Source organism: Centropristis striata, chromosome 4 (genome assembly GCF_030273125.1).
Source record: "Centropristis striata isolate RG_2023a ecotype Rhode Island chromosome 4, C.striata_1.0, whole genome shotgun sequence".
Lineage (NCBI taxonomy): Eukaryota > Metazoa > Chordata > Actinopteri > Perciformes > Serranidae > Centropristis > Centropristis striata.
In genome coordinates, this window is record NC_081520.1 from 12256857 (window position 1) to 12328221 (window position 71365).

Below are 71365 nucleotides of genomic sequence, written 5' to 3' on the forward strand. Positions count from 1 at the left end.
ACACCCCAGCTAGGGGCCTTTTTGTTGCATGTCCATCTCCCTACCATCAGAACTAAAAGAAGGAAGATAAATGCTTCACTGGTATTGGCCCAACACTTCACAACTTGAGGAAAAGGATGTCAGGAAATGTGCAGATTTTTTGACTTGCTGTCAAAGAGGCCTCGAAGGAATGATGTATTTGAAGGAAGATGCTGTGATTTAACTGAGAAAAATTCAATTTGCAGCTGTGGAGCTTCACCAAACAAGCCATTGTAAGTCTTGTAAAAGTATGTCGTCAAAAACCCTGCAAAGCAACCGCTGATCAACCTTCTTTTTCACATGGCCACTACTGGAAGTGGTTACTGAGGTGTGGCCTCTAGGTTCTGCAATATTGGCAAAACAGCTCTGTGGTTTGTGCATCAAAACAACATAACTAGTACATAGATGCAGATGTTAAGGGGCTGTCTATCATGAGAGGAAAATAGTCACAATATTCAGGTACAAGAGGTCTCGATTTTGGGCCTCCATAAAGCTCCTCTCCTGATGAGAGTTGTACAGGTTGCATGAGCACAGACTCTCAGCCTGCTGCCTGAAGAGTCCTGTGGCGGAGGGGAACCAGGACGGGTGCCAGGTCTGGAGGGGTGCACAGGCCCAGCCATGCTCAGCACGTCCCAAACAACCGGTGCACGAACCAGAGCCATCTGCTGTCCATTTCACTTACATTCTCACTTGATGCTCTGCCAGCAGCTTGCTTTTTCACCCCTGGAAGGAGACTAATCCTCCCCGTCCTCACATGAGCCACCAAAGCGTCGGGTTCAGCTGGCAGGACTCTCTTCTGATTTTAGCCTGAGACAACAAAGAGCTACACTTCCCTGAAACATATTTCAAAGCATCATTTATCACAAACCCTCTTCCTAGCTCCATCCTCTACTTACTGTAATGACTAGATTTGCCTCTCCGCTCTTCATGAGAGTGTTTGAGTAATTTCCATCAACTAAATAACCATTAAGCACTCAGCAGTCCAACCTCAACAGTCGAAGTACATAAATGGCTCATGACCTGAACATCAGATGCATCATCTCCAAGACTGCAGCATCACTGTTTGAGTGATTTCCACAAACTAAATAACCATTAAGCACTTAGTGTCCCAGCCTCCTCTGCGGTTAACGCACACTGGAGCATCAAAGAATAAGACATTGATCAGAGAAGTTATGATTTATAGAAACGAAAAAAAGATTTTTCTGCCATTTTGAAAACTTTCTAGTAGCCTTAATTTGATTTTTATTCACTCAACATGCTTGAAGTTGCATGAAACTTTCTACTGCATCACAGGAAGTGCAAGCATGAACGTGTTTAATGATGTTTTTAATGATCGTTTCCTGGTGGTTGTAAGAAATAAGAATCAGTATTTCAATATGAGTCACCTTACTTACAGAAGCACAACAGACTGCTCAGAGAAAACTGTGATTCATCAAGAATCCAAACTTCTCACCGTGAGAATTTTGTTCTCTTTGGGTGCTCTCACTGTTGAATGATGCATTTGGAAAGCATTAAAAGTAATGTGACTTTAGAAGGCTGTCGGACAACAAGACATAAACATTCATGAGATCCTTCTGATTCATTATGGATGGATAATGTTTTATACGAGCTGATAAAACGCATCAGTGACCATTATGTGCTCTTAAAAACAAGGTCAGGATGTTTTTGTGGAAGTTCTGAGATGAGATGAGGTGATATGCATTATCAATCGATCAAACCTTTGTAAACCGTCTTTCATAGATGATCGTTGACTGACAAACCAGTATGACTAAAGAGGTAGATGAGGAAATGAAATGAAATGAAATACAGAGAAGCATTAAAATGTTTACCCATTCAGCCATCTATAAAAGAGACTTTATAAAACCAGTGAAAAGTATCGTATATTCACTGTATTGAATACACTTTTACCTCTTTCTCCAATGTCTCCCCTACCAGTGGAAGGAGCAACAGGTCAACAACGGCATCATACCTGAATGTAACTGTTGCCGTTGTAGACAAACGTAGTTTGTCTTTTGCTTTCGCACAGGACATGAACAGCACTCTGATCCACCTGTCCCGTCCTTACGTTGACTTTGTTGCTCTTTATACTGTGTGACCTTACTTCCTGCTTTGCTCCCGCCATGAGCACTGCGGCCACCAGAGGTCAGTGCCAAACAATAAACGTAAATATTGGTTGTAATAAGTTGCTCGTATAAATAACCAATGGGGTTTTCTTAGGGCGGCACTGGTCTCGAATATTTACTTCTGACTCTGAAAAAAAGGTACAATTCCTAAAATGTCCAACCATGTCTAACCATTTTTTAAGAAATAATACAGCTGGCTGACAATATCTCAGGCCCAGTTCTAGAACTAAATGATTTGGGGTGCATCTAAAATTATTGAGTGTGCACTAATAGCTACAATACAGTGTATCTCACTAGCCCTTTTCATACTGCGTTTCTGCAAAAGTGCCGAAATGAGCTCTGCAGTCATTGCAACCTGGCATTGCAAGAGATGGTAGTGATGTGTAACAGAGCAGCAGCTGTTTTAGCACAATAAGCTGCGGCAGCAGCGAGTGCATTCGAAACAATAATGCCCGGTATGCCGTTTATCGTGGCAATTTTGTAGATTGCACTAAGTTAATGGATTAGCCAGCCAAACACAAAGACCTCAATGCTCTGTTCTGCACGTTTTATTATCAAATTAGTATTTCATACACCGCACAATCCTGAATGGCTCTCTCACAATTCAGCAAAGCCCCATACGCCGCTCGACTTATGACTGTTTCTCAGCATTGGCTCTTCTGCAAGACTCAATGCGGCCCTATCTTCCTACCTTCATACATGACCTAAGGTCAGAGGTCACTCATTTACACCTATCCCCCTCTCATAGTGTTAAAAAAGTTAAGTTCACAGTTTGAGTTCCCACAAGGCCTAGCGTCTCAAATATCAAGTAGGTTGCTGCCCACTTCTTGTCCCACCATGACATGAGGCACCAAATTTCCTTCACATGTTCCTACAAACTCAAGCAAAGTTGTTCTGCATTTTGCTGAACGTCATTCAAGTCACTCTCTGTCCGACTCTAGTGAGAGGCGTGTTTCTGATGATACGGTCCACTTCCTTTTGTTATTATCAGAGTACTGGTCGCACAAATAACGTATGTCACAGATTTTCTTTCCGTCTTGCCAGCTCCGCCATTTCATACTGATCCCGCCTCGAACACTCGCCAAATTTAAGGCCTTTGTCACTAACCCCAAAGGCGGTACAGAGCCGGGATCACTTGGTCCCTCCATCACGCCTCTGGCTCAATTAGATTGCAGGCGAAATATCACAGAGGCGCAAATAGCGCGGCTTGAAACGGCAGTCTGACATGGGCTATTATGAACACAGCTGGAAATAGTTGTAAACACTCGTAAGTGAAAACAACGCATCGTGCGGAGTGCAAAATATTAAAACTGAGCATATGTAATGCGTGCTTTTGCACCCTCATAGAACGAGGCTTTTTTAAAGCAAAAACAGGATAAAACTTCAGTTTTTAAGTTTATATTATAGATATATATAGATATTTATATATTAAATGCACTGTTGGGTAGACTGTTCCAACACTTTGAAGCATAAAACCCAACTTCATTCCAAATTAAACTTCTCTTTTTACTAGTTCCTACTTATTTTCCAAATTGAGGAGGTGAACATGTGCTTTGAAATTAGAGACCTTTCCATCCAGACTCTTTATCCTCTCTCTGTGCTGCAGACCACACATAGCTCGTTTAAACGTGAGCGGTATTAAATGGTACTTTGAGATATAAAGCCCAGAGAGAGGTGCATGCTGATGGCACTGATACATCTATTTTTCTATCTATTTATTTTCCTTTGTTCATGGATGCCAGCAGAGTCACACGCCAAAACTGTTATGTGACTCAGACCGATAGTGGCAAATCAATCAAGTTTAGCATCAGTGTGGAATCTGTTTTGTGTGTGGGAGGGCTGGAGGGTTTGGTGATAATTCAGCTGTAAATGAATAACAGCAGGAAGAGATGGTGCAGATGATCAGTGATTTTCCTCCTCTGAAGAAAGCGATGATAAGGTTCCACACACGGAGTTAAGTAGGTTACCACACAGCCCTTCACAGGCAGGCTTGCCGTTGCTTTACTGCACACACATTATTACTGGCCGATCACCAACTACCTTTTTCATCCTGAATTTCCGCATGTGTGTCCAAAGAGACTGTGATAAAGAGAAAGCCAGCAAGGTGAAAGGGATGCCAGTTGTACATCTGTGAAATCTATAAGTACCTTGTCTGTGCAATGTTAACAATTCATTGTCAGTAAAATGCATTAGCTTTCAGACACACCCGGAAAAGACTGAAGGTTTCCAGACTCCTTCTCCAAACTCCACCTTCAGGGAATAACCACTTCAGGTAATTTAATTAGCTGGAAAAATGACCACCAGCTCCATGTTCATATGATTGCACTGGGTTTTAAGACACGGACTCGACTCAAGTGTTTGCCCTTGAAAATCAAATGTTGCGTGTAACTTTGGTAATGCACTGAAGTGTGTTTTTACCTTCCGGAGATACGATCATCCAGACTTGATTGTCAGAGAGCGAGACTGGAAGTAATAAGAGCTTTAATCGTGCTTAGATCATGCCGAGAAAACCTCTCATCTATCTGTGTGGTTCAGAAGCTGATCTTCATAAGTTCATATAGATGTTTTTAATGCTTTTTCTTTATCTTGTTTTCATCTTATCAAACCAATAACTGATGAAAAAATATGAATAACACTTTTTGTAACACAAGTTTTTCTAAACCCTTTGAAGGACTTCCAAATGGAGGTTGAGGTGAAATGTGCATGACCAGAAATAAATAACTTTACAGGATTAAACATGTGAATTTGATCCTGAAGAGACAAAAGGTAGGCCCTGGATGTTGCAATGCTCTTTCATCTGCTCTGACATGAATAATTCCAGGGGCTGAATAACAAAAACTTCCTGTCTAGATCATTTATCTCAGGTTAGGAAATCCTAATTACCCCAATCTACAACCAATGCTACTTTTCTCATCTTACCCAGCTAAACAACTTTGTAACTGTTTTTTTTTCTTTTTGAAATATGCAGTTTTTCTATATTTCTCTTCCATCCTGTTGACTTTTGTATATGTATTACGTGAATTTAAAGTTATGAAACAAACAGCTTTGTTATTAACTACTTTATTCTCGCCTTTTCCTCCCCAAAGACAGGCTCTGTGTCTCATGTGGCAGTATGCAGACGGCAGCTCCCGGAGCTCTTCACTGTCCTGCCGCCGGGTGAGCTTGGAGCTCTGGGTGTGTATCCTCTTTATGAGGGCAGCTTTAACCATAGGGACTTTCTCTGCACGTTTATTTTGAACTGTCTCCATCACGAACAGCTGTGACCATTTTCTTGTTGTTCGTGGCCTGAGGAAACTTTGATGAACGGCGCCCCCTCTCTCTGAGCCCTCAAGCCCCAGAGCCTGCAGGATGTGCAAGGAGCTCCAGGCGCTGCAGCGGCCTCAGGTAGCCCGCCATAAAGCAGACGGGTTACTGCAAGGCAAAGTGAGTAATGTTGTCATGGTTTTAAATCTTTTCTTCCACATGCTGTCATGTGAAAAGACCAAAAATTAACACTGTGAATAAGCGAAGCGAATTATTCAAACAGTATTTGTATTGGAATGATTCTGTCAACAGCTATTTGATCCATGTAAGCAGTTTCCATTGTATCTGCGATATAGGCCTACTTTATGTTAAGCCATGCTATTTCATGTTTAAATGGTCACTCAAATATAGTTTTGATGAGTACAATCAATATTGTAGATATCTTGAAATATATTTACTAGTAAGAATGTTATTGTAGTCTTTAATTACCATTCTGACTAGTGAGAATACAAGAAATGCTATGGATATTTAATATATCAATGGCAATAAAGTTAAAACGGCTTGCCATATGTGTGTTTTATCTTGAATGTTAGGGTCTCCTGTATGCCTCTGAATAAGTTCCACCTGTTGACATTTCATTAGTAGTGTAAAAGCAATAAATAAGCCGCCGGGCTGATTACACAAGTGGGCGAAAGTTAGGAAAGCTTACTGGCTATAAAGTGAGTTTATTAAAGATTTTGGGGATTAGGATGCTTATGTTATAAACAAACAATCAGATTTTCAAGTTAAAAGTTTTTGTAAGATGGCCTGTGATTCCGAAATTGCAGGGTGCATTAAAAGTCCTTGGCCTATTATAATGCTCAGAAAGATAGAAAGGAGGCTTTGAATGCAGCATTTTAAAGGAATCTTTAAGGGATGTTTGTGTTGTGTAGACCCTCCTGAAGATTGACTCTGCTGTAGTGTGTGTATGTGTGTGTGAGGTCGAGACAGAAAGAGGATGAGACAACTACTTTCTTTGTTGTAAAACCCACTTTCACAGGCTACAAAATTGACTCACTACCACTGCCAGTTTCACACCAGCCGATTCAAAAAGTCGTTACAAACCACACGAATTCAAAATGTGTTGGCAGCAGTATCTTTTTCCTTTCTTGTCAGGTCATTTAATTCACTGTCTTCCTCCTGTGATCTCGATGACTCAACACTAAAGTTAAACTTTTACAGGAAATAAAAAAGCGTCAGTGGCACACAGACAGGCCTGTGCTGTGCTGAGGCCCGTGCAAAACCTCCTTTACCTTTCTCACCCACATTTATTTCTGTTTGCAGTTTTCCTCTGCAGGGTGACAAATTGTACTCGGCGAATAAGTCTGACTGAGGGAGAAAAAAAGATGCACACATGCCTCAAAGTGAATTAGAGGAGCATTATGCTATAAAACAATACCCAAAAGTGAGTGATTTCCCAAACTGCAGGCCATGAGCTGCAGCAGTGAGCTGTTTTGCAGACAGGCAGTCCGTGAGTGCCCCAGCAGGGACGGGATGGTATGAATGATGCATGGCTTTACCACTTCCCAAGGCACCCTGCTATATGAGGTGGCTGAATAACTGAACAGACACAGTGCACGGCGACGCTGGCACCGAAAAACTGTGAGAGAGATGCAAATCTGATGCACAGAAGCTCAGTTATTGTTTTAGAAAGCAAAAGAGAGAAGTGAACTTATGCACAGCCATCATATGTATGTGTGTGTGTAAGTGGCAGCAAACCTGCACGAGCACCGGTGTCAGCTGTAGAGGGTGTGCACCTCTAACCAAAAACCACAGCTCACACACACTTTAAATACCCATATGCCTGACATGCAGTCAGTTGGTCCAACTCTGTTTGACTCAATGACACCACCATGAGATGCTCAGGGCTGTTGATTTTGGGTTTTGTCCTAAATGTTGCTCACTGCTTGGAAATTCTGGGTAAGTCTGCAGGGTTACAATCCGTCTGTGACTGTCAGCTGTTTATGGGCTTATTTTACTGGCCCTTAAGGTCTTGTTTAACCTGTGGCATTTACACTAAGCAGTGCTGCTATGGTTTTCCTAAGTGATTAGTCCAATTATAAATGCACACAGGCAATAAAGCCACATGCTTGATGCATCTTGAATGCACTAAATAATAACTAATTCTGCAAGTTATTGCTAAAGGCGTGTCGGTGTTGTCACTCCAGCAGTCAGTTCATTATTACTGGCCAGTGTTGTCACCTAAAACCGCATTAGTTTCCTTACAGCCTTTAAAAGCTAATATACGAGGGTCGTTAAGGTTTTTTCTTTGTGTTTGGGGAAAACCCTCTGCAGGTTTCACTTATCTAGGTTTTCTACTGTATGCTTTTATGTTCCATATGAGGGTTTTTTCTGCATCGGCAGTGTTACATCCAGCTGGAGATGAAAGTTTAAACGTGAAAAAGCTTTTTTAAAAGTTGAAAGTCTTATTTGTTTACCACATCTCCAGTCTGCATAGGAAGAGTTACTGGTGAATGGTTGCTGTTTGGTGAGAAAAAGAAGCCCCCGGGGCTCAGGAAATATGATGCAGTGCATGAATAACTGATTTTTTTCTCTCTCAGTTATTACTTAGTTTGTATCCTTAAGGTGTGCCTTTTCCATGCTTGGCTGACATTTATTTTGGCAATAACCTGCAAGGGCAAATGAATTATAAACCCACAAGGCATAATTGAACTGATACAGCATATTTATTTCTCTCCCTCTGTGTCCTTTCCTCTTAAAAGGCTTTGGAGGCTCTCCACATTGTTTCCATTTGCTGTGATGTATAGTGAGACCAACAGCGGCTCAGCTTTAACAGTGTTTGATGCAAACAGTTTAGTTTAGACTGCAGCAGCTGGCAGTATGTTCTGTGGTTTTCCATGAAGCAGTGCAGCAGCATAATGTTACTCATCATGTATCTAAAGCTGAAGAGAGGCTCTTGGCTTCAGCTGGCTGATGGGCAAACTGTGTCCTTAAGTGCACTTTGATAAGGTCAGCAGAGGAAGCAGGATGAAAGGGACTTTGTATGCATTGGAGCCTGCACACTGTCCTTTCTGCAAGTGTTAAAACCTGCCAGCCTGTATTAAATGTCCTTTCCTCTGAAACCTCCCCTAATCGTGGCTGATTTCTTAGCAGTGTGGAGGGAAGCGGTCGGGTATGGATCAGGGCAGAACTTTTGGACTGTTTTCATTTCATTAACATAATGGAGTCCTCTATTAAATATACACTGAGGGGACAAGGTTGCATTTGTCAAATGCCATTGTGTGTACTGAGTCCAACTCCTGTCTTCAGCCCTCTGATTATTAGATGGTTACTCCAGCTTTTACTCAAATTTCCATATCAGTTTTGGATTGCAGCTCCATATGTGTTAGCCATGTTAGCCGTGCAGATGGCACCGTTGGTTTGTTGTTCTTGGATCGGTTCACCACTTTGGTCCTGACTGAAATAAATCCAAAACTTTTGGATGGATTGGTATGAGATTTTATACAGACATTCATGGACTTGGATGGGACTTGTCCTCTTGTGGATGGACATGGATGGATTGCCATGAAATTTAGTTAAGATATTCCTGTTAATAACTTCAGTTAATGCCCTGACTTTTCATTTAGCGCCACCAATTTTTTGGGAGGAGATTTTAATTTGTCTGTCACAGTTCTTTGTTTGCTTTTGTCATTTTGCATTTTGCATTTAAGTGGGACAGAGGAAAATGGGTAGACAAAAGAATTAAAAAAGAAAAAATATTTAATATTTTGTGTAAGTTTTCATTTTCATTTAAACTTTAAAATTTAAGCTTCCAAATGTGTTTCTATCTTCTTTTTCTAATTCTCATCTAGTCTTGCGTAACGAGACCAACAGTGAACATGATCAACAAAACATCTGCATTTTAGCATTGTCATTGAGAGCGAGCAGCACAGCTGTAGATTCTTGGTTTTGTTTATTTTGGCTTTGACACGTTCTAATTATGATAAAATAACCACTGACCCAGTGAGTCAGCCTCATCCATCACAGTTTCACTTAACTAGTGAAAGACAAAAGCATGTGCAGAAAGCCATTTCATAGGCACAACAAAGGACATCTATCAACCTGCTGTCTGTCAGCAACAATCACATTTCCCCCCTCAAGACATTTCTTCTTTGCTAGTGTTTGCAATTTTTAGGTCTGTTCAGGTGAACTTATGACCTCATTGTTATTATCTCAGGTGCGGGTGGAGAGCCACTTCTTGAGATCACACACAACATCACAGCAGTCCTGGGAGAAGACGTCTACCTGAGCTGTAGATATCTGGGCGAGAGCGAGATCCAGAGCGCCGAGTGGAAACGCCATGGCAACTCCAGGATCAAATCCAAGAGATTGGCTGGGTTTTTTAATGGCAAACCGTTTGGCCGTGACGACTTCTCAAAGCCAGACTCTCTCACCAACCTCACGGTGAGGACGAAGGTGTCCAGTGTGGAAGCAGAGGGAGAATATTCCTGCGAGTTTGCATCAGAGTTGGAGTATTATTCTGACAGCGTGTTCCTCACTGTAGTAGGTAAGACAAACTAATATGTGTGTTTTTCTTGTATTCATTGACTGCTATGAGAAGAAATTGGCCTGTTTAGGTTGCAATAATTTAAGATAAAGATTCCTAAATCTAAAGCTGCAGCACTACCAGTCTCATTTACATTTTTACTTCATTCCTTCACAGCTCGGCCTGATGTACAGATCCAGGTGAATGCAGAGACCATAAACGGCTTTCACTACCAGTCGGTGTCATGCTCTGCAGTCGGTGGCCGGCCGGCGCCTCAGGTCAGCTGGTTGGTGGGCGGCCATCGTCCCTCAGATTACCCTTTCACTGTTAGCGTGACTGAAACCGTGCACTCAAACGGCACTTCCACCTTGAGCAGCGTCCTCCGCTTCCCCACCCACCTGCAGGACGAGGACAGCGTGTCATGTGTGGTCCAACACCCGACCCTCCCAAACCCCAAAGTCACCACAGTGAGGGTGGAGACCTACAGTAAGCTCACACTCACACAGCTGAGCATGTTGTGTTGGTCCATCTGTGTTGCAGGAGGTGACATATTGTGTTGCATCACCAGTCAGAGTTTTGTAATCGTGCATCATGACTCAGCATCTCACTACACAATGACTTTCTCCTGCTGATTTTTCACGCTGGCTGTTCCTTCCCACTCTGCTCCACATACACAGTGACAGACCATAAATCACATTGCACAATGCAATGCATTCATGTGGGAATGCACTCTTTTTTACTGGCGTTGAGCATATGGAACACCATAACGCAGAAACAGCCCAGTAACTAATAACAAAAATCATAACACAGTGCAGCGTGCAGTTTGGAGGCTGCATTTCTCCAGATCAAAAACGATTAGTCACATACAAGCACATACTGTAGGTTGTTTGGTGAAAAAACATTTTCCAGTTTAACCTCTTTCGACACCATGGAATGCATTATTAATGATAAGTGCATAGGATCATCTTTTATTATTATTTTGGTCTGTAGACTTTTATCAGGCGAATGTATGACATTCAAGTGTCTATAATCCATATTTTTATTTTAACAATGGATTAAATGGAAAAAGAGGTCAGTCATCCACAGAGAGTTATGACCTGACTCTACACTTTTTCTCTCAGCTCTGCAGACTCTTTCATTTTATTGTTTTTGCTTTCAGGTTCGCACCATTCTGCTTTTGGTTCACGCTAACTAGTATCGTTTTCAGCCACAGCAGATGGCTGTTTTTCAGACAAAAAACTCAGGTTAATCCACCATTGGCTACCTGCTCACCAAACAGACAGACAGGGACAACTAGCTGAACAATTAGCAGCTAAAAAGCTCCTGATTTCCCACAGGAGTTGGTGGACACTATTATCAATGAAAACAGAGTGAATATTGGACTTTCATTCATCAGGTGACCAGAAATCTGACTCCAAATTTATTTTATTGAATATAGTATTTTCCATTTAAAATGTTGGATATAATGATATTATTCAGGTTTTAGAAGCATTCTTTGGACATAGCATTCGGAATATTTAATATATGAAATATCCTTATCGGACTAACATATTTTGTGGTGCATCCTGTAAATGCTGTTAATGTTGTGTTTGTATCTGTTGCCCCCAAGTGGCAAAAAAAAACAAAAAAAAAATTATGAAGATTTAAAATGAGCAACTAATTACATACATTTACTTATTTAGCTTTTCGTATGTAGCATAATTCATCCAGAGATGACACTTTGCACTTGTGGAAATCAAACACAACCCATAAAATACTTTGTAGAAAAACTTAAGCAAATAAAACCCAAACTGGCAAGAACCAGCTGTTAACAAAGCTATAAAAACCCTCAAAAGTTTGGTTTTGTTGTCCTCTTGACCGACTGAGCAACATTTAAGTTCACACCACACATGTCGGCTCTGGACGCCGTGTAACGAGCAGTGACTCTAGCAGACATCCGAAAAGAAACAGGTCACCCAAATAAAAAAAAGACTGACCTCAAAACATTTCATGCGTCCTCATGACATGGAATAGATGCATTATGTTTTAATCTTCCACTCTCCATGTCAATAGTAGATAATAATACCTTTCAATAGCGTACACTTCATACACTACTCGGCTACTGTCGGATTAGGAATGACTACATGGATAACTCATCAATGCTGGTGCTGTTCGATAAAATTAGTGATTTCGGTAGACAACTAGCGACTGCTGATTGGCCTTGCATCCTGTTCTGGTTACCTAAATTGTCATCAAAACTTTAAGCACCCCTGCTTTAAATGCCCCCTAGTGGTCACAGACTGCTTATTGGCTGCCTTGTGTTTGAAGTACTGTATACAAGTTTACAAGTTTTTCTATTCGTTTAGGCACTTTATAAAGTGCGCAGTGTCCAGATTCCTGCATGGAAACAGTGAATGTATATGTGGCAGACTGTACAGTAAAAATCCCATTAACAGGAGCCTGGTCAGCCAAGTCATTTGTTCATTCACACCCCATTGAAGGGCTGCAGCTTAGGTAGTTTTCTAACTGCAGTGGTTTTTTAAATCCTCGCAGAACTGTAGGTGTTAACAGAGGAAAATTACTTTAACTCACTTTAATCGTCAGACCCTTCCCCCAACACCTGAGCTCAATTCTCTCACTCATTAGGGATGGTTGGTTATTGTGTGACACCACAACTTTTATGTATTTGATAATAGACTCTGATCTCTGCTGATTCCCTGGTATTAAAGCCTGCGGTTCTCTCAGCTTTGGTTGGACAGCAGCTGGGCCAGACATCTGCTCTCAGCTGCAGCCCAGCCAACAGATGGGACAGGTGATAAGCCTAAGTCAGCAGTCTCCAAAACCCAAGCAGAAGCCCCTTACAGCTTGTGTTTAGCTAACATTCAGCTCATCCGGCCCCGGCTTCCTATTCAACAAAAACACCCTGAGCCCCTTCTTGATATCTGACTTTTTAATTTGCTGGAAAAAACATTAGACCTTGTGAAAGAATAACTCTTCTCGCCTTTCTTCCTGCTCTTTAGCGAAGCCAAATGTGACTATTAAAGCAGAGATGGTACAACAAAGAGGAAGTGAGTTCTGGGTGGTCTCGTGCATTTCGTCTGGAGGGAGACCTGACGCTGACATCTCCTTGGCTATGAACACCGACGAAGAGCTGCACAGAAAGAGCAACACAGACTCAGACATGCAAATGATCTCTGTCATCCTCCCTGTAACAGAGTACGAGGGGCGCACTGTCACCTGTGTGTTTGACCACCCTAAATTTACACAGAAAGAGTCACGAGTCATAACACTGCCATCTTTTTGTGAGTATTATTTCACCTAAAGCAAAAAAAAGCTGATGCTCATGAGGCAGAAGTTATATTAAAAGATGTGCTCTCTATCATGCAGATTTGTCTGGAGTTCAGTTGTTTTACTCCGAGCTGGGAAGCAACAGTAACGATCTCGAAGGTACTGAGTCTTTAGAGCTGCAGGAAGGACAGAGTGACACAGTCATACGGCTGCAGGTGACGGGGAATGTGCCATATTACAACGCCACCTGCAACAAGTGAGAAATATTTCAATAAAATAATTTTTTTTTCTTTTTGTTTCCTTACTTTTGAATTCATTGCAAGTTTGTTTTTTGTCTTGAATAAAAACAGAATAATATGGGGGAAACATATTGACAGAAACCAATAACATCAATACTGCTTTTTTCGTGTGCGAATGTAGACTGAAACAACCTACGTTCCTTGTGGTTTGGTGCCACCAAATGTATTACCACTTCCTCCACAAGCGACAGACAGCAGGAACCAGATTTAGACACGTTTCCTGATTGAAATAACGTAATTTGGTGTCAGTAAAACATTAAGCATAAATTCATCTTTGTACATGTGCTTGTGTTTCCCTGTAGAGATGACGGGCCCTTGCCTGAGGGTGTGCAGCTGGTTGGCAGCAGCCTCACAGTTGAGGGTCCTGTGGAGCATCAGCACGCCGGCCTGTATGAATGTATCTTCTCCTATCACCATCACGGAGCAGTGCTGAAGTTTAACGTCACAGTTAAACCTACAGTTACACAGCCTGGTTGGTTAAACTACATTTTTAATCTTCTGCATTGCACGGACTATAAAATATTGATGTTGAACGTTTTTTCTCAGTTGCTCCCACAGTACGAGTTGATTTGCGTTTTGAGGATGGAAACCGGGTGATTGAGTGCTCAGCAGCTGATGCTGTTCCTGCAGCCAACATGTCCTGGCTTCTACCAGAGGGTGTGTCTGGAGTCTCTTGGTTCAATTCCACTTCTCATAATGGAAGCCACTCTGTCAGGGGAGTTTTACTCCTCCCTGCCTGCTCGCCTTGGGAGCTCACTGCAAAGTGTGTGATAAATCACCCTGCGTTTGAGGAGCCACACAACAGAAGCATAACCCTCCCTCTTTGCGGTATGTTCGACAAATCAAGCGATGGATGATTTTTGTCTGAGCGGCGGACACATTTGGCCATATAAGTGCCATAGATGTTGCCATAGACTCCCTCACTTACTGTAGTAACTTTTCTTTCCCACGCAGCTCGCCCAAACATCACCATCAACTCCAGCACTGAGTGGAAAGATGGCGATGAGTACACAAAGGTGGACTGCTCTGTGGACAGCGTTGCCCCTGCAGCAACCATAACCTGGCATGTTGGAAACAGTGACAACAGCATCAGTTATCTGTCTGAGACTGAAGTCCAGGCTGATGGTTTGGTATTGGCCCGGAGCTCTGCACACTTCTTGTCCTCTTTGTATTCTGGTCAGAATGTGACCTGCACGGTGGAGCATCCGAGCCTGGAGGCACCAGAAAAAAGAACAATACGCATTCTTGTGCACAGTACGTTTCTTTCTTTCTTTCTTTGAAATTTGTGACTCACGCAAACTCGCACAGCTGCTCATCCCCTTCCTGTCATCCCGTGTTTTCTTTTTCAGAAGCCCCTCTGCTGAGTGTGTCTGTGGTGAAACCGCAGGACTCTCCGCTCTGGCTGGCAGTGTGTGACTGCAGAGGGGAGGGAGTCGGGTCGAACCTCGCCTGGGTCCTTCCCGAAAATGCCAAAGGCCAAACATCCCTGAACTCAGAGTACAAAGGGCACATCATTAAAGCCAGGCTGACTTATCAGTTTCCTCTGGCCCTGCATGAGGGGCAGGACCTGACCTGTGTGTATCATTTTGAACATGGAGCCACAGAGAAAAAGACCCTTCACATCCCCAGATACCGTGAGTTTAACAGAGACAATGCAAACACCTGCACACTAAAGTTACTCGAAATGTTCATTCCTCGATCCAAAGAGGTTCGTCTTTAAGCTAAAACTGACTTTTCTGCAGATATCTCCTCCGTGAGAGTCTTAAACCACACGACTCCTCTGCAAAGCCGCTACGGTGGTGAACACATCACACACAGACTTTCTCTCCAGGAAAATCATCACGTGCAGAGAGTTCTGCTCCGAGTCGAAGGCAACGTGCCAGATTACAGCCTCAACTGTAAAAGGTAGTGTACCTTCAATCATCTACCACCTAATCATCACGAGGAAGCATCTGTATGCACAACTGGATATCAGTTTTAAGATATTCTATATTTTCTGTTGTCAACAAATCTCATGAGAAGGTCTGAACTAACAATAAAAAATCATAGCCAATCTATCTTACCTTGACTCAACTCCACAAACACTTCCTGCTGTAATTGTAAATCAGAAAAGCTTATACCATAAAATACATTTTAAGGAATTAAGTGTTCTATAAATCTGTCTATGAAAGATATATGAACAACTTTATAAAAACCTTCAGTCACACTTAAATCCGCCAGACTTTCCTGTTTCATTCCTGACTCAGTGTGGAAAAAAAATCTCATTTTGAAAAAATAGCCTCTAAATATTTGTACTGTAAAAAAGACACTACAGGTGAAAAGGGTAAAAAAAAAAGGAACTAATAGACATCAGCATGTATTACAAGTTTTGAAATGTATGATTAAATATGCAAATGAGGCATGATCTAATGCTAACTTTTGCATGGATTTAGAAGAAATCTTCAGACACAAATAGGCAAAGTTTGTAAATCAAACATTCTTATGTGTATTTTGTTTGTTTTCTTTCCACTAGTCTGAAATAAAAAATGTTATGAAGGCAAAATAGCCGCAAATCTCAACTGTGCATGAAAAACATTGGCCTGTAATGTCTCGCCTTTAAATAAAATAAACCTTTTGGTGCAAAATTGAACATTAATGTCTTTGCTTGCAACAGATGGGGTGCAGACAGAGTAGGAAAATTGGAAGCTTTTGAGAGATGCACATGCAACACTTTGTTACTTTTAAAAGTAAGAAACAATCCTGCAGAGGCAAACTCAAAAGTCTTGTGTTTCAGGAGTGACGGCTCATTTGTCCAGATGGACGGCGTTGCAATGGTCTTCCAGCCAGAGCTGACAGAGCAGGATGAAGGTCTGTACACCTGCTGGGCGTCCTTCTATCACCACACAGCTGCAGTCAACATTCAAGTGGAGGTCATGAACAAGGACAGACTGTTTGGTGAGAATTGAACATGTTGTGTTTTCTATCTACAGTCAGAGTGACATGATTACTAAAGATATGCTGATCATATCAACACACTGAGGTTTGTTTTCAGATGATAAAACTTTGACAACTGTGTCCATTTCAGCACTCGCTGCAATAATCTGCGTGTCTTCGGCCTTGGCCATCCTCCTCATCCTCGTCGTCATGCTCTGGGTGTGCTGGTGAGTTAAATGCCTCCACAGGTGACAGGTTGCAGCTCAGCAGGTGATGTGTTGACGGGCAAATGAGGGCAATGCCGATGACATACGATAATGTGAGATAAACAGGATGCGCGGATCGTTAACCCAACTCACCAAAAACCCAGTATCTCGCTGTTATTCACAAACAGGAAGCAGTGTGGCTGAAGCAGACAGGTGCCTGTGCCACCGCAGCCCTGCATGTAGACAGGTAGAAATGTTCCCTCTGTCTCTGAGACAAACAGATTTATTTTCCATTTTCCTGCTCTGGCTTTTAGCAGTGTTACTTCTGGCCCTTTGTGCAGCTTACTGCTGTGTGTTGGCCCATTATCATCAATGCCACATTGCAAAAAAGTAAGGTAAAGGGTTCAAAAAGGCCACATCTTACGAAGTTATTAGTATAATGAAATCGGAGCTGCTGTTCCTCAATGAGCAATATCCACAAATCCATCTCTTAATCTTATTGCCGTTGGAAAAAATCAGTGAGTCACTCGTCTTTTACGACTGATGTGGGACATCTGTCACAATCTGAGCACTGTTTATGGTTTCTGCCTGCAGAAGTTTCCACATTTTCACATTCACTGCCAAATCTAACCTTTCTCAAGAATGTTTGTCAGGATCAGACCTCTCGCTCTCTCGCTGTGAATAACGCTGCACCGTGCAGCACAACGCGGCTCAGAAGCTATTTCAATAGGCTCTCTGGTCAGAACATTTGGTCAAGGTGCCATTGGTTGACAGAGCCTCGGTCCCATTATCCCCTGCCCCAGTGGGAGGGTCCCGTCAGGCTAATTTGGGAAGGTCAGTCACACAGCGTACAATCAGCGTACACAAGAAAACATGACTCCCCTGGAGAAAAGCTATTTTAGGACCTACGTGAACCCCCCCTCACCGTCCCCTCTCAGTACTGGGGACACTTTTAGACACCAGCATGTCTTCATTGGGCTGATGTCACTGAGGTCATAATGTACAAAGTGAGCTGCAGCTTCTGACATCAGAGATCAATGATGAGGACTCAGGTCACCACTCGTTGTCCCCATTAATATTTCTGTAGCATTCTGCATTCACACCTGCAACTTACCCAACATTTGAACTGAACTCAGTGTCAGATTGAGTCACAGTGCCATCTAGTGGTGCTGTTCAGCCCTACAAGCTCCTTAAAAAAAATCAGCAATTCAAAACAGGATTTTTCATGTTTAAACCTGAACACTGAGGCCATTGTGAATTAATTGTCTCCGTAAACTAAATTCCCTTTCTGTCAGGCCTCTCATCCTCTGTCGTTTTTAATAATCTTTTATTGAGAGCTGGTTTCACAGCTTCACAGTAAAAGACGGAAACAGACTGAACAGCATTGTAAAAATGGAAAACAAAGACCTAAATTCTTTTTGCAACCAACAAATCCTCCAGCAAACATTTCGGCCTCTTCAGGTCTACTCCTGCAAGTAAATGTTCTCTGTTGTCATGAGGGTGTTGTTGTGTTTTACCTGCTTGTAAAATTAACTGCAATTCCCCCTCTGCAGTTCAACTTTTAAATGCTTTGTCGGCCTCTATTTAAATAAAAAAATGTTTTACCTGATCTTTTATTGTCTCATCAAAGTTTAGCAACATTATTTATTTATGGGCCTCGGTTTTATCCCACAATTTAGCTCATTTTTGTTTGTGTGTATGTTGTTGTATTTCATAGTGTTTCTCTGTATACAAGCTGCTGACATCTAATTTTTCCCTTGTGGCATTATAAATAATAAAGTTGTTTGAATATAACCATACAATCCTTTCTGTTTTTGTTTTACAGCAAAAGAAAAAGAAAGCCAAAATATAAGGTAAAACTCAATTCAGTTAACATACAAGTTTGTTTTCTATTTCATCAATTCTGTTTTTCCTGTTAAATTGATCATGTTCTTCTGGTTATTATGCACATCTGATACTCAAAATGAACACTCTCAACCTGTTTCCTTCTTCTCTCTCTCTCTCTCTCTCTCTCTCTAATTCAGGAGCAGGAGTGTCTCTCGGCCTTGACCTCTCTGATGCAGGAGCCCGGCTCTCCTGAGGTGAAGAAGCCAGCAGTGACAGAAATCGACAGTAAGGAATACGCTCAGCTGATCAGTTACTCCATTGTCATTGATGTCAAGAGTACAGTGTGAAGATAAAAAGGCTTTGACATACAGTCTGCTGTACATTGTGCACAAACTACTGGAACTGTAGCATCATTTTAAGATTCCAGTGCATTTTTATGAGTTTTAGCATTAGAAGTGAAATATTCTTTTTTTAAGTACTGATGTGCGAGTTATTTTTAGGGTTTTTAGTTTTGACTGATTGCCGTTACTGTTGCACTTTTTCACCCTACTTGAATTTTGTACTGTTTTATACACAATGTATTTTTCCAGTTTTTGTCAATAAAATCATCCAAATACAGTCTAACTTTGTTGTTTGTTATTGAGTAGAGTTGAATGTGACTTTAGCTGCATAACCATCTGCCCTTGTGATATCTTTGGTCGACTAAATCAGTGAGAGGACCATCTGCTGTGACAACCGGAGTAACTAAAAATAAATCCTCATACAGTGTATGATCCAGATGTCGGCACACTCATCTTCAGCTCATCCGCCCAAACGGGGTTACGGTGTTGTTACACCCTCTTGTGGCAAATGATTCAAACGCAACTGAGTGAATCAGGTTTTAGTCACTTCCACTCAGTCTATTGTTGCAAAGAAAACAAGTTAGTTTTCCTTCAGTTATTCACTCTTGAGGACCTATTATTTATCTATTTTAGTTTCTGAAAATATGATGATAAAACTAATTTTTTAGTGAATAGAAGGTTTAGTGCCACACAACTGAATCTAATCAGTGCTCCTGTTTATCATACAGTCACAAGATGCATTCATTTCAAAAATGTATATTTATTTTTTCACTTTTTCTAGAATTTTCAGTATTTTTCAACAAGCCAAGGTTAACATTTACACTTGTTTTCTTATAAAATCCTGTATATAATCTTCCATCCAAACATGTATGTAGGTTTCATTCCAACAAAACACCAATCAGGGTTATTTTACTGCTCTGCACATTTTAAACCAGAGGCAATAGATGAAAACCTACATGCATTTTAACATTGATGGCATATGATCACAGATTGTTCCTGTTTTACATGAAAAATCATGTACAAATAATGCAGATAACTCGGCTCTGTTCAAATCTGTGAATTACAGAGGATTCAAAAACATGTAGATACAAATGTACAACTACAGCTTTGGAAAACAGTCGATCCAAGCTGCACATTCACAAACACACTTGCTTGAAAAATAGTGTTAGCAACTCCTCACATAAACTCATCTCTTCTTGTAGACACAGGGCCTCAACTGCAGTCCAAATTTCTTTATATTTTCTGGAGAATTGCCCGTCTTCACTAATTCAAAGGAGTAGAAATGAGTGTTCTCTGAATCCTGAAGAAAAAAAAAGAAAACACAAATCAGTCTTTACATCCAGTCAGTCAATGGGTAGGTGTGTTATTTACAAACTAACTTGAGGAACAGCTACCAGCCAGCATGTGTCAAAACTCTCATTCTGATAGTGTTGTTTAAATTATGTACGTGTGTCCTTTTAAATACATTTAACAAAGTCTGTTTGTTGCCAACAAGTGTACTGAACATTGTGTTGTACCTGAGGTTTCCTGCCCACAGCACCACAGCCTCGCGCTATAAATTATGAAAGGTGCAGCTGCCAGCTATGAACTCCCTCTTTGAGCAAACTGACTTTATAAGAGGTAAAACAATATTCTGATACCTGTACTGACTTTACTGTTTAATTACCATTGTACAGCTGGAGACAAAAGTGTAAAATGTAGATGTTTACATGCAAGACTAACTATTGGAGTATGAGCCAGGACCATTTAGTTTAAAAGCATCTGTGGTACCAACTGTTCATATTTAATTGCTGTTGAAAGTGTCTCTTTGTCTCTGATGTCTTTTTGTCTCTTGCCTCACCTTTGACACCATCTTGAAGCCCAGGTTTCCCAGTGCAGTGGTGAAGTTGCGCACGTTCTCGAACCTGCTTGCCACTTCAGCTATTTTTAGGATACCCCTGCAATAATTGTAAAAAACAACAACTGTTATACTGACATACAAAATGCGTATGTCAAACCACCTTGCCTGTACTGAATCAATGGGCTTCATACAGGAAGTGACATATATACAAATTTCCACTTATATTTTGTTGCATCCATGATTTGTTCTTTTTTTTTGTTAATACCCATTGATTTTTTTGTGATTCAACAATGTTTTCTTATTTTTGCACTTCTCTTAGATAAAATAAATTTGAGAAACAAAGTAAAAAATACATTGTTATATTTAAATATTTTATTTGGTTTTTGATGTTCTTGTAAGACCAGTATTGATGTGCCAGAAAATCACATTTTGTTTAAGTTGGTTTAACAGTTTATTAATTGCACCTCTGCTCATCAAGTTTTACCAATTTAAAGGCACCATATTTCACTAGTTATTGTAGCTGTTTTTGGTGACATCTCTCCAATTCTTTGGCTTTTACTAGATGTATTTTCAATTTTTTTTGAGTGGGATTCATCATTAAGCACATCTGGGAAACAGCAAATTTGGATTATTAACATTTGGTGCATCTGGAATAGACTTTTCTTTAATTCTTCTCTAATTTCTGATTTAAGAGTATGTTGATGAATGTGACATTTTTTTTACCCGTTCTTTAAGACACGATTGGCCTCTGCTAGAAAATCTGCCAGGTTGGTCCCCATGAGAGAGAGGCAGAACACCGCGATGTCCACAGATCTGTCCCGTAGAGGCACCTGCAGGGAGAAGAAGTATTTTATTTTCTAACAATCAAACAGACTGTAAGTGAATTAGCATGCAGAAATAAAACTACACACTCACATTGGCCATGTCACAGACTGTGACAAGCTCACAGGCAGCTGCCAAGTCGAAGCTGTGTACTTTGTTCTTCACACTACGTGCTATTTTACAGTCACCACAACCAAAGTCTGCAACCACCAGAGACGCAGGCCTGAAATAAATGACACAATTGATGTGTTTATAATTATAGGACATTAAATTGAGAGAAACAGCTCACCTCCTAAATCAATTTTAAATTTACAACCAACACAAAACAGTCAAAACTGTTGATCTTCTCCCAAACTGCTGACATTAACAAGGCCGCCTTCTCACAGCAGCCAAATGATGCATCAATTAAACACCCACAGTGCAGCGTTATCTCCTGCATTAATGCCTGCTGACACACAGTCTGCAGCAGAGGAACGGATGATATTTATTGTATACAGGACATAAATAACATAGATAATGAGAGTTTTGGACCCCTAAGTAGAAACATGAAGGATATTTGTCTGTTTTTTACTCATTTTGAGGCGTCTAGAAAAGGCTGTCAATAAATAAGTGTAAAAAAAAAATCACAATGTTGAATTAAAATTAGGGCTGGGACTTTAACGAGTTAATTAAGATTAATTACACAAAAATAAACGCGTTAAAAAAAATTGACGCATTTTAATCGCACTTATTTTTGCACCGCGGAACGTTTCTCACTGGATGAGTTTCAGGCGGACCGATTATACTGGAGCACCAACTAGCGTTCATGAGTTCAGACAACAACAAACCACAGTGAACATGAAAAAAATTACTTCTCACTGTTCTCAGGTCAAATATTTATATGCAATTAAAATGTGATTCATTTCGATTAATTAATTACAAAGCCTCTAATTAATTAGATTTTTTTTTTTTTAATCGAGTCCCAGCCCTAATTAAAATATATGACATTGACTATAATATCTCACTTTTGTTGAATGTAGGAGATGATGGCGTCCACTGGGTTGGTGGGCCACCTCTGAACCTGCGCCGTGTACCCTCTGTGGTAGATCCCGAAGGAGTCTGGGTCCTGTTTAAACATGCGATTCGCCTCGCCGCTGGTCGTGCTGTACAAAACTTCATTAATGTAGCGGAAACGAGCCGACTCCAGCCGCTGCTCCATGCGGGACCTCAGGGAGCTGGAGCGGTCCTGCTTCACCTCTTCTTCTGGTATCACCGACGCCGGCTCGTCTTTCTGCTCTGCAGGACTCTCCTGTTGGACCGGCTCCTGGCTGTGGAGCATTTTCCGAAGCTTCTCTCTTTTCAGAATCTGTGCTTTGCTCAGCTCAGGTTTCAATCTTTTTGGAGGCGACTGGTGCTGATCGTCTGTGATCTTCACTTCAGGTTCATCTGCTTTCTGTTTTGATCCTTCAGCAGAAGATTCACTTGCACATTTTCCAGATTTGACACCAATTTGTTGCTTTCCTTCTCTGAGCGCTGTACCGGATGTGTCAGTGGCTTCTTCAATCTTTTTCCTTTTCTGTGGTTTACGTTGCTTTTCCTTTTTCTTTCCTGGCGCCTGACTAGTTTTGTTGTTACTATGTGAATCTATTTTGACTCCTTCCTTTGGCTCGTGTTGCTCTGCAGATGCTCCTTTACTGTCTTCCTCCTCTGGCTGATTCTGCTTGTATTTATTTTTACATTTCCTCTTGTTCTTCATTTTGTTTTTCCACTGCTGTCTGCTCAGTTGCTCTGTGTTCTCTGGTTTGTTTACATCAACTGTTGCAGATTTTGTCATTTTTCCCCCCTTTGTCTCGCCCACGGATGTAGTTTTTTCCTTCCAGGCCCCTTGAGGAAAAATAGAGCATTCTGATATTATATCAAAATGAAGCTGTATGAACATCAACACTGTTGTGTTTCTAAACCCACTGACGACATATCCACACTATCTATGTCATCCTTTCACATGTTAATTACTCACCATTTTTGTCTTTTGTTTTGTTTTTTGTACCAGGTTTCTCCTCATCAACAGTCTGATCTACGTCTCCATTCTCTTGCTGCTCTCCTGTTGTCTCTGTTTGCTTTCGCCTTTTCCTCCTTTTCTTCTTTTTCTTACTGTGTGATGGGACGACTTCTGCCTCACTGTCGCTGTCCTGCTGATGGTCCTCATTCTTCCACTCGGGCACTGACCCCAGCGTCTGCAGGGTCCGCAGCAGACTCTTCTTCCCAACAACCTTGGGCTGATCAGGAGATTTGAAAAAAAAGAAAAAATCAGATAATACTGAGACACATTTTCTGGGTAACACTTTATTTGAAGGGGTTCATAAGGCTGATGTGACACTGTCAAGAACATGAAGGGATCTTTCTGAATGTTTATACCTTTTCTCATTAAGTATCCCTGGGTAAAATTAACACAAACCCCACTAAAAAAATAATAATGAATGACACCTAATAAACATTAATAAAGACTATATCGTCAAATAACTGTTATGGCAGTGTTATAGGTAAGGTGGAACCTTTTTTCTCCGTAACTTTTGAAATGTAATGCTTTCTGTTGCCAAAAACTACATTTCTTAATTTTTCTGTTTTTGAGTCTTATTTTAAGCATTTTAAGCATTTGTTATTATATGGCTGAATTGCTCAGTAAAGGAGCGATATATTTATATTTTTTGTTGTGTGTGTATATCTATAAATATATGTGTCAACACTTGGACTGTGTGTTTTTTGTTTTATTAGTAGTACTATTTATTCAGTCATCACTCAAAATACATTATATAAACAGCACATACAATACAAATTCTAGACAGCATAAAGTAATATTTCATTTTTCTATATATCTGCAGCAAAAATATCATTGACTGCCTCTCAGAAAAGGAATCATAAATAATAAAAAAAAACAATAAAATAGAGAAAACAAGCTGTTTAATTTCTTGACTATCATCTATCTGTCATTTTAGTGGTTGCAACATCTTCTGCTTTACATGTCAGACTTACACAACGCATAATACTAAATTAAGCCATATATACAGCGATATAACTGGCTAATGCAACTTTCTAACAGCAGGTAAAGCAGTTAAATTGGTTGTATTTTACCTTGACATTTGTGCTGCTGTTTGTCTTCTGGGTGTTTCCAAGTACAGTTTTGCTCAAAACTTGAGCGTCTTGTTCATCACTCCAGTCTTCATCTTCATTAAACATGTTTCCCAGAGAACTGTAATAAACACACACACTAATGTGAATTACTGCCGGAGAGGAGAAAAACTCTGCCAGTGTCACTTCTTCTCTATAATTGTGCTAACTGTGCTAATTCAGTCACTTACCAGTTTGTCTCTGAGGCAGAAAATGACTTATTTAGTCCTCAAACGTCTTGTTAAGTTGATGGCGATGCTTTGTATAAAAATATTTTCTTTAATAAACGTGTAACTACATTTAATAGCTGCAGAAATGTCTTAACATGAGCAAAAGCCACGTTGGTTTATCTCGTGTGCGTGAAGGAAGCAAAACAGAACTACGTGCGCATATTGATGACGCAAACACACCAGGGAATTATGGGACATGATGTTTTTCGTTGTAATGTTTTAAAAGCGATAAATATCGATTAACCTTAACCAAAATTATGGTTGCCATTAGGGATTTGGAGTGTACAAAATTCAGCTATTTGTATCCATAAAAACAACTGATGACGATTATGTTAATAATATTGTCAGTAATAGTAGCTTAATTATCATTATCATTATCATCAATGAACTGACATAATAAATACATAAATAAAACAAACAATAATACACAATAAATTGCTGAATTCAACCATCAATAAAAACCAATTTCATGGTGCATTTATCCCAACAGCATTATTATTCACATTACACTCATTACACTAAATCCAGTTCCCCAAAACCTAACCAAATCAAAACAAGCATAATCATTTAAACCACACATAAACGTAAATCTTTGCAACTTGTAAGTACTTTGTACTATTAAGTATGTTTATACTACTTTTGAATAATAAGACAAGATATGATCAACTTTTGTTGATCAGCTGGGAAATTCGGTTGTTGAAGCAGTACAGGGATAGTAATAAATACAGATACATATCTAGAAATTAAGAGATATAAACAAGAGTGACTTAAACTAAAATAAGAATGTCTATCTGTCTGTCTGTCTGTCTGTCTGTCTACCTATAAAATATGTAAAATATGACATGGTATCATATGGTAGAGCACAATACAGGACTTTTACTTGTCACAAAATATTTAATAACATTTTTAATTAATTACATTTTTGTGTTCAATATCTTTATTGAGTTTTTCATATAGAAAAAACAACAACAAAAAAATAAAATAAAGATAAATACAAATATAAAGCAATCGGCTGGAGAAACATGAATGGAAGGTTATGACATGTATTCAAAAAAAATAAAGCTCTACAGATTCTGCTCCTTCGCATATATACAGCATGTCATTATGAGTAGCCAAATATACATTACACAAACCAGCACAGACAGCCACAAAAACAAACAAACAGAGCTGTCTTAGACAAAAACAATAACCATAACAACAAGAACCACAGGGGGTAAGCCATATCATACATAAATTAAAAAAAGAGAGATCATATATGATACATAGAGATAAGTGGGGGGAGTCCCCCTAGAGACAGTATCAACAGAAGCATCATATTATCTCACTTATGGTCCAACAGGCCCTTCAACACAATGGCAGTTAGTCTCGTACCAATATAAGTCAGGAATGGAGACCAGATTCTATAGAAAGCTTCAGTCATACATCTGGACCTATATGTTAAGTATTCCATGGGTAACATATCAAAAATAACTTTATGCCATCCAGCTATTGTGGGGGGTTTACAGTCCACTTCAGCAATATGTTCTTCCTTGCACAAAAAGTGAGAATAGAGAAGAGTCTTTTGGAATGTGCACTTTTAAGTTGTGTGTCTGCCAGTCCAAACAGTAGACACAACGGGTCTTTTTCGGGTTTGATGTCAAAAATTAGTTGTAGTCGGTTTTCTACATCTTGCCAGTATTTATCAATATATCGACAAGTCTTTAATTACATTTTTAGTTAAATATTACAGTTTTTCTCAGTCGCTTTGGTGCATTTCTCACATCACTATTTATTATTTGTCATCACATGTCATCCCCTTCCTCCCCACACCCTCACCCCTCTTCCAAGAGGCTGACCTTCCACTTCTGTGTCACAGTATTGTAGAAATGGTTCACACTATGTCCTGCTTGGTTCATTTATGCTTGTAAAGGGTTTATGGGTTTATGGGATTCAGCTCTGAGTGATTGTAGAGAAGTGGTCATTGGTTGCAACTAATGCTTCACACAGTCCTTCTCATCAGTGAAAGTTGAGGTTCACCTGAGAGAAATTATTCAATTTTAGGAGACATTTTCAGGAAAAAGAGGATTCTAAAAAATTTATAAAATTTGCTTAACAGATTTTGACAACTAGTTCAACATTTTTGTATGTAATTACTAAAGCGATGAAATGAGGACTATTCGTTTTGTATGGAATTACTTTTCAGCATTCACAAGTATAGTTCATTTTGACTGATATGACATAAGGAAATGATAATGTTTTAAAACAGCAGAGAGTTGTATGAAATCAATTGATGACTGTCCAAAAACATTAGCAATTTGTTGTAAGGAATAAGAAACTGCTACTATGATGTGCACAAAGGACTAAATGTTGTGGAGGTTGAACTAACTGTTGTGCAAATGTTTATAGTGATGTGAGAAATGCACCAAAGCGACTGAGAAAAACTGTAAATGAAAGATTTTTCACCTTACAGGTGATGCCTTTTAAAAGTCTTGTAAAAAATCTATGACCTGAGGCGGTGAATATTGTGACTTCCTGCAGTTCTCTGTGCGGCCTGCAGGGGGCAGAGGGGGCGCTCTGTTCCTCTGCTGGACGTTACCACGTACCGTACGGCGGCGCTGAGGGTGTGGACGTCCCCCAGCATTCAGTCTACCGGAGACAACATAACGCTGCTAATCACTCCTAACCGCATTACACCGCAACAGGCCAATATTCCCGGTAAGTTCACCGCCTTGGAGACACATTTAACATCAATTTGAACTGTTTAAATCACTAACTTTGATTGTTTGGTGCTCATCTAAGTCAAGTCAGCGTCAAAATGAGAGAAACGGAGACACTCCGCGGCGACAGGGCAGTTAGCTTGTTAGCCTGTGTCTCATTTTATCAACCAGAGGATGCTAATATGTGGAGCTAAAACACACGGTTGTGGGAACTGAAAGGAAAGCCAATAAACTTAAATAAGCTATGACTCAGTGTTAGCTAGACAGCAGTACAGCTATCCAGGCTGCTGAAAAGGCGATTGATTGATAAAGGTGAACTCATTACTCGTCACCCTGTTAAAATAATCGCCTAACTCATTTTTTCAAGTTTTGCAGGAAACACAAAAAACTTCACCAAAAGTGTAACATATGACATTTATTGATCATTTCACTCAAAAAGGATGTAACAAAGGATGGCTATTGGCATAGTAACAACACTGTGTGTAAAGTGTTTAACTTAAGAGAAATAAATGACAATTTTTGAACATGCCTTTGTGATTTAAGCAAGATATGGTAACACTTTATTTTGAAGGTGTCTACATAAGAGTCACACAAGCCTGTCAGAAACATGACATGACAAGTATCATAAGCATTAATGTTGCTTCAAAGTGTCATTAATGTCCATGACACATCCCATGTCATGTTTATGCTCATGTCACTCTTATGTAGACACCTTCAAAATAAAGTGTTACCATATCTTGCTTAAGTCACAAAGGCATGTTAAAAAAACTGCCTAAGTCACATTTTATTTTGACTTAGGCATAATAAATCCGCTTAAGTCACACACTTGACATAGGCCATTATCTTAAAGGGGTAAAATCACATGATCTGATCAACTGAGGATGTAGGTGATTTTATCATAGGTGGCCAGAGTCATGAGGGGATGATTTAGGAAAAAAAACAAAACAATTTTGACAAAAAATGACTTGGGCGATTATTTTAACAGGGTGATGACATCTTTGCTAGTGTCATGCTACCTTTATTAACACCATCACAATCTGTTGTCTTCTGTTATGGCTTGCAGTTATATTTTTATCTTATTAAGACAAAACATGAATGAGCCTAATCATATTTCAGGCTGTGTGAAATATGAGGAAGTATGTCACCCACACTATATCCTTTCCCTGTATCCATTGTATTCATTAAAAATGCCTAGCAGAATTGAAGAAAACTCAGGCCAACAACTTCATATTGCTTGTTTTGTTTGACTAGTTGTCCTAAACACTAATCTTAGTATAACATCAGACAGAAAAGCAGTAAATCCTCAAAATTGACAAGCTAGAATCAGGTATTATTTGACATTTCTGTTTGGTGAATGTTTTTCCATAAAGTTACATTTTCTGGCAATCAGCTAATTGATCAGTCAAATCATAATGTTAGTGTAAAATCAAAGAAAGAAGAAAGTGAAACATTAACATGACTTTGGATAAAGATATCTATCTACCTGTGGTGTGCAGGGTGCTAGTCACAACAGAGTGCTGTTAGTCACAATGCAGCTGCATACCCACCCAGTATTGTGGGCGGAAAGATTGCTCAACAACTTCCTTGTAGCTTGGAGTCTGGAATTGAGATCGAGCTGATAGAAAAAATTGTTAACACAGCAACTTTTCTTTTTGTGTCCCCCTTGTTCAGGGTTTCTGGAGTGCTGTTGGGCTTCTTTGATTGTGTCCCTCATGTTCCAGATGAGGGACTGATGCTGGCCGGGACCCTGCTGAACCCCTTGGGTCGCCTCTCGTATCTGTCCCAGTTCATTTCTGCATCTACTCCCACGGGTGCTCCTTAAGAGAAGGAGAAAGACACCAGCCAAAATGGATGATATCTTCACGCAGTGCCGGGAAGGCAATGCAGTGGCAGTTCGATTGTGGTTGGACAATACAGAGAATGACCTCAATCAAGGGTGAGCCAAAGTTTATTTATTAGTGATTTCTTGTCAGCAGGATGTTCTCTGTATCCATGGCTGATGAAATGCTAAATAAAAATCCACTCAAACTATTGAATGCTGTTACCAAACAGCAAACACACCTAATCTGCCCTACAAAGCAAAAAAGCAGTAACTACGCAGAGTGCAGAACTGAGAAAATGACTTTAAAGTTATCCTGTCATCCAGCCTAAGTAGTTGTAGGTAGATTATTGGACATGTGGCTGTTTTGTTACTTTATATTAGCTTATTATTTGTACATGTCAATCCTCATATTTAATTTTATATTTTACCCCTATTTTGCAGTTACTGTATTCTTGCTTTGTATTTCTTACCAAAAACGTGGCACCATACCAAGAAAAAAGGCAGTAGATTCTCTAAAAACTATTTTGCCACAATGGGCTCTGGGTGTGTTAGATACACTGTATTTGAAATAATTGGAACCATTTGTTTTCCTGAACATGGATATACTAATTTGACCATTTTAGGTCAATATTTTCCACCCGGAAGCTGTTCTGGTGCTGAAACAGATGCTTAAAGTCTCACATTGCTAAGCTGTACTTCACTAGGGCTTTTTGCAGTTACTGTACAAACGACTACCATTTTTCTCCAAAACGACGCACATTTGAGATAAGATGTTTTGTCACATAACAAAGGATGCCTTGAATGTCATGAAAATGATAATACTCATTTTTGACCAAAAATGCAGTTACTGCCTTTTTGCTTTGTAGGGCAGTAATCATGACTGCTCATTGCTCTTGTTGTTAGTAAAGATGTGTTAAAGTTGCCTGGTTAAAGCTGTAAGAATAATCACTTTTTATGCCATTATAGCAGTTATAAGTAGTATCATTAAAAAGTGAAAGCACAGTCTTGTTTTGACCAGTGTCATCGCTTACTTTAAATGTTGCATTCTCAAACTCAGTTCCTGCAGCAGGCTGGAAGCCCGCCTTTTTAGTCAGTCCCTAGTGGGATCATGGCCTGTGATTGAACCCATTTCCTTGTGGGCAGATGTTTATGTCCAGAATGCCAGCAGAGTAATTTAAAAGTGTGATGTTGGACAGGAAACTTGCTGTGATGGTAGAGTTAGGCACGCTCTCAGTTGTTGCTGCAATTAAAATTTCGGTCTTATGGAAATATAAATAAAGTTTGGACAAACTACATAGAATATGGCAGGCTTCTGTAAGATTTGACATGTTTATTCAACAAAATATCTCTTTGATAGTTACTGATCATCAGTCATTCTGGAGCTGCTTCTGTATCCTCAGCTGACTCTTTAAAGAAAAACTTGGCAGTGCTTGCCAGTAAAGCAGTGATGGCCACCCGGGGAGCTTCCCTTTTGGACTCCTCCGTCCTAGATTTAGGCTACTGGTATTTGTTTTTAGAGTAAATAAAGACAGATCCATTTAATTATGATTACTGTGTACACTGGAACTGCTCTCTTTTTGTCTTTTTTACTGTTTAGTACATTTATGGTATGAAGGTCGAGCACATTAAGAGCCTGTTGGATTGTTTTTTTTACCAGACAATGATTCATTTGCAAAAGGACACCGTGTTCAAGTGTCAGAAGTTTCAAAGAAACCAGTTGTTGCCTTTTTTATCTTGTTTGATTACTTAGTTAGTAATGTACTAACCCTGAAAACAGGGTTGTTTTGTTGCCTTCTGAGGCATTCAGATATCTCTCAGTACAGCATCATTTTTGGCTTGAAAGAGTCAATAGTTTTCATTTGGACTGGTCTTATGCAGTCCTTTTTTGAGGTATTTTTGCTGAAAAATGAAAGAAGGATTTATGCCTTTATTATATTTGTTGAAAATAGTTTTGAAGTACGATAATGTGCAAGATGTCAGCACATGCAAGCTGCCAAGTAGACTTTTTTTGGAGCGCATTTGTGGGCTTTTTGCCCCTTTTTAACTTAACCATGTGTGCAGAAATCAAGAGATTTATTCTCCTTTTTAAAGTCTGCATTGACTTTGTGTTTGCTCTCTTTTTCCATTCCTTTCATGCAATTCTACCTTAACTTCGAGGGTATGATTGCATGGAGCCAGTGTGGATCCATGCATTCCCTACATGTGACTCGTCCATTAGCTGATTACATGTCAAGTTCCTTTTTCCGGTTGATATATTTCCCCCACTGGGTGAAACAGTTATTTTTGTCTTTTCATTTCCTTACAAAACTTGTAATTCTTCCTGTCGTATATTTTAGTAAAGCCACAATATCTGAGCAGATCACATCCTCACTGTAATATATGCTGTGCTCCTTGATGATAGTGTGTTTACACTGATGTAACTCCCAGAGAGAGAGTAGTAGTGGAATGCTGAATCTCCTTACAAGGAATAACACACGGGCCTCGAGGGAACCATCTACCACCTACCAAAACTGAGAAAGAGGGGGAGGAGATTATTGTAGTGGGGCAGGACTCGAAGAGTTATGTGTGACGAGACAGAGGATCTTTGTGTGTGTGTGTGTGTGTGTGTGTGTGTGTGTGTGTAGGGGGGCAAATAGTGAATTTTTCAAAAGAGAAATGCACAGTAAGTCTGAGCAGAGCACGTCACCTTCCCCTCCTCCACTTTAGTGTTTCCTGTATTCGTCTCCCAGTGGTATTAGATAGCTCCACTCATTTCCCCTCAACATTTCCTCCAAGTTTAAAAGAGCTAATTGCTAAGGAGAAGTTTAATTCTCCTAAATATTTACAATAGAGCCATCCTCCCTGGTCATCTCTGAATATGTTTTATACTTCCTCTTTAGCAGCTTGTGCATAATGCTAGTATGAGTTATAGTTTTGAGTTGGCAGCTAGCATGAATAATAATCTTTTTTTTCCCTTTAAATTTGTATGTAGAGCTAAAACAAAGCTGGTTAATCGATTTCTCTAGGGCTGCAACTGACTATTAATTTCTCAAATAATACAGTCATGGAAAAAAATTATTAGACCACCCTTGTTTTCTTCAATTTCTTGTTAATTTTAATGCCTGGTACAACTAAAGGTACAATTGTTTGGACAAATATAATGATAACAACAAAAATAGCTCATAAGAGTTTATTTGAAGAGCTGATATCTAGCCATTTTCCATGGTTTTCTTGATAATAACCAAAATCGTTATCAAGAAAACCATGGAAATGGCTAGATATCAGCTCTTAGATTAAGCTCTTATGGGCTATTTTTGTTGTTATCATTATATTTGTCCGAACAATTGTACCTTTACTTGTACCAGGCATTAAAATTAACAAGAAATTGAAGAAAACAATGGTCTACATTTTTTTTCCATGACTGTAGATCACAATTTTGTCTATAAAATGTCAGTTAATAGTGAAAAAAATCTCATAATGTTTTCCCAAAGTCCAAGGTGATTCTTCAGATTCTTTGTTTTGGTCCAAACATCAAGCCGAAACAAAATATATTCCATTTCTGTCAAAAGAAAAGCAGCAAAATTTTAAAGTTTAGATTTAGAGTGTGTTTGGCCTTTTTTGTTTGATAATAGTGAATCATTTTAGTTTTCTCTACAAAATAGTCGCAGTTGAATTTTATGAAGATTGATTCATTTGAATAATCGGCGAGTTGTTGCATACCAATTAGCTCAACAGAAAATTAATTGGCAACAATACTAACAATTGATTGGTAGTTAATCGTTTGTTTCAGCCTCTCAAATGTGCAGATTTACTGCTTTTCCTTTTGTTATTATAAAGGGAATCCAGTATGTTTGGGGTTTAGACTATTGGTCAGACGGACAGGTTTCTCCCCCAGGAAATTGTATGTTTTTCAATTAGAAACATGCAAATTGTCACCATTTTGGACCATTACTTATAGCATATCTGTGTAGTAAATGTTTTGAAAAGCTAGAGCAGACAATATGCAACACCAAAAACCTTAACAATAATACCTGCAAAAGAAGTCCACTGGGGAGCAACTACTACCATTAGATCTGGAAAAAGTTGTAATTACTTTTGATGGTTTCCACATTGATTTTACATTAATTCCATTCACTGTATAGTGCTCAAAATGTTCTGGCTGCTGTGCCTACGCCTCATAATGGAAGGAAAAAAGCTCTGCGGACTGAGGTCAATGCTCTTGTGATTTCTTTGGCCTGTGAGTGTGTAATCGTGGCTTTGATGGCTATCTGTATTTAGCCTCCTCTGTAAATGCACGTCCTAAAGAAGCCCGGTAAATGTGCGAATAACAGTTTGAGCGGAACACTTTTCATTTCACTCATGATTGTTCCGGACAGACAAGCAGCACTTCTTTTTATGGAGTTTACCATGTTGTTCAAGCTGAGGCTGCTTGTTTGGGAAAGAGGTCGATTTACAGTGTGAATACTGATTTTATATATAACCTCTTCGGTGGGAGCAACAGCATGAGACCTCAGTCAGTACTAGTGCAAGGAGACAGTGGTCTCAAGACTTGTTGGAGCAGGTTGTAATGGTGTTGGCAGTTTTTGTGAACGAGCCAACACATATTATTGGGTATGCTTACGGCTCTGCTAATCTCACTCACTTATTTCTACAATCCTGACAGAACAATTGACTTTAACTATACCCTCTTGAGGAATTTAGGATAGGTCTTTGTTCATAATGGGTTTCGGGTGACATCTCTAATTTGCAGCTATTGGAAAAGGATTCAGACTTAATGACCATCTGAAATTATCAGAACAATAACAAATGTTTTCTTAATCTGCGGATATTGTATCGACCACACAAATGCATGGTGTATGGATTTCCTGATCAAATGTTTTTGGCCCTGGTCACGACCAGACTTTTCATATTGGTTATCTGCTGATATTGAGTCTGTTCTGATACTATATATTTACTTCAAGATGATTAAACTGTTATGTATCTGGCACACTACGTAATCTGGCATACCTTGTATTTCATTTGATACAAATAGGCCTACAAAAGTTACTGGTGTAAAATAAGGTTTATAGGCTAAATTTCAATATCCATCAATAGGAAATCAATAAAAGTTTACTTGGAGAGTGCAACTTCTGAAACTGACTTGATGCAATCTGCAATAGAAAAGACAAGTTACTCTGTTGGGCAACAATCAATCCACTTGTGATTGTACAGTGATGTTACAGAGTGAGTTTTCTTTCCCCACAAGTGATGTTCAGCAACACAACCAGCTGATTTGGACAAAAACCAGTGCAATAAGGTAAAGAAGTGATCAGCTGGGGTGATCCAAGTGAGCTTTACTTTACTGCGGATATTGTTGGCAATGACTAGCTCTTAGTGCCATTCATTCTGCACTTCTCATGGGCTGTATGATCAGCAGTATTTTATTGAGCATAAAATGTTTTGTTGACTCTTCATAAGGTGACAGAATAAAGAATTGAACTGTAAGATAGAAATAATACAAACGTTATTTTCTCTCTTGTAAAAAAATTGTTGTTCTTTTCTGTGAATTCAGCTTTCCCTCCTCCGGGTCTTGTTATGTGACCTGGCGGGGATGTCGGGGCAGAGACATACAGGGTGCAGACAGGGGCTCTTCCTCTGGCTTTTCCGTCTGCCAAACTGAGCACTGTTGGCAGGTGGAAGTGCCTGAAATAAATTACCGCAGCCAGTGTGGAGGGGGTGAGAAGGAGAAAACCCTGGCACTCAAGTGCCTTTGGGTTGTGGGGATAAAGCTAGCTTAAAGGGAAAATCTATCCTATAAAAAGGGCCCCTGAATAAAAACACACTCACACAAACAGGGGCTTGAGTCTCACTTCATGTGTTGGTAGTAGGCAAAAATAACAAATAGCAGATGCAACTAATTGTTGTTGATTAATGTGTTATTTTCTCTGATGATCGATTGGTCTTTAAAATGACCGATTGTGAATGAATGTAAATTAGTTTTCCCCAGAGTCCAAGGTGGCGTCTTTAGATGTGTTGTTATGAAATGGTCACTAAATCAAAGCTTCACATTGGAGAAGCTAAAAAATTGAGAATTACTGGAGTATTCTATTTATAAAAGACAAACAATCAACTTTCAAAGTAAAATTGTTTTATGTTTATTAACTTATTGATGAATCAACTCATCGTTTCAGCTCTTTTCCTAAACAGACCTGAGCTTAACACAGAAAACTAATAAAATCCTTTAAGTGAGGCCGTGGGGAGTTTTTCTCTCTTAAACTTGAGGCTAATTAGTTTTCAAGATTTGGCCTTTTGGTCTGAGAGGAAATTGCTCTCAGAGCAGATCTGCTGCGACTGCGGCAGGTCACCCAGATGCACAGAATGATGTGTGTTGTGGGACTGAGGCTCTCTGTGGGGCTCTTGATGCTGTTTTGAGCAGAGCTCTGCAGGATGTGTGAATACAAGCCAGTGAATTGATTGCAGGGGGGCAGAGGGTTCAGATTCCTGCAGAATCATAATACTCCCTCAGTTCTCACATCACATTATTATGCTGTCGGCCGACTTGTAATTTCAGAGCAAGTGCATAACTTTATTATCTGGAGGATTGTGCTGTGTCTTGGCACAAACAATAAAGCTCACATGAGGAAGGAAAATGCGGTAAATCATCAGTGCAGTCCAGCTGTTTCAGGGGGAAGATGGATCTGAATGAGCAGAGAACTTAGTATGAGGAGGAGGTGACTACAAGCAGGCAGGGAGGGCAGAGAAATGTCACAATCACACACAGCAGCTGGAGTGCGTGCGTGCGCGGCGCTGCTGAAGGAAGTCTCACTGCGCCTTATAAGGACTGCAACAAATGCTCGGCCTACCGTTTTGTTTTGTTTCCAGCCTTTTCCTGATTGACTCTCTGTCACTCAGCTCTTTCTGTGTCTTAATCTCTTCAGCCTTTATCACTTTTTCTCTGAGGAGGTACTCCATCAGTCACTCTGCCATGTAATCGAGGCCACTGTCCTACATGTGTCGCTGCCAGTGTCCCTGAGACAAAGAGGAACGATGAGCAACAGAGGCCTATTAGATGTTGTCACGGTCAGAGTTGCATCAACTTCTCTTTTTCTGTGAAGATGACAGAAGTACAGTTGAACAGCTTGCTCATTATGTGCTCTCAAATGCAAGTGTCATAGCACTGAAAAGCCTAAAACAACTTAATGCTTTAGTTTCAAATAAATACACTTTATCAGTTCATTAGGCACAGCTAGCTAAAACAAATGTAGTCTAATACAACAATCCTGCAGTAAAACCTAACTTAATAAAAAGTTAAGTTTGTGTTTCAGAGAGGTGTTAATTCATTCATTCAATTTTCTAATATGATATGAAGAAAATCAAATACCTCATTATGAATAGTGTGATGAAACATTGGGGTTGGTGCCTTCACAAAATATTAACTTTTAGATTTAGATTTTTAGATTAGATTTTTGAAAAATAGTCATATTTTGATATTATGACTAAAACGGTAAAGGCAACAATAACACAGCTAGAACAGTTCAGAAAATGACTTAACTTTGCAGAAATTACGCCTTTAAAACAGGAAAATACTCTGATATTCAATACCTAAGATGACATCTGGTCTCATTACGATGTTAATATAATATTCATATATAGCCCAGCCTTAGTGGAGTCCTAATACAGGTAAGATTTAGTGCGGGACGGTTGTTTAGTTTATTATTAGGTATACCTAATGCATTACAAGTGTATTTTTAGAGTTTAATGAACTTGAAGAGCTCTGACAGGCACTCAGTCTGTATACAATGCTGTTGGCCAAGAAAAATGGCTTATTGAACTGATATTTTTAACGTTGACCACCCAGTTTTTCTCTGGAATGCACACTTGTTTTCCTTTTTTGAGAAGTGATATTTTGATTGTCAAAGCAAATGGATGCTCCAAAAAACAGTCCCAGTCTGTTACTGTTGGTCTTATGCCAGTTTTACCACAGAGTTGTTTTCAGTGAAGAGCTTCATGTGGATAACCGAGGGACCGAAGTTGCTGGTGTACTTTATTCCCCCTCATGTCAAACTTAGCAACTTTTCCTGTCCGTCCTGCAGTTTTTCTAAGTCCTTGCTGTGCTGAAGGTTTTTTGTGAAACCTGTGCTGAATATGAATTCTGCTCTCTGACTGCAGAGATGACCACGGCTTCAGCCCTCTCCACTGGGCCTGCAGAGAGGGCCGCTCCAGCGTGGTGGACATGCTCATCATGAGAGGGGCTCGCATTAACGTCATGAACCGTGGAGACGACACGCCTCTGCACCTGGCCTCCAGTCATGGACATCGTGACATCGTGGGAAAGGTAGGATTCATGTCAATACAGGGACATGCACACAGTGATGCTGGAAATGGATTCTTTGGTCAACCTGTAAGACCGCTATGAAACTCTTCTGATGATGATCAAAATATGAGCTACTTCCATGTCATTCTAACATGACTTCATGACTTCATGGTCTATTTGTCAGTATAGAGCCCGAGCTGTAATCTGGCTCTAATCTCTCCTTTGCACAAAGGTGTTAAAATCTCACTTGCCACAATGAGGATATATCTCTTCAAGTTTGCTTCATAAACAGGATATTATGAAACCAAATGATGTCATCTGAACAGCAATTACAGATACAAAGGTCCTGTCTGTTCTTGCAGATCCACCATAAGCAATTTTAGACTGCAGAGAGAGCTGAGGGAGGCATAATAATTTGTCAGTGTCGAGGAAGAATTTATGTTTCAGTGGCTGCAAGTATGATTATAAAGCCTGCTTAGTACTACACTTGTTAACAAGCTATTTATGATGTGAAATAAATAGTTATTTCCCCGAAATATCTTTATTATTCCTTTACTACTTCAGGGACAGCAAGTTTGCCATCATTATTCATCAAAATAATTGATCCTTTAAAAGCACAATCAGTAGCAATTCAGCCAGCAGTACGGGGATCCATCACTGAGAGTCTGTGTCTGCACAAGCTCCCATGCAGCATGAAAAACATCACCTGCAGGATGGATCACATGGGTGGACTGCATGTCCTGTTTAGAAGCTTTGTAATCCACTCATTTTGGTTTGGAGATGCACTATGCATCATGCATATTTAGTGTCAGAAAAAAATACGAGGATATCTTGTATCTAAGTGTATCGTATGCCATAATGTGAGGCCTCTGTTCCAGGGAGTCTGATTTAGAATTGCTGCCAGGCAGTTATTGAGTTTAATGTTAGGCATGTCTCAATACCTCTGGTATGTGTCCACAGGCAAGACAATCTGCCATGATTTTTGTTGGCAGCATTAACACTCATCCCTGTATACAGCCCAAACAAGATCTGACCAGCCTTGTTTTGCGTTGAATCATTTGTTTCTGCTTCTCTTTCAGCTGATCCAGTGCAAAGCAGACACAAATGCAGCCAATGAACACGGGAACACACCACTGCATTACGCCTGCTTCTGGGGCCAAGACCTAGTGGCTGAGGTTAGTGCGCCCCCTGGTGGTATCATAAGGGACCCAAAATCATAAGTTTACCCAAAATCAAAAATGCGCGTTTTCACCTTCTCAATAATGCTATTTATCAATCTAGATTGTTTTGGTGTGAGGTAAACTGAAAAATAAGTATTGTTGATTTTGGGATGAACTGTCCCTTTAAAACTGAGTCCTATCTGTTTTTTATGTGAAATTGATATCATTATAAACTATTAAACTACTGTCACCAATCTGTCCCTTAACCCAGGATCTTGTGACTAATGGGGCTCAGGTGAGCATCTGTAACAAATATGGGGAAACTCCTCTGGACAAAGGCAAACCTCACCTGCGTGAACTCCTCAGAGGTATCCTGTCTCTCCATTACCACTTGCATTTCTGATTTTCCTTGGGTTTAATTTTCTCATCGCAAACTATCCCTCCATCACACAGAAAAGGCTGAGAAAATGGGACAGAACTTGACGAAAATTCCCTTCAAGGACACGTTCTGGAAAGGCACCACCAGAACTCGACCCCGTGAGTCCCACACACACATAGACCAGTTTATTAGCTGACCACTTTCCATCAGGCGGTTTGGTTATACCGCTGCATGAAAGGGAAAAATGTTCCTGGCCTCCCTAACAGCCTTAATGTGGTGTTTGAAATTTCCACTGCTTTTTCGTCTGTTTAGTTTTGTGCTAAATTTTGCTTGAATAATGGGGCTTTTGTCTAAACTCCTTTCTGTTTTTAGGGAACGGCACTTTGAACAAACTTGCCGGCATCGACTACAAACAGCTCTCTTTCCTGTCAAAAATAAACGAGAACCAGTCTGGAGAGGTACTTCTGATCTTATTCTGTTCGCATACTGACTGGTTATGCAAAGGTACACGTTATTCATCCCACCTTTTCTATATTTAATTCTTGTCTGTAGCTGTGGCAAGGGCGCTGGCAAGGAAATGAGATTGTTGTGAAGGTGCTAAAGGTTCGTGACTGGACCACGAGGAAAAGCAGAGACTTCCATGAGGAATATCCCAAACTCAGGTGATTATTTAATCCTGACTTTTCTATAGCCTCTTTGTTCTGTGCTGTTGTGGTCACTCATTTGTCTGTTTGCATTGTGTTAAGCCAAACTTTAAGTATTATTTATTTTTGGATTGCATCTCACATGAGCCGTATGTTTGTGTCAAATCCTCCGTGGATTTGTCCCTTTTTGTATGTCTGTCTGTCTGTCTGTCTGTCTGTCTTTCTGTCTGTCTGTCTGTCTGTCTCTCTCCCCTGTCCCTCCCTCTTGGGCTCCATCCCAGGATATTTTCCCACCCGAATGTCCTACCCATGTTGGGAGCATGTCAGTCTCCTCCCGCCCCTCACCCCATCATCATCACACACTGGATGCCTTATGGCTCCCTCTACAACGTGCTGCATGAAGGCACCAGTGAGTACTTCTACTCCGGTCACAAAGTCTGTACTTGACACCGTTTTTTGGTGGTTTGCAGGATTTTGTGATTTATTACACTTATGCATTTGCCATTATGTTGCCATCACTTTTTGTACAGTTGCAATTTCACTGTCATCCTGTTATGTGTTGGATGTAAGGTTGGCTGAAACCTGTTATGATTTGTCCCTCATCCTTCTGTCAGACTTCGTGGTGGACCAGACGCAGGCGGTGAAGTTTGCGCTGGACATTGCTTGTGGAATGGCCTTCTTACACACACTGGAACCCATGATCCCTCGCCACTATCTCAACAGCAAGAGTGTTATGGTAAGAAGTAGTTGTGGTTTCAGCAAAGCTTCCAGGATCATTAACCCCCTGGACCTCAAAACCTGCTCTGAAAAGCATGTTTTCTTTCAAAAAACATAGAAAGAAGCTGTAAAAACAAGCGTTATCGTTGGATTTTCAAATTCCCAACGGCCATTGAACAGATCATGTGTGACGAGTGGTTCTATCAGTAACCAAAGTAACCAAATTTGAGCTTTAAATATTGATCTTTCATTAAAATCACTTCATTCATCATGTCTCATTTAAACATTTCCAAAAGTGAACTGTTTGCACTAACTAAATCCTGAAAAGCACATTTAATTCTGTGCTGCTTAGCCAAGCCATGACAAACAGTGATGTGACAAATATTCAGAGAAATGGTTCTGAACAGTTGGCTGTTTACAGAGAGCAGAGAGGACAAGAAGCATTGTAAAAATAGAAATAGTTCAATATGTACAGCATGCGGAGCCCCCATTTTCCCGATGTTGACACATGTGGCAACTTGGAAAAACATAGTCTAATTTTTGTGAAATAAATTGCCTAAGAAATTCAACTTGTAGTACATGGATCTACTAAACAAAAAAGTCATGTTTAAAGTCTTCTACTTCTAGCCATGATTGTGCTGTTTCTTACAGTGAAAAACAAGGCCACAGTGAGTAAAATGTGACAGGCGCAAAGAAAAATGCTCTAAAACTGCCTGGGGTTCAGAGGGTTAATGTGTGAACTGACCTATCAAAAGAAATGGTGTTGCCTTAAAAAAGAACAGAAAACTGCAGAAGAAGGAAGTGATGCCTGTCACACTTTGAAGTGACATCTCAGTCTGTGTCCCTTGTTTCCACAGATAGATGAAGACATGACAGCCAGGATCAGCATGGCAGACGTCAAGTTCTCCTTCCAGTGTCCTGGCAGGATGTACTCGCCTGCATGGGTAGCCCCCGAGGGTAGGCATCACTCATACAGCACAGATCCAAAGTGACAGCTGAAACCACACAAGCTCGAGCGTGAATGATGGATGCAGGGGAGTCCAGACTGTCTCAGAACTAAATGTAATCTGCAGCTGATTTCCCCTTGAGATACAGTCAAAGCCGAGCAAGTTGGAAACATAAACTGATTACTAAATATGAAAAGAACCAGGGAACATTGGCAGCAGTGACACAAATAGTAACAGCAGTTTCAATACCAGTTTCTTCTTTTCTTTCTTCTGCTGTCCAAAGATTGTTTCAAAATGTAACAACATTTTGGGAGAGGTAAATTGTGTATACAAGAGCAATGGAAAATGTGTCATGAAGAGACATGAGAGTAAATAGAAAAGAAATCAATAAGGTTTAGAATAAAACTCATTCTGTTTTTTCTCTCCACTAAATCTGGCTATAAGGGCCTCACATATTGAATTAATATAATTGAATGAACACATTTTTCTGAAGACTAAAAGGAAATAAACATTTTTTTCAATAACATAAATGTCATTTTCTATATCTATCCACACCTGTATTGTGGGGTGTTCAGGAAGTAATCAGTGTTGTGTGGGCACTTTTTTTATAAGCAAATATTAATTTATTCGTCAGGATGCCTTTCCTGAATTTTTCATTAAGAATAATTTGAAAATTGCAAGGGCAGATCAAAGTTTGCTTTTAAGTGTTTTTTGAAACTTTGTAAGGAGCACGATGGCAGGGACTGTATGGGATACAGGAGCTTTGTTGCCATAGAAACAACCTCCATACAGTCTACGGTTGTGGGGAGTGAGCTATGAAAGTGAAAGCACAGAGAGGATTGCTATTGATAACACAAGTGCACAGATTTGATAAGAGGAAGAATTTTAATAGGTCTTATCTTCAGCAGGGATGTCTTTGTGTCATTTAAACTCTCTAACACAGCAGGGAAAGAGCAAGTGTTTAACAAGTAAAATACATTTAATGCAGAATCCTGCATTTCAAAACAAATCGTCTCTTTGCGCACCTAGTGTGCAGTCTTGTGCTCAGCCGGGCCTGTTCAGTGTGTTTGCTCAGCGTAACCTTCACTTGTTGCTCTTTGTGATCTGCAGCCCTGCAGAAGAAGCCAGAAGAGATCAACCGTCGGTCAGCAGACATGTGGAGCTTTGCCATCCTGCTGTGGGAGTTGGTGACCAGAGAAGTGCCGTATGCTGACCTCTCCAACATGGAAATAGGCATGAAGGTTAGCAGAGCTAAATTAAATTACCAGCTGATAAACTATTTCTCAAGCTTGATTGCATTCAAGAATATCTGTTCTAGGTTACCAAACATCTGTCTATTTTGGTTCTCAGGTTGCCTTGGAGGGTTTGAGGCCCACTATCCCCCCTGGCATTTCACCCCACATTTGCAAGCTCATGAAAATATGCATGAACGAAGACCCAGCAAAGAGGCCCAAATTTGACATGATTGTGCCAATTCTGGAAAAAATGCAGGACAAGTGAAAAAGCTCCTCTGCCCTCCTGTATTGAACCATTGAATTGGGGGATATCTTTCCCTGTTCTCACTCTGATATGGTGGTGTGGTGCTTACCAGTATTGCCTTAAACTCTTACTCTACCGCTGCATTCAACGCCACTGTAGCTTCTGCTTCTGAGACGAATCAGCAGCTGTCCCTTCTTTATGTTTTTTTTTTCTTTTTTCAATGTGATATCAAGTTTTTATTAGTGTCTTCATCTTCGTCACTGATCCGCTGATGCTGTCTTTGCAGGAGCTTAATATTGACTGTTTATCTTGTAAACTGTAATTACGTGGACTGAGTACAATCTTCTAGACTGAATAACCTGTGGAGGTCAGCATGACAGTCTGCTGCATTGCTTCAGTGGATTTAAGGCCTTATTTTTCTTATCTGAAGTGGGCTCACTACTAAAAAGTCACTGTACGGGAACTGCTCCTCTATAATGGTGGCTCTTAATAAAACAAATAACATATTAACTCAAAGCTTGTCTTGTGGGAAAACAGTTAATGTTTGTTGTGTTAGCAACAAACTGTATGCAGCTGGGCAAGCATGACAAATGTGTGAAACCAAGCATTTAAACAACATGTAAGATTGAGAAAATGTATATGAATGAGTGGTGCCTGTGAGAGTACTAGCAGTGTTGTGATGTGTCGAGCTTGACCTGCTGACAAGATGTTAAACTGGCCATAGAAACTTTATTTTCAGAGCAGCAAAAATGTCAGTTGATCATTGCAATTTTGGGAAGATTACTTTCAAAATGCATTGAAGATTGATGCTTTTCTCTTGTTAATTGCAATAATGTCATGTAATGAACTAGATTACTCAAATGTATAACTGTAATCTAGTTTATTTTATTTTCCCTTCAAAGTATTTTATGATCGAATGATCATGGTTTCCTTTTCAAGATGTCTAAAAGTGTTTGCGCTCAAGTGTTATCTTCATGTTGAATACTGGCAATCTGTTTAATCCAACATGTAATACCTTGTACTGCAACTCAGTGTAATTTATTCATGAGTATCACAGGTACAGTTATGTTTCTTTTGTTTTGTTGTTGAGTGCGAGGACTGCCTTTCCTCTCAATTTTATGGCTGCATCAGAAGCAGCTGCCAACAGAAGGTGACTGGGACATTAAGGGGTGGTGTTAAACAGCCTGTCATACTGTTTTCTTATTTGTTTGTTTTTTATTGTTTTGTTCCTCTACATTGCTTCTGACTTAATATCAATCTCATGGGTTGGTTCTTCTACCTGCATCGTCTCTGTGCCTCCACCAGCTTGCTTGTTTGTGCTGAATCACAGGTTGAAGCCAAAATCAAGAATGACTTATACAAATGTATGTATTTATATATAAGTATATTAAAAAGGAAAATATGGGCAACTTGATTGTGTGAATTTATAGTGATGCTTTTGGGTAATTTGGAAAAAGTGTAAACTTTCCAAATGAATTACAATTACAAGAACGACATGTGAAACACGAGCATTAAAAAGCAATATCAGTAGCAGGCCAATATTTAACTGATATTTAATTCTGCATACATTAGTGCTTTGGTGACCTTTTTTTGTCAGGTTGAATTTCTTAATATAACTAGAATTAGCAACAGAAAAGGTATGCATGTTTTTAAGAAATATAAATGGATATTTCATTGCTGAAATTAATGAAACTACAGGTAATAAGGAAAAACAATAATGGAGTAACATTACCTACTGTGACAAAGATTATTATTTCAGTAATTGATTAAATGTACAGTTTATTTAAAATTTTGTATATTAAAATTAATAAACTTGTCATTTAAAATGACAAACAAAAAAAGTATAGTGGAGTAAAATCAGAATACTATTCATTACCGATTAAATGTTCACTTACAAGTAGGGCTGGACGATATAAAAGATATATCGATATATTTTTAATGTGATATTGAATTAGGCCATATCGCATATATCGATATAGTTAAAATTTTTTCTTTCTTTATATATATATATAAATACTGCCCTTACTAGGGTTTGTCATATTTAGTTATTTTGTAATGTCCATTATTCTTTTCTCCTGTAAATATATTTATTTCAGAAAAAAAAAATGGCCTATTTTATTTCGTAGGCTTTTTTAAATTTAAGATATGTTTATTTCTAAATGTGAACTTTATGGAGCTTTGATGAAAAAAAGGTACTCCTGTTGTTATACAGTATTTATGTTCACTTAAATAAATGGTTTTAATAAATGTCATATTTGGCTTTGACTTTGACTGAAAATTTGCTCTCACGTGATAAAAATTTTGGGATGTATATCCTATATCGATATTCAGCCTAAATATATCTGGATATGACTTTTGGTCCATATCGCCTAGCCCTACTTACAAGGAATTTGCCTTTTTGTTTGGTGCACATAAATAAACATAAAAGAGTAAACATAAATAATACAATAAAACATCTGAAATAGAAAAATATAACAAACAAAAAATACAATATTATCCTCTGTACTAATATGCCACTTCTAATCAAAATACCATCAAATGGAAATACTTAAGTAAATCAAAATTGTAACTACTTCAGTAAAGTGTATGCTACGTTCCTATCAGTTCATGCCTATGCACATGAGGCATTTTAGATATTGCTGTTGGCACGGAAAATATGCATTATGCTTAATAGATGTTGATTTATGCAGCTCTGGATCAATATATCCAAAAACGGTCGGAAAAAGTCCATTTTATGTCATGAAGTTCCTCCTCCTGCTCTGTGCAGCGAGCTCTGGCCGTGACGTCAGTCCGTGACGCAGTTCGCCTCCATCACCAGTCGAGCCCACTGACAGAAAACACCTAGAAACGAAGCGAGCCTCACGATTTGTGGAAATATGTAGTTAAATCGTACAGTCCGGCTTATTTCGACAACAGGGGGTTTGGTGGAGCTGGTAAGTGACTATTCTTAACATAAACTTGATAAATCAGTGTCATCTCGCTTTGCTTTTATGTGACTGTTTGAGAACGTTAGCCAGTTAGCTGAGGAGCTAACATTAGCCTAGCCAAAATGACGACGGTGGTGATGGCGGATGGATCCCGTTATTTCCAGCTGCGGCGATGGCATCCGATTAATTTCAGCGTATTTGAGAACGCAATCCGCTTATAGAAGTGCATTTTAGTTAAAAGTCTGCTTACTGGATCTAAAATGGGACGCTAAGCTACTGACTGGCTTCATATTGAGCTCAATACCAGAAAAGAAAAAGGTCGTGTTGGCAAATGGAAGGTGAATCGGCCGAAGTACGTTTCGCATTCCTAGTAGAAATCCAACAGTGAAAGTTACAGCAGAAACTGCCAACCCGGAATAGACGAACAAGAAACATACTTCAGTCTTCAGATTGTAATGTTGCTTGCTAGTTTCTTTTACTGGAATATTTTAGCTATAATGACACGATTAACACTTCTGAATATCGTCACACTGTTAAAATAATCGCCTAAGTCATTTTCTGTCAAAATTGTTTTGTTTTTTTGCCAAAATTATCTCCTCATGACGCCGGCCTTCTATAGTAAAATCACCTACATCCTCAGTTGATCAGATCATGTGATTTTACCCCTTTAAGATAATGGCAAGATATGTCAAGTGTGTGACTTAAGCAGATTTATTATGCCTAAGTCAAAATAAAATGTGACTTAGGCAATTTTTTAAAGATGCCTTTGTGACTTAAGCAAGATACGGTAACACTTTATTTTGAGGGTGTCTCCATAAGAGTGACATGAGCGTGTCATAAACATGACATGGGATGTGTCATGAACATTAATGACACTTTGAAGTAACATTATTTGAAGTAACATTAATGCTCATGATACTTATCATGTCATGTTTCTGACAGGCTTGTGTGACTCTTATGTAGACACCTCCAAAATAAAGTGTTACCAAGTTTTTCAAGTGCAAGAGAGTTTGACAGTCCTGCCAAACAGGCTTGCAGACTTGGTCTCGTAACAGATTTCCAGTATTTGGCTATGGTGTGTTTTGCTTTTAAAAAACAATAGACAACCATTTTCTTATCAGTATTACTTAGAAGACAATCCACAGGAAAAAATCCAAGAATGCACAGTTTGGGGCGTATGATTAACTTTACTCCAGTGACATGGGAAATTACCTCCAATACCTCTATCCAGAAGGGCTGGATAATTGGGCAATTCCAAAGGCAATTAAAAAAGTGTGCCCTTCATTCTGCATTTACTACATACAAAACTCTCCATTTTTTATTGCTAATCTGCTAGCTAGCATGCTAACGGTAATGCTAACCCATCTCAATCTCTTCCTCCCACCAGCACTGTTACATGGGAAGCTAACATGGGAGGCCATGATGATGAAGATATGCCATATGTTGTGAATAAACAAAAACAAGATGAAGAGCTAAAGAACAAGCTGAATGACAGCAGCCACTGGTGCGACCAGGACTCTACTGGCAATAATGCCAAGTGGGTCAAAGAAGGCCGGAACCAGCTGCGGAAGGAGGCAGAAAACCAACAGGACCAGGACCACAACTGCAATATCAGCCAGAATGGGAACAATGATGACTTCCCTCACCAGAACACCACTCAGGAAGAACAACAGGGAAACGAGGAGCAAACCAAGTCTCCCAAAATAGCAATGACCCCTGGCCTCAGTCAGGAGGAGTCCAAGAACATCCTTAATGAGCCATTACTCATCAACACTCTGGAGTCCAACGAAGAGAAAGATAAAGAGAGAGCAGAAGATGATAAAGAGAAGGAAAAGACATCTGAGGAAGACGAAGAGACATCAGGTGATACCAGAGGCGAGATGGAGACAACAGAACAGAGTGATGTGGAGTCTCAGAGAGAGGGCAGTGTTGTGGGAAGAAATGCCTGCCTCCTGTTCTCCAACATGAATGGCTCACCAAATGATGAAGAGCCCAGCTGGCCTGCACTGTCTCAGGACAACACAGCTGACAGCTCTCCAAATGGCAACAGAGGTAAATAGACGTGCATGGATTAGATGTTCAGCACACACATTATGCTACAATACAACGTTTTGACATGCTTAAAAGATCAGTTGGATGTCACAGCTTGCAACATACATGAAAACAACAAACCATTACAGATTGGGAAGACATGATGATAATTATGGTATATGCTCTAATTTTCACAAAATTTGTACTGGCATACTGCGCATCAAGGAGATTAATTGTCGATTGAATAAAAGGGCAGCACTTTGCTTTCAAGCCCCCTTTTTTTGGTAATGTTTGTTTAACACTGATGCAGTTTTAAGTAGATATAAGCATTCATGATTAATGTACTTAACAACTATAATTCCTCCTGTGGCAAAGAACCCATAAGAGAAGGCTGGTGTATAAATAGATAATGAATGAGATTATAGTTGAACATAACTGTAATAATATCAATGATGCCTTTTTAGGAGGAGATACAATTGCTGACAATTACTATACATTACTAAAAGATGTGCTTATATCTACTTAAGACTACATCATAGTGTTACATTGTTGTGTACTACTTCTAAAGGCTAAACAGGGAGATCCAAGGTAAAGTATTATTACATAGAGCAGGCATGTTTTGATATTTTTAGCTGCCAATTAGATGTCTGTCTTTATTTTGCACAGTGAATGGGATCTGTACATTTACTGCACCCTTTCTTTCCATTTAAAAACCTTCAATTTGATTTGGACTGTGTGCAACATAATATTGTATCCATTTTGTTTTTCTAATAATTTGCTGATTACAGAAAGAGACCAAGGCCCTCAGTTTCACTTATACACATTCATAATCTTCAAACAAAGCTTAATCCGTAATCTTTTACTACCAATATATCTTTATGATTTTGATTTGTTAGTTGAAGTTTGGTGAATCTCTTCAAGCTATGCATTGGAGACTTATTTCCATGCTTTCTGTTCTTGTGCAATGTTGATTTGGTGCATCAGGTTGAACATTGTGGTTCATGAAGCCAGTGCGCTTTTTTCTTCTTCCTTTTATCCGCATCAGTATTCAGTAATATTATACTAGTATATAGTAACATATAGTAGCTGAAGATAGCAGCGTATAGTGTACAAGCCAGATTGCATATCTACAAAAGTGAAAATGAATTTAAATGAAAAAGTAAATTTAAAACATGAGCATATGTTTGTATATATAGGACAAAGAGGTTTTTAAAACGATTGCAGTCTCAATTTTGTTCTTTTACTGTGCCCAAACTGTTTTGGAATCTAGTTTGTTGTATAGTAGTAATAATCTTATCTCCTCATTATTTTCAGTATTCTGTACTATTGTTTTAGGTCAGAACACTCAGAGAGACATAAAAGTAAGAAAAGATATCTGAGGTTATTGGTTATTAAGTTTATAAGGAAAGTACTGGTCACTGTGAATCATTAGTTCTGTGTTTACACTCCAGTTTATTCCATTGTTAGACACCATACCACACTAATTTTAAGGATCAACGACTTTAGTGCTGTCTACTCTGCATATATATATATATATATATAACAAACTCCCTGTTTTAACCCGACATTAACAATGTGCCTTTCTCGTGTTTCTCTTTTGCTCCATGCCTTTCAGAGTCCTTTTGGGATTCCAGTGCCTTTGAGACGGACACAGACCTGCCTTCAGGATGGATGAGGGTGCGGGATACATCAGGAACATACTACTGGCACATCCCCACAGGCACCACCCAGTGGGAGCCTCCTTCACCCCTGGGTAAAGTTGGCGACTCCATGATGTCCTCGACTATGTCCCTGGAGACAACCCCCTGTGAGGAGACTGAGGTGAGGTCTAACATACATTTTTCTTGGATCGAGGCAAATGGCATGTGACTTTGTAGACTCTAATATCATCTGTTCAATTTGCCAGGAATCCTGGGCTCACCTCTCCAGTGCAGAGGAAGGAGTCGGTGAAGGGGAACTGTGGAATGTAAGTTGTGACAAGAATCTAATTTATCTTACTCAAACTACATGATGGATGGTTTTGTACATATTTTTACATTTTTGCAACAACAAATATTTTTGGATTGGACTGTATGTCAAGTTGACATATATGAAAATGTAAAAACTTCTGTTTTTGACTGCTTTTCTTCTTGCATGTGTCTTCAGGAGGAGGGAGAGGTTACATCTGATCAAAGTCTGAAGGAGTTTGAAGGGGCAACTCTACGCTATGCATCCATCAACCTGAAGTATGTGCTGTTAAACCTTTGTGATTAGTCAATAGTCTGTATTTAGTATATTGTCACCTGTTCTTATTTTCTTTTGGTCACTTATCCTTATCTCTTTCCCTCTTCCTCATCGTAGTTACAATTGCTCCCAGTCTGAGGAAGAAGAGAAGCTCGCTCCTCTCTGCACAGATTTAGAAACTAAGGTAGGGAACTAAGCTTTGTTGTTATATCCTTCCACCTTTTAATGTCCCTGCTGTAAGGCTCCTGGCGTCTAAATGTTTCACTTACGGTGAGCTGAGTGACGAGTGTCTTTGGGATTTGTTTTGCCCGGCTTGTTTCTCATACTCGCCGTATTCTGTTGTGTGGCGTGTTCTCAAGTTTTGTTGTCGCATGTCTTGCAAACAGCGAGTTTTACATCTTTTTGGGAAACTGTGAAAAAAATTCCAGACCGGAGAAGTCATACTGCCAGCTTCATTCATGATGAGAGCAGAAAAACAGTCGTGGGTAATTAACGTCATGCGCGGACAACAAAACAGTCTCATATAATTTATGTCACGCAGAGAAAAACGGTCTCGTGTAAAAAAAAAAAATATATATATATATATATATATATATAAATATGCGATCAGCTTTTCTGATCGACACTTTGAGAGCCCGACGATCAACCTGTTTAGGGTCCATATCGGCCGATAATGATTGCCGGCTGATCGATCGAAGCATCCCTACTCAGAACTGCTCCTTGAATGCTGCACTGAGGCAAAAAAAACTGCTCAAATTGGTCAAATTACATTTTTTCCCTGGGATTAATGAAGTATGCCTTATATTATTAGTTTTTGTTTTTCATCCAGAAAAAAGCAAAAACAGTTGATATTTTTACACGTTTTGGGTGGGTTGACCTGTAAGATCAAGTGATAACTTTTCTTTATGTTTGTAGCAGAGCAAGCATTTTTTAGTCATGAAGTAAGCAACACCACTAAAGTTGAGAATTTGTGCACGTAAGCGCTGCCTAGGAAGGAATTGTTACAATCCTCACTTAACTGTTCTTTATGTTCCCTGTACTGTCCTGCTTTGTGCTAATGTGCCGTATATTTCTATGGTCAGTGTTTTGCAGTGCGTTCCCTGGGCTGGGTAGAGATGTCTGAGGAGGACATGGTACCCGGCAAGAGCAGTGTTGCTGTCAACAACTGCATCAGGCAGCTCTCTTATCACAAACACAACCTTCATGACACTGCCGGTATCTGGGGAGAGGTGAGTGGATTTTACTCAGTCCTGTAATGTCCACTTTGATGTCGATGCATTCGAAAATGCCATTAACTTGGTCACACTCTGAATTATTTATTTGTGTGCAGTCCACAAATGCCTCTGATAGCTGAAATGGTTTTTAGCCAGGCTGCGTATGCTAAGAGTGTGTGTCATGACAGGGTAAGGACATGCTGATGGTGCTGGAGAACGACACTATGAAACTGATCGATCCACTGGGCCAGACTCTGCTTCATGCTCAGCCCATTGGCAGCATCCGTGTTTGGGGTGTTGGCAGAGACAACGGCAGGTCAGTATCCACAGTACAAGACCAAAATGATGATGGCAGAACTACATGTGATTTATTTAGCCCTTTTTTTTTAAAGGACCAGTGCATAGCGTTTAGGAGGATCAGTTGGCAGAAATGGAATATAATATTCATAATTATGTTTTCATATCTGTATAAAATCACCTTGTGTTTTTTTATTTTACCTGAAGGACACTGTAGGTTCCCTACATGCTTGTAAAGTGAGGGTTGAGGGCAAAGGTTTTCAGTTGGTTGCAATCTGCAACCTCACCACTAGATGCCACTGAATCCTACACACTGGTCCTTTTTATATTTGCTTTAAAAAGGCTTTATTTTTTCATTGACAAACCAAGTACAATCATAAAGTAAATATAACTGAATAACCATGTATTTTTCATTTGACATGAAGAAAAAAATGTTTGTTTTTTACGTAATTTCTGTGAAGGTACTTGGTGAAAAGATATTTCTAGTGATAAGTCTTCAAAAAAAAAAAAAAAGCATCTCTAACTTTCTTTGTCAGGCTTTTTCTCATATCTGAATCATGCTAAATGTATACTTAAGTTAATTAACTTCAGTCAGTGCTTGCCAAATATTCCCCCTGACTTGTGTTAGGACAGCAGCCCTTTCTGATTCATTCGAATGTTCTGCCATAATGCATTTATTAATGGTTGATTCATGTTTAAAATAACATACCACCTCCTGTAGTCATGACTCATTCGTGATTCAGAGGCTTGGCATTCCTAAAGAAATCTGTCATGACAGGCACATTGTACCCTTGTATGTACTTGTTATTGCATGCTGCTGCCCTCTGCTGGTTCGTTTAGAGCATTACAGACAAAGATAACCCTGACTGTCTCTGCTTGCTTCCTGTCTCATTCTAACAATGCTGTTTTTTTCTTTCATGCTGCATTTTCCAACATGAACAGGGAAAGGTATACAATAACGATTACTATCTTAAAGTGCTGTTGTGTGTACTTTGTGCTCTTAAGAAAGTATACTCGTTCAAATTGGGTCACACATTTATGCTGTATTAGTAATTCAATATGGAAATGTGACCTTTTTCATTTGATTTCACCTGCAGGGATTTTGCTTATGTGGCTCGAGACAACCTGACTCAAGTTCTGAAGTGTCATGTTTTCCGCTGCGACTCACCTGCCAAGAACATAGCCACCAGCCTACATGAGATGTGTTCAAAGGTCAGCCACAATTTGGTTTAATTTTGTTTCATTATGAATTCAATGCAATAACTTAGTTCATAACAAACCATGAATTTCTTACCCTGGAATTAACATATTTTCTTCACCTTTTTTTCCCCTTTAGATAATGCTGGAGAGAAAGGCGACCAAGCCAGGGGTGAGCAGGCTCAGCTCGGACCCGGGTAACCCTGTGGTCGTCCCTATTGAAGGTAAAGCTTTAGGGCCTTTCACACTTTGAATAAGCATATAATTAAAATCGTGGACACAGATCACTGAATTCTTCCTCCCTGTTTTAACAGAGTTTCCTGCTCCGAAAAATGAACTCTTCCAGCGCTTCCAAGTGTATTACCTTGGTTGTGAGGCTGTGGCTAAGCCAGTTGGTAAGAAAACACATCAAATATATAATAGTTTGTGTAATTACTTCAGCTGGTTGTGCCTTTAAATGTGTCCTGATAACAGTTAGGCTTTTGGTAAGGTTAATGTATAATGTGCTTTGTGTATCGTCTTGTGTTTTTCAGGTATGGATATAATCAATGACACGCTCGAGGCAGCGATCAATGGCAAATGTAAAAATGACTGGACCCCCGTTTCAGTGAATATCGCACCAGCCACCCTCACAATACTTTCAAAACAGGTAACACACATCAAGCTTTTCATCATGATGTATAAATGTTGCAAAAACATTTCAGTTAATATAATATATCCCTCTTAAGGTTGGGGAATAAAATGAAACATTGCAAACTATATAAAAAAAGGCAAAACAAACTCCACATGAAGTATTTAAAGAACACTCTATTCATTGTTTTACTGTCATTTATATTTCTAACCCCAGAGTGAGGAGGTGCTGTCAGAGTGCAGGGTGCGTTTCCTGTCTTTCATGGGTGTGGGAAAAGACGTCCACGCCTTTGCTTTTATCATGGCGGAGGGTCCCCAAGATTTCACCTGTCACATGTTTTGGTGCGAACCCAACGCAGCCAGTCTGAGTGAGGCTGTACAGGCCGCCTGCATGGTGAGTTGACAACAAATACATGAGGGGAGAGTTGTAGAGAGGAGATGTAGATGTAAATGACCTTTAAAAGTTAACTTTGTAGAAATGTGAATCACTGTTTGTAAGCACAAGCCAGTGTTTATAGTCTCAGTGTCTATAATAGACCATTTATACCGTGTGTCCTTCCTTTTTATAGCTTCGTTACCAGAAATGCTTGGATGCACGTCCGCCCAGCCTGGCCTCCTGCCTGCCCACTCCTCCTGCTGACTCTGTGGCTCGACGGGTCAAGAAGGGGGTGCAGAGTCTGCTGGGCAGCTTTAAGAGCTACAGGTCAGGCTCTCAATCCCCTTGAGTTGGAGTGAAGATGATGCGCAGTCCATTACACACAAGGTCCATCACCACAGCTCCTTCTCAATGTCACTTCTCCCACTCTCATCCGTCTGCCACAGTTTCGCCTTACGACCGTTTCACCTGTCTAGTCACTAGTCTAGTGTGTGGAGTAGTTTGTGGGGAAAATATGTGTGTGAAAAGATCTCATTTTTACTTTATACAAGAATTTTAAACTCCCATCACCAAACAGATAAAACCCTGGCATCTATTGCTTTTTTTCTTTGCTGGGATTCTTTCTGTGAGTCTTAACTATTTTTGTGTTTTAACAGAAACAATGCTATGAATGTTGGATATGGATGTAATATATATTTACATGCAGATGCTAGAATTTGCTTGAAAAAAGAGGTTGCTAGATTCTTTCACAGAAATTTCTTTCCCCTCCTCGGTGCAATTATCATCTCTAACACTCCTCTTTTTCTACTTCTAAACAAAGTACTGTAACACAGTCGTTGTCCGTTGGTGTCAAGTATCCCAATATTGATTTTCTAAAAACATCATCGCACCTCTCTCTCTCTCTCCACCATCTTAGGTTGTAATACAAGCGCTGTAGGCGCCTCGGTAGTGTGCCACGTAGATATATGTCCCCGACCCTCCCAAACAATGTATTTTAGTCTTCCAAAGAACTGTATGGTCATCTGTCACATAGTGAGCAACCACTGATTTAAGTGTAGTGTGTTTCTCATACATTCTGCATGAACATTTGCAAGTTCAGTGCTAGTGTGCAATAATCAGATGTTCCTGTATGGTGTGGTGATAACGATGGCTGCCTTGTGATTTATTTGTTAACTTTAATGAGAGAGTCTGGCTAGTTTGGGTGCGAGGCTAGTGGAACAACAGAGCCATGTTGCAAATCATTATCTTGTGATAGAAATAATAGTAATAAAAAGAAACACACACTCTGGGTTTTCACACAGCCGTTTACCACCAACAACTACTGAACAGTACTGTAGACACTCACCACAAGCTGCATGTTTTAATAGCTTAGAGTTCTTACTGCTCGCAGCAGTTTAGTGCTTAAGACCCATCAATGTATCCTGTAAATTCTTTCTCTGTGTTTCCGTATGGTAAGAGGAGGCTGGAGTTGATGTGTTGTTTCGTGTTTCATAGGCATGTCACTCTAGTTAGTGTCAGTGTTTATCATAAACTAGCAGTAGAAAGTTAGACTTGCTGTCAGTTCCTTCACACTGAAAAAAAGAGAGCAGTGTGGTTTACATTTTTTCTTTCTTTCCCTCCTTGGCCACATTTTGACATATGTGGGCCCCCAGCCACTCCAGTTAATGTATTTTTTTTTATTGTTTCCACACTTTACAATGTTCACAATTAAGATGATATTCACATTAGTATGTTAGATTTAATTTTTATAAAGAAAACACTAAATAGCCAAGTTGTATTTTATCTTTGTGTGTCTGTCAGTGATCAATACTGTATGTAGCACAATAGTGATAGTCATCTCTAATATTAAAGATGCAGTTTGTAAGATTTTTTTGTAATTTTGGACCTCTGCAGGGCATATGTTTGGCCATGTTGAGGCACTAGTAGCTACTTACTAGATATCCTCAGGCTAACTGACTTCACAACATAGAGATAAAGATTCTACAAATAAGACAAAAGCCCATCACTCAACAATTATTAAGAAAAGGAATGTATAGGCATACATGGCAAATACAACTTTGTATTTAAAGAACAAAAATACATAATGAATCAGTGATTTCTACGTCATACTGATGATAAAAAGTGAGACTTTGTGTGAAATGTTTGAGTCTAACTATAGTGCATAATGATACATCTGTGGTTTTAAATGATGCCATTTTTAAATCATTTTAATGAAGTGTCATGAACCTGCTAGCCACATTGAATTATTAACAATGGTAAACTTTCTAGATGTTTTTTTTTTTTAACACTCATATTTGATATTATTTTTGTATTAAGAATAAAAATAAGAAGTGTCCTCAAAAGAGTGCTGAAAGAAGTTGGGCGCTTGTATAAAATAAAGCCCTGAAATGATTTATAATCCATGTTTGAAACATGGATTGGAAATGAATGCCCTTTGAGCTTAAAGAGTGCGACACATTTCCAGCTATCAAACGGACACAGACCCCGCTCTGTAGTTTGACCTTATTGTGCGACTTTGTCACCCAATTTCGAAAAAAGCAAAGCAGCGCTTTGTGATGACTGGCCTTTCTCCAACTTACACTCATAGATTCCTATAGATGTTTTTAACATTTTAGAAGTATCACTAACACTAAAACTCTTACCAACTGCTTCTTTATATGTGTAAGATATAACACTAATGAAATTTAGTCTACATTGACTCATATTACTGCCATGTCACTCATGTGTCACTTGGAATTTGTTTTTGTTTTTCAAAGTTTGCTGTGTCCAGTCAGTGGCACCACTAAAGCCAGATGAGTTAAAAGAACATTAGCAGATTAATTTATTTCTGTTTATGTAAATTAGGTGTATAAAATGTATGTATATAAAAGTCACTGCACAATAAATGTGAACATATCATAACTGTTTTTCTTGTGTGTGTTTTTTTTTAAATCTGTGAAGCCAAGTGGGTTTGAAGAGATTGGTTTCAAAAGGGCAGGTCTGGATCCTATATCCTGAAGATGTCTTCTTTGGTTTCTGGTTGTGGAAGCATACTTTTTTTCATTTTCTATTAATGGCTTTATCTGTCATTCCCAGATTTTCCATTAAAATGTAAAAAAGCCACACACAAGCTGTCTGGCTCTTTTGCATATGCATTAAAGCAGCTGACACTAGTTTTACCATATGTATTGACAGGCCGGCCTCGCAGAGCATGAACAAAAAATGCAAAACGCAACCCCCTCCCTGGAGTCACCTGTTCAGCTCATATCAGCACTGCTGCCCTCACCTGGTGAGTTCAAAAGAATGGGCAGGGCTGGTTATTGTTTCCCTAAGAGATGGCTTTTGGAGATGAAAGGTGCACATCAAGTGGAATCCGCAGCGGCTGCAGACTGGTAATAATTGGCTCTACCATCTCCACACAAATATCAGGACTGCCCTGCCAGCGGGATCCCCGAGCAGCGGGACAGATCAAGGCTCTGGCTATAATCGCTTCCTTTTGAAGAGATAGACTGGGCCCTCTGCGCGAGGTGACTTATTGACTGCAGTTTGTATAGATGAAACATATCCACTGCCATCGTCTGTCCTGTTACATCAAGTGTGTGAAACATTTCAGCCATGTATTTTGAAACAAAACTGACTGCTTCTTTAGCGCACTGCAAATAGGTTATTGCTCAGTCTTGCACCACAGGAGGACTCCCGTGATGCAATGTGCATGTGAATTTTAACCATTTCTCTCCAGATTATAGCTCATATTCACACTCAGTTATCAGTTTATAAGGTACACAGAGTATAATATTAAAAGTATAATATACCCTGCAAAAACCTCTGAAGGTTATTTAAGTTTTGTTGAAACTGATTTGTTCCTTTGAACATTTTAATCAGTTTTTCCAGACAAAGTCAGTGAACAACAGATGCCGCTTAATGTGAAATACAATTTACAGCTTCTAATGTCTATAACGGCTCTGTCGGTTCCCTTTCAGATAAGAGGATCTCGACTGTAGCATTGATTCTATCATATTGCAACACAATGTACTGCAAGCTACTTTAAAACTTTAGTGATGAGCCCAACTTATTCAGTTTTTTTAATAACTTAGATTTATAAAGCTCCTTTCAAAAAACCCAAGGATGCTTAATTGTTGTAAATGGTTGTATTGTCTTTTCTCAAATTTGAAAAGCCACATACAATCTTTTATTTATGTTTTTAATCACACATGCATACATTTGATCTTTTTACTGGTAAGATGCCTTTATAAACATAAGGATGGCTTTAGGGATGAACATGTTGGTCCACCACTTCTGTTTCAAGGAAACATGTCTATCAACCTGAAAACCGTAGCAAAAGGGTGCATACTGTTTTGTGATTGAACGTGCCCCTGCTGTTAATGGACACTATTATCCCACAATGCAATGCACAAAGGAAAAGCAGGAGCTAACACACAGGTGGGAAACATTCAAACTCGTTGTTGGTGGTGATCCAATAGTTCCAGGGACACCTCAGAATAAAAAAATTTTACTTGAATTATTGGAAAAACATTTGTGATGTCTCTTTGTTAGATTTAATTGGAAGAAGTGTTCCAAAGTTGGAGTTTGATTGCCTTTGCAAGGCACCAAATTGCATAATTTCCTGCCCTGGAAAGCAATTAAGCATGTTGATTTCTTGTATACTTCAACTGCAAAAGCAATAACGAGGTAGTATAGCATATAGTGTGGAATTGGGACACAGCTTGAGTCTTGCTTGCATCAGGATTTTATGCTTTGTATCCACTGTTATAGAGATGTGTTAAGTTAACTTCATGGTCATTTGGAGGCTGCAGTTTGTATTGCCGTTGTGTTTTTAATATTCTGTCAACCCTATATCGATAGGAGGAGACAAACAGCTTCAACTAAAACTGAAGAATACAGCCTTCAGGAAGGTAGGATTTATTGCAGGGCTGTATTAGTAGGTGTTCTTCATAATTCTGCAACTGAATGTTTATATTCAGTGTAATGAAATGCATTCTTTGACTGTATTCCTTATGCGAAACCATACAGTAGCTGTATACAGTCTTGTATACATGGATTATGAATGTGTGGTGGTGGTGGCAGCGTGTTTACAGCCACCCATGCCCTAAATCCTTTTGTCTCTTCACTATTTGGATGCTTGTTATTGTGCTGCAGTGTGTGTCCGTGTATCTCTGAAGCCAGATTTATGCACTCCTCTTTTTGCCGGGTGTCAATCACAATTTACATAGGTCGGCCCATGGAGAAACTAATCACAATTATAATTATTCCTATAGCCTAATTATGCATATGGCATTTGTATGATGGAGATTTATTTAGAGTAATGAATGTGTAGTCTTGTGGAACATTGCTTTTCCTCTCGGTGTGTAGGAGCGGACTCGCGCCTCCTCTGCTGGGCTCTTCAATCTAATCACCAATCTCAGGCTAGATAAAAAAGAGCCGGTGCAAGCTCCGTCTTCAACCTGCTATCAAGGTCTGAGAGAGATGATGGGAATCCCTGTAGGGCACAGCCTTTTCTGACTGATTCAGATTGCAAGAATACACCTCTTTGAACAAGGAATCTCATATCCTCTGCAGCCTCTATTTCAACACTGCTTATCCATTATGATTTCTATTGCTTTTCTTTTCTTTTTTTGTTGTTGTTTGTTTTCCCCATGTCTGCAGAGAAATCTGTGCTTCTTGGTAATCGGGGACGACACCACCGAGTGTTAAGCTTTTGTCAGGACTGCAGCAAATCAAACTCAGCCACAGGACATGTGTGAAGCCACAGAGTTGGATCAACTACAAAGGAAACTAAAGGATGATACTTTTTATGCTACCCCAATAGGGAGTACTATAACATTCCCTGCTACCAATATAAAATCCATAACAATATGAGATCCATTAAAAAACATGGAATGACAGGTGGTAGAGAATAAACGAGAGACAATACAGATGCAATGTTGCTACAATCTCTATTAGAGCCCTGAGCCATTCATTTGGGGATTAAGCGGTTTAATCTTAAAATGTTCAGTAATTCATTCTCTCCCAAATAACACAGTGATTGCTTTGCCAGTGGGAGCAGACAGCAGCCCACTGGGGTCGGGATAATCATTTCTCCAGTGGTCCTCCAGCTATTCCTGCAGCTCAGGGACGGTTAAGTAGCAGTTCAGTGCACAGAGCAATCTGAGGGGAAGCACTGTCTTTACTGACTTTGCTGTCCTGTAGCATGTGATGATGCATGATTGTGTAAACAGTAGCAGTGCACAGTAGGTTATCACTTTGTATCAGTCATTTTCCGAAGATAAAAAAGTATTTAGCTCCTTTGCTTGAGTGAGAGTACAATAAATGAGTGTAAAAATACTCAAAGTCCTGCTTTCAAAAACCTACAAATAGAGTTTGCTCAAAGTCTTGAAAGTTTGGGAAATGCTTAATCTTAACTGTTATGTGTTCAAATTTTGAAATGGGATTTTATTATTGGGGACAGTTCTAAATAACAGAAATAACAACAAGTTACCCTAAATCTTTGCAAGGAAAAACTGGCAGGGCTATTTTCAAAGGGATCCCTTTACCTCTGACCTCAAGATATCTGAATGAAAATGGGTTCTATGATACCCACAAGTTTCCCTTCTACAGACAAACCATTTGGAGTTGCCAATTAACCTAGCCTGGTATGAAGCTGGAGAACCCAGAGAAAATGCTGACATGGGGAGAACACATGGGCTCAGTCGGTAGAGCGGTCACCCACAGTTTGGAAGGTTGGTGGTTCGATTCCTCACCATGGCAGCCTACACGTCGAAGTATCCTGAACCCCAAATGGCCCACCGTTGCTGTGTTCGTCAATGTATGAATGAATTCCCAATAGTGGCAGGTGGCACCATTGTAGGATAACCTCAGCCACCAGCATGAATGTGTGCATGAATGAGTGCAGTCTGTAGTGTAAAGTGTTGTGGATAAAAGCGATATATAAGTAAGTGGAGTCCATTTACCATTTACTCTACCCCTAGCCCCTTGCAGGAGTTACAAGGTGCTACACAGATGGACAAAAGAAGAAAAATGTAATAAGCAACAGAACCTATAAAAACTAGAACAAAAAGTGTACAACTACAAAACATGATTATGATGAAATAAATATGAAAGTTAAAGAAAACAAGTGAATATAAAGATGCTGTTAACACTGTGGAGCAACAAAAAAAGCATGATCTCATTGTGATTATTTCTTGGTCCAAATTTTTAGGATTTAGACCTTTTTGTGGTTATGGAGCACTGAGTGCTCATCTGAAATAACATATTCTGGCTTTTCTGTGATTTATTTCTACATTTATTTTGACGTTTTGATATATTAGATATACTTTTTAGTTGAATCCTTGAGGGAAAACAGAGAGACTTATTGTGGCGTTTGACAAATATCCAATCGATCTTCCCACCAGCTACTTCTAAATTAATCTTTTAAGAGTTTGTCATAGACCTGTTTTCGAGAAATGCATGAATGGAAATGCCCGAGTCTCCCTTTCAAGAAGTCAATATGACTCACTGACAAGTCCTTTTGTTCCAAGACAAATCTACTTCTCAGACACACCTTGGCCCCCTCTCTCCCTCCTCCAATCAGTCATTTCTATTAGAAATTGTCAAATTCCATAATAGAGTAATTGCTATGAAGAACAGCGACTGTCACGTTGGAAATGAGTGGTCTTTATATTTGGTGCAACACCATGTCACTGGAATCTTTAATCATTAAACTTGAGATGACAGAGAGTCTATTCATATTCATACTGTGATCATTGGGGTTTGGCGGGCTGTAATGTTCAATGATCAGCGTTAGTGGAAAATGCCATGTCTCATTATACATAAGAATGAAACAGGCAACAGAGTTACAGATGCTGTTACAGAGACAATGGTCTGAATGTTTTCTCATTTTCAGTAAAATGAGCTATAAGTAGGGGTTAAACATTTGGGGAAATGTGGTTATTTGCTTTCTTGCTGAGAGAAATCTCTCATCTTTGTATGATAATAAGGAAGCTACACCCAGCAGCAGCCAGTTAGCTTAGCTTAGCAAAAAGACTGGAAACAGACGGAAGCGGCTAGCAAAATCCAGCTACAAGATCATTCATTAACATCCCTACAAAAACAACAATTTTGATTTTACAGGTAGGTAACTGCACCTGGCCAAGACATAGCACAGAATATACAGTAATTCCATCGAAAAACCATAAAATTGAATTTTGGTAAAATTGTTTTTGTGGAGTTTGCACGTTCTCTGTGTGTCAGCGTGGTTCTCTCTGGGAACTCCTGCTTCCTCTAACAGTCCAAAAACATGCAGCTAAGGTCTAATTGGTGACTCTAAATTGCCCGTAGGAGTGAATGAGAGTCTGAATGGTTGTCTGTTTCTATGTGTCAGCCCTGTGATAGTCTGGCGACCTGTCCAGGGTGTACCCCGCCTCTCACCCAATGTCAGCTGGGATTGGCTCCAGCCCTCTGCGACCTGAGTATGGATAAGTGGTTAAGGATAATGAATGAGTGAATGAATGATTTGATACATGGTTCAGCATTTGCCCCTCTAACAACAACGCAACAACAGATTGATTTGTATCGTACATGACCAGGTCATATTGCGCATTACTGTCCACTATATCGTGTATAGAGCTGTTTGTGTATGTCCCCTTACAGCAAATGAAGTTTTAAAGATGCTGGTAGCTGGATTTTGTCACCTTTCTTTCCCGTCTTCAAGCTAGCTGAGCTAAGCTAACCATCTTCCGGCTGTAGGTATAAACAGATAGATTTGAGGTGTGTTGCTGCAGTGTTGCTGCAGTCAAATGAGCCCGTGCTGATCTCAAACTGTTCATCTTACAGGTGTAAAGATTAAAAGCGAGAATGATTTACTTGCAGACGAGTGTTTCTGAGAAGACAACAACTTCACAGCTCGGTCTCCTGCGAGTCTCACACAGACCCCAGCAATCTGACGGCCCAAACCCTCCCAAGGCATTCTGCAGCAAATTGCATCGTTACTTTGCAAATTTGTTCAAGCAATCAACTCAATCTCACTTGGGGTACCAATCTGACAACAGGAATGATTAGAATCCTGGGCGGCTCGCCGCTTGTCACTTGGGACCGAGATGAGAGCGGAATTACAATGAAGCCTGAAATTGTGTGCTATTGTTACCTCCCTGTGTTCCAGCCCTCTTCCTCCATCCACCCTTTTCCACATGCCCACGTCTGTCTCCTCCATTCTATCTTTTGGAGATGTGGTAACAAGGTGTGACTGTTTGAGACAAAGGCAAAGGCCAATTGTCTGGAATGGGAGACTAGAAATAGCTCTAGCTCCCATCTTTTATTGCAGCACAGACCTGCCATCACCAGGGTGTAAAACCCCCTGATTCGGTGATGAAATATGCAAAGTTTATGTGGAAATGCTTTGGAGGATTAGAGCTGATGGCCTTTAATGTAGTAGTGCTGGACAGGAAGTGCTTTAAAAGAAGAATGAATACTTCATCATAGCATATCTTTGGGAAGAATTTTAGCAGGAGAGGCAGCTTAGTCTAGTTCCCTTTAGGTTTAGGACAAAATACATTAAAATGACCTCAGGAATTGTGGCGAGATGCAAAGGGCAGAAGCAGGCGGCTCTCAACTTGCTTTATATTTATCAGTTTCTCCTCACATGTTGCCTTCGAAAGAAGGGTTAGGGGGGTGAAATGACCTGACGGGGGCTGAGGGGAGGAGAAGCACGCTGTTGATTCTCATTTCACCGTTCCCATCTCCCAGCAGGATTGTCTGAGACATAGATAAATACTGCCAGCACTGCGATTTATAAGCTGTGCAGCAGACACAATTTCACCCATTACCTGACTGACTCAAAAGTCCAACACGCTTGAGTCCCCTGCATACAGAGTGCTGTGATTTCAGCTGCTTTTGCCATTCTTCTGTCCTCCCTTTGCCTTTCCTCGAACTCTCTCTTGTCAGCACCACAGGGGGACAAGCCAACTCTCAAACCCTGAATACTTATTTGTTTTTGACTATAACAGTGAGGTGCTTTGTGTGAAAATGTTTTTCATCCGTTGTCAGAGTGGCCAAGTCTTGCATTTGTTGTGACCTTAATTTCAGGTCTATACTTTTATTTGTCTGACTTTGAATAGCTAATAAATGCCCTTAACCGACAGATACACAAACTGTAACACTGGCAAATGTTTAGCTAGTGTGACAGTACTTTCAAGTCTTCAAAGTGAGATTATAAAGAGTCATGCTCACATTTTGAATCTTACTCTATGTAATCTGAAAGCAATCTAACCACATTTTGAAAATAAGCAATTTCAAGAGAGTGATAACTAAGGCAGACATAATTTATTTCCAAGTACAGACAAGTAATGATGTGAACCATATCCTAAAATTAAAAGAAAATGATTCACTATTAGCTAACAAACACGACTTACGCTTTAATTTCTAATTCAACCTTATTTGGCCTAATAAACAACTTCAGTCCCTAACAGCAACTCTATTTTCTCTTCATCATAAAAGGAGTGTTTCACATAAACTACACAACTGATAATATCTTGTACGCTGTTGTGCTTGATGAAATTACGATGGACAAGATTTCTGTAGTTTAGTTTGAGTAAATCCCACATCCCGTTTCTTGTTGCTGTGATTCTGTTGGCAACGGGACAAGATTTTGGTATTGGTAGCGATCTGTAATCCATGCAATCGGATCTCAGTGGGCTTTTTGTTGCATGCAGCTAAACAGAGGTGGAACACATTGGCTTTCATCTGACCAAGATTATTTACATTTATCTTTGTTCATATGCAGAAAATCATTCCAGTCATGGACATAATAACTCAACTCCAACTCTATTCTGGCACCTCAAGTTGAACTAGAACCACCAACCCCAAAACATCGGCCATTGCCCCCAGAGGCTGAATTGTTAGACTATTAGCCAATGGGTTCCAAAATTGCTAAAGCAGCAAATATGTATTCATCGACAGCTGAAAATAGTCCCTTGTCTGCTATATTCATTCTTGTTTTTGTTTTAATTTGCTATAAAACACAATGGTCAGGCAATGTATATTCATGAAATAATTCTGAGCAGTTTTTCAAACATTTCCATCTTCAGTTAGAGTGCCACAGACAGGGTAGATGAACAAACGGACTAATAGGTTAGAAAGATTAGAAAGATGTGTAACCCTGGCTTTACCCTGCTTTGCACTGTTTGCTTCTAAAACTAGTTGTAATTTCAGCTAAAGACAGCAGCATATTGGTGATTTCTGTAGATAAGCACGTTGGATTCAATCTTTCCAGTGTAACAGAAACCACATTAAGTTTTATTTTTGCTCGAAAGAAACAGCAGAGCGAAAATAAACATTATCATTCATTTAAATTCTATTTGGTGAAGTACTTTTACTTTAACAGTGAATTACTGTTAAGAAATATGTAAAAAAGGATTTGGAGACAGTATTTGACATTAAATCTCTGGTACAAATAGCCGCAAACAGGCTCTTTTGTGAACTTGAGGCTATTTTCTTTCCAGTCCTAGTAAATACCACAGGCTTTCCTCCACATTCTCATTCAAAGTCAAATTGCTCCTTCAAGGCCTGCCAGTAATATGGGTTAATTGTTCTGGATGGCTGGATCACTTCCAAGCAGTTCATCCAATTTCCATTTAAATTGAGCTATCGGAGCGTGACATGGGTGACGCTTGGCTCGGCACTGTTGCAGACAGGCGACACCGACGCACCGCCGGCTGGGATGCAGAGAAACCTGTTTACAGGTCATACCGGAGACTCTCAAGTGGCTCACAGCAAATGAAATGCAAGCACACACCTTGCTGGTTCTCTCAATAGAGCTTTAAGAGGGAGCAGAGAAAAAAATCTCATATAGTCAAACCGGTCAAGTGTATATACATTGCTTCATTGTCAGTCTCCTGTTGACTGTGTCTCCTATTGTGACCCGGCAGTCTGAACAATAAAGGAAGACATGGTGGCTGCTCCTGATTTCTTTCTTTGCCGTCTCTTCTCTGCTGATTCTTTGCATTTTAAAAAACAACATTTTGGTACCAAGATGCTATTTTTTTGTCGCTGCCCCTGCAGGATTCATGTCACAAGCTTTTCTCAAACTATTGGACAGGTTCACCGTCAACAGCACACCCCACTGTTTTTAATTTTAGCTGTTGATTTAAGGCTTCAGTTCCCTTCTCTCTCATAACATGTGAACTGTAATGAGCCTTGATTATTTCCTCCCTATTGTCGTACACATCTTTGTTTTTTACCTCGGTATAAATCAAGGCGGTGCATTTCATTTCAACAGCCAGAATAAATCGGCTTTCATCGACTCCTACGATTAAAAACAAGCTTTCTTTAGAAAAAACTTAGGAAAATTTAATCAAATACACCACAGGACTCTTTTGTGGCTTCACTTTTTCCTCTTTTGAACTTGAAGTCAACACTCCCCTTTCTGATTGCACATTCACAGGAGAATATATGGTGTCCGCAATCACGAATGTAACCCTCCACTTTACCTTCAAACACCAATTTGTTTAACATTGTGCTTAATGTCACTGTCAAAGGCTACCCATAGCGGTTTGTCAATACACAAAGAAAAAGATGAACAATAGACAGTGGTAATACCACATTTAATTGCATCCAATCTGCAGCTAAACACAAGAAAAAGAAGCAATACAAGGTTTTCTATCCATTAGAGGAGTTATTGGAGCTGGGTTTTTTGGAGAGCCACTCCAAACTGAACAAAACTAGAAAAGAAACTTCTTCAACTGTAACAACTGGATGGTAATCTGCTGTTTTGATCAGCATACCACTCTTCACACACACATCCACTCACATTTTAACAGCAATATCTAGCTCCAGTTTGTGCCTCCCTTTAACAAAACATTCAAGGCACCATTTTAACCATTCAGTGTTCCATCTCGAACGGCACTTAGAGAGCACAGACCTCTGCCAAGGCCAATGGTGCATTCAAATCACTTGTCGAATGGTCCTAATTCACAAGTTGAGAAGCTGTTCTTCTGACTTAATTATGTTCATGACCTAATTAAGTGCACAAGGACGATGGGTTATAATTTAGTGCTTTAGTGTTTAAACAACACACTGAGAGCTGTTTGCAGAATTTGAAAATGTATCAGGTGAGGTATAAAATATTATCTGATTTTTCCAATTGTCTCAACACAACATGAATGCAACACAAATGCCCCAGCTGCAATAATAATGAAAGTGAAAATTAATTAGTGTTTCTGCCCTGTGATTTAAATTTGCCCCCATATTTAATGAGTTCTTCCTTGGTCCATGCTACACCCTCAGGACAGTCGGGGTTTTTTTCTTTTATCCTGCAGACAAACAAACGGACAAACCACACCAAAACACAACCTACTGGGTGGAGATAAAAGCAGATGCATTCTTTAACAATCCCAGAAAGTTGTTTTTCTACAAAAAAAATTACACAACAATATAAAAATCAGCCATTTATACGTTTCCAATATTTTCTATTTTTCATACAAAAATAATATTTTGATTGTGGTAAAAACACAACAAAAAAACAAACAATGTTATTCATCCAGATGTTTGAAGAGGCTTCAGAAATTCAGGAAAAATATGTTTTTTTGTGTGCGAAAGAGATGCATCTCTCTCTCTTTTAAATCTATCGAGTTCAAGATTTGACTGAAAAAGCTCCCAATAATAGTGCCGCTCTTTGTCCCAGTGCCCGGCTCTGTGACTTCAGTGCAATGGTAATACATGTGTGGCTGTTTGTCACTTTGCCTCCACACATCACAAAGGCAGCCCCTGTGCTCAGTGGATCAGCTTGGATGGCTTGCATCAGTCATACCCCCACAGTCCAACTTCTCATAAAACGCACACCATTCTGTATCATCGATTCGTTCCCTTTTAGAAATGGGCCCCATGTCACACGTATTGTTTCTAGATTGAAAAGGAGTTGGCCAACATCTGCTGTAAATCATAAACTCCCATTAACCAGAGGGATTCATTCTGCCAGCAGACATCAGCTCTCTCTCTCTCTCTTTCTCTTTGTCCTGGGTCAAACCATTGTCTTGGTTTTATTTTTGCAACCTTAGCAGGCCAGACCCTCCATCACTGTCCCCAGCATCAGAGGGAGGACTCTGCTTTGTGAACACAATGATGTCGGGTACAACATTAAAACGTTTAACCAAGTGGAGGGGCAGCGTGACCTCACAAGCTCACACGATCAGTCAGGTCAGGATGAGAAAATGGAGGTCAGATAACGCACAAACACATATTATTCTAAGACAGCGAATGACAGTGAGAGGGAGGGAGAGAAGGTCAAATACATTTAGGCTCATGTTTGACCCGTTTCATCTCTGTATGGTTTTCCTGTAATTGAGTTAAAGGGTCACTTCACCCAAACCAAATAAAAATATTTTTTTCTCACTTACTCCCTAGTGATATCTAACCATAAAGGTAGTTTTGATTTCCTTTGCTGAGATTTTGAGATACCTGTCTCAGAGATTTAGGCAATGCCAAAACCTTTTCTGATTTGGGGCTTCTAATACATTTATATAATTACAACATATCAGACTTCTATCAAGGATAGAACGATAAATGACTCATTTCCATTGTTGTTCCTGGTGTTTCCAGCCTGAAAATATCCTCAAAACAAAAATAAACACAAATGTCTGTCATTAATATATATTTGAAACTAAGAATTAAAGAGCCCCCCAAAAAGAAATCATATAATAAAATAACGTTTGTGTGACACATTTAATTAATCATTATTATTATTTATCTTCCAGTCTCATTAACCCCAAAAGCTAATTTCCAAAATTGTTGAAATATTTTATCCAAAATGAAATCTATCTGCTTTGCTTTATATCATTAGCAGTAAGTTAAAAAACATGTTTTTTGGGGGATTTTGGTAAAAAAAAAAAAAATTGCATTAAGGTTCAAAGAGGTATTAAGAGAAATAATGTGTTTCATTTGTTGTTGTAATTCTGTGATAAAACCCTAAAAATGGGCAAAAATACAAGAAAAATGCTTTGTATTTACTATTCTCTATAATGAATGTTTTTGTATGATTTTATGCACCACGAGTCAGCCTGTGAAAGGCAAATTTTGAACCAGACTCAGGTCTCCCACATTAGCGGTTCCCCTTGAGCTGCCCTTGACTTGAACGCACTGAGCCCGAGGCGCTGGGCTGAGGGCTGGGCTCCCCCCAGGCTCCCCTCCCCCAAGGACACTCTGCAGGTTGCCTGCCTGTCTGCCTGCACACAAAAAAAAAAATACATGTCCAGATACTTCTATTGTTCTGCGCTCTGATCTTCACACAGGTTGCTAAAACAAAGCCCTCTTATTAATATTTATAGCCTCTCTGATGGGACGGGATCAATGGAGAGAGGAGAAAGAGAAGAGAGAGTGTGCCTGAATAATCATCATCCATCTACTTCCAGCCCTCTCTCTCCTCTCTCCATCTCTCTGAAGTAGAAGTGATGTTTTAAAGAGGAATTCGGTGTGTGAGCGGGAGATGGAAATTTGATGAGATCGGAGAGAGGAATGGCTGTATCCGTATTTGCACATGTGTGTTTATTTTTGCTTTTGTGGCTCACCGGCTGCCACCCTGACAGGGGAGTTATTGAGTTATTTTTACACCAGTTTTTCTTTACATTAATAGCTAAATAAATCAATGCAGCACGCACTGTATCCCTGTTTGCCTTCATAAATAAAAGTATATCCTTCTGTACTGACATCTGCTTAAAGCCTTGGGATATTTTGCTCGTTTCTGTTGACTTTCATTTGCCTTAATTTCTTCTCTTTTCCCAGCTGAAGATGTGTGGGAGAGTGTTAAGAGTGGATTTGTAACAGACTCCTGGTGTCTTCATTGGCAGGCCCAGCATGGTGGATCTCCAAGATAAAAGTCTGACAGCCTGAGACAGTCTGCTCTGCGTCTTCAGTAGGTGGGCACGCTGCCCAGTGCTCAGTAAGCGAATTAGGTGGGCAGTACGCCCAACACTGCCCCTCTTGACTGACAGTGGCCCCGCCGAGCGGTCTTTAACTGCACAAGGAGAAAGTTATTAATCAGATGTGTTTGCTTCTTCTAGCTTTTCCTGCAGAGGAGGAGGAGGAGGAGGAGGAGGGGAGACCTGGCTTAGTGATGAATGCCCTCACTTCTACGCGTTTCAAAAGTACAGTTTATCCATGAGGAATGGAGCAGCTTGTACATGGGCTGAGGGGAAATTGCCTTTTCCTTTGACCTGCAGCCAAGGGTGAGGAAGTGAATGGGAAGCGATATGAGAGCGTCTGCCCTCTGAGGTGATGAATACGGTGTAAATTAGAAGAAGAGGCCTTTCAATCTGGAGCGCTTTGGCTTTTCCCATTCTTACCGCCTTAAATTGTTTTCTGTCTTTTGCTCTACAGCCCATTCCTGCCTCCCTCATTTTTTTCTTAATCTCTCTTTCTTTCCTTTTTTTCTTCTTCCATTTTTATATCTTCTCCTCCTCCACCCCCTCCGTGCTGCAGCAGGGTTCCTGGGGTGTGCGGGTTGACAGGTTGAGCTCTGGGAGGTCGAGAGGGCAAGGGCAGCATTTGCAGATTGCGGGACAGAAAGCTGAGACAGCACGGCCTTCAGTGAGAACGCAGTGTGCAGCAGGAATCGCGAGGCCATGCAGAGTCACAGAGAACCGTGACCTTGAGCCGTGAGGAAAAAATCAACACAAATCCATCGAGTCTGGACGTGGGCTCGCAGGCCCCGGTGCCCTGCGTATGTGTGCACTCATTGGCATATGGTGTTTTGCTCGGAATGGATTAGACAGTACCCCTCATGAATTATTGTGAAAGCCCAGGATATTGCAGCGCACCACTGAGAGATAAACAAATTAGTGCTTTTATTATGGCTGCCTTTAATTGATATTCATGAATGCAGTATTTCAGATGCAACAAAAGCTTTGGTCCAATGCTAAACCTTTAAAATTGGATTATTATTAACTATTATTAACAATCCATACTGTTGTGTGTTTATGATGAATCCAAGCACATAATCCCCTGTTTTATCCTGCAGCTATGATGTATGTGTGTGTGGCTTACATAAATGCTCAGAATAATACTGCAAACCTCAAAATATCCAACACAAAACCTGTGGGACATGAATCTTTGAATGTTACGTGAGTGGAATAACAACAGTGCTTTGTCTATGAGGAGACTGATGGACTGCTTTAAAAATACATGTGATTCCAACTGGACTCAATCTTTATTTGGAAGCAGTCCTGCTGGATTGACACTAATACCAACTGGGGGAAAAGAGTTGGCTCTCTCGTGCTTTTTTCCCTCCCTAATTCCAACCAATCGGTAGTTAAAATTATTCCACATAAACCTGGATGTTTTTTATTTATTTTTGAACTACTTGAACTTTGTTTATGCGGTGTGAGCATACACTAAACGATCCTTCACTAATGGGTATAAACTGGCAAAAGCTCCTTTAAGGCACAGCCACAAATTTAACATTTTTAATCCCCTGCAGAGCCTTTGGCAGGTAACATTTACATGGACACCCACACTCCATTTTAAATTCAAGTCAGAACACCAGGTTGTATACCTTATATATCAGAATGAATTGTGCATTAATAAAACATACTTTCT

The 71365-nt window shown here is 39.7% G+C and overlaps 4 protein-coding genes across 5 annotated transcripts; 3 read left to right on the forward strand and 1 right to left on the reverse strand.

Moving 5' to 3' along the window:
- Window positions 1-7276: 7276 nt before the first annotated feature.
- Window positions 7277-19003, forward strand: si:ch211-149e23.4 (uncharacterized). Its single transcript, XM_059331212.1, has 14 exons — window positions 7277-7343; window positions 9601-9930; window positions 10087-10452; window positions 12909-13190; window positions 13276-13432; window positions 13778-13947; window positions 14034-14303; window positions 14430-14729; window positions 14825-15109; window positions 15218-15380; window positions 16249-16409; window positions 16540-16615; window positions 18420-18447; window positions 18619-19003. Exons 1-14 carry the CDS (start codon window positions 7277-7279, stop codon window positions 18766-18768), a joined length of 2805 nt encoding a protein of 934 aa, XP_059187195.1. The 3' UTR covers window positions 18769-19003.
- Window positions 19004-19510: 507 nt separating this feature from the next.
- rrp8 (ribosomal RNA processing 8) lies at window positions 19511-24945 on the reverse strand. 2 transcript variants are annotated; one of them, XR_009394154.1, is made up of 9 exons: window positions 24760-24945; window positions 24533-24650; window positions 23421-23679; window positions 22429-23287; window positions 21518-21647; window positions 21420-21432; window positions 21326-21382; window positions 20603-20699; window positions 20022-20062 (listed from the first exon to the last, which is right to left on the reverse strand). XR_009394154.1 is itself a non-coding variant. In XM_059331267.1 (8 exons), the coding sequence occupies exons 2-8, from the start codon at window positions 24635-24637 to the stop codon at window positions 19949-19951; spliced, it is 1671 nt and encodes a 556-aa protein (XP_059187250.1). In that variant the 5' UTR covers window positions 24638-24650; window positions 24760-24945; the 3' UTR covers window positions 19511-19948. The 2 variants fall into 2 exon arrangements, 1 of the variants encoding a protein (XP_059187250.1); XM_059331267.1 differs by having other exon boundaries at window positions 19511-20062; window positions 21326-21432.
- Window positions 24946-27374: 2429 nt separating this feature from the next.
- Window positions 27375-44328, forward strand: LOC131970472 (integrin-linked protein kinase). Its single transcript, XM_059331871.1, has 13 exons — window positions 27375-27492; window positions 29166-29430; window positions 37444-37609; window positions 38668-38763; window positions 39020-39116; window positions 39202-39285; window positions 39500-39585; window positions 39680-39789; window positions 40053-40180; window positions 40386-40507; window positions 41346-41445; window positions 42546-42676; window positions 42786-44328. The coding sequence occupies exons 2-13, from the start codon at window positions 29342-29344 to the stop codon at window positions 42933-42935; spliced, it is 1359 nt and encodes a 452-aa protein (XP_059187854.1). The 5' UTR covers window positions 27375-27492; window positions 29166-29341; the 3' UTR covers window positions 42936-44328.
- A 1384-nt stretch (window positions 44329-45712) lies between these two features.
- On the forward strand, window positions 45713-54524 carry apbb1 (amyloid beta (A4) precursor protein-binding, family B, member 1 (Fe65)). The gene is made up of 14 exons (XM_059331102.1): window positions 45713-45847; window positions 47229-47893; window positions 49488-49693; window positions 49779-49838; window positions 50018-50097; window positions 50213-50279; window positions 51178-51324; window positions 51498-51625; window positions 52704-52818; window positions 52943-53027; window positions 53118-53198; window positions 53337-53452; window positions 53651-53827; window positions 54003-54524. The coding sequence occupies exons 2-14, from the start codon at window positions 47251-47253 to the stop codon at window positions 54156-54158; spliced, it is 2061 nt and encodes a 686-aa protein (XP_059187085.1). The 5' UTR covers window positions 45713-45847; window positions 47229-47250; the 3' UTR covers window positions 54159-54524.
- Window positions 54525-71365: the final 16841 nt, after the last annotated feature.

Coding starts and splice junctions, on each gene's coding strand:
- si:ch211-149e23.4 (XM_059331212.1), top strand. CDS start 7,277: ATGAGATGCTCAGGGCTGTTGATTTTGGGTTTTGTCCTAAATGTTGCT. Junction 14,730..14,824: donor AATACGCATTCTTGTGCACA/GTACGTTTCTTT, acceptor TTTCTTTTTCAG/AAGCCCCTCTGCTGAGTGTG. Junction 16,410..16,539: donor GAACAAGGACAGACTGTTTG/GTGAGAATTGAA, acceptor TGTCCATTTCAG/CACTCGCTGCAATAATCTGC.
- rrp8 (XM_059331267.1), bottom strand. CDS start 24,637: ATGTTTAATGAAGATGAAGACTGGAGTGATGAACAAGACGCTCAAGTT. Junction 21,648..22,428: donor ATCTCCTACATTCAACAAAA/GTGAGATATTAT, acceptor CATTTATTTCAG/GCCTGCGTCTCTGGTGGTTG. Junction 21,433..21,517: donor CAGTCTGTGACATGGCCAAT/GTGAGTGTGTAG, acceptor TTCTCCCTGCAG/GTGCCTCTACGGGACAGATC.
- LOC131970472 (XM_059331871.1), top strand. CDS start 29,342: ATGGATGATATCTTCACGCAGTGCCGGGAAGGCAATGCAGTGGCAGTT. Junction 37,610..38,667: donor ATCGTGACATCGTGGGAAAG/GTAGGATTCATG, acceptor CTTCTCTTTCAG/CTGATCCAGTGCAAAGCAGA. Junction 42,677..42,785: donor ACATGGAAATAGGCATGAAG/GTTAGCAGAGCT, acceptor TTTGGTTCTCAG/GTTGCCTTGGAGGGTTTGAG.
- apbb1 (XM_059331102.1), top strand. CDS start 47,251: ATGGGAGGCCATGATGATGAAGATATGCCATATGTTGTGAATAAACAA. Junction 51,325..51,497: donor CTGCCGGTATCTGGGGAGAG/GTGAGTGGATTT, acceptor GTGTCATGACAG/GGTAAGGACATGCTGATGGT. Junction 53,828..54,002: donor CTGTACAGGCCGCCTGCATG/GTGAGTTGACAA, acceptor TCCTTTTTATAG/CTTCGTTACCAGAAATGCTT.